This window comes from Rosa rugosa, chromosome 2 (genome assembly GCF_958449725.1).
Source record: "Rosa rugosa chromosome 2, drRosRugo1.1, whole genome shotgun sequence".
NCBI classification, from domain to species: Eukaryota; Viridiplantae; Streptophyta; class Magnoliopsida; order Rosales; family Rosaceae; genus Rosa; species Rosa rugosa.
This window is the reverse complement of record NC_084821.1, coordinates 39,777,416-39,847,182: the sequence shown is the minus strand read 5'-3', so window position 1 is coordinate 39,847,182 and position 69,767 is coordinate 39,777,416. Positions and strand designations below refer to the sequence as shown.

Below are 69,767 nucleotides of genomic sequence, written 5' to 3'. Positions count from 1 at the left end.
ACTACGTGCGCTTTACCTGATGGCCTGGTTCCGTAGAACCAACATCTGACCTTACCAGTCACAGAGCGCCAACTTAACACACTAGCTACACACACGGAACCGTGTCATCATTGCGATTGCGCACAGTCCGACCGATGTAGCTAACCCTCCGGAGGTTTAGGGGTGGCTAATCCCCAAGGAAGTCATCGACCACCTTTCCGCTCTCACACACCGCCATCAACAATCTTATACGCACGTTAACTTAAAAACATTTCAAATTTCAACTAACAATACACTTTCATCATGCATCATGTATAAAATCAAATATGGAAAATCACTAGCCAATAGAGAGTCCCGAGTCCCCTACCTGGATTTCGAAGCTTTACCATCTCACGTTGTTCGGAGATCACGAACCTTCTGTTCCTTGGGTATCTGGAGTCCTAAGTTCCGACATTTCGATAGTTAATATCGTATTGAATTAATAACTGAAATCTCGACGATTAACAAATCGTACAACCAACTTTTCCTAGTTTGACCAGGAGTTGACCAACTTTGACCAAATCGAGACTTGTTCGATAATTAACCCAAATTACCGAACCTTTACTTGAAATTATGATATCGACTTAAATCCAAATACTTTTAGGTGCATCCAAATTTACTAAGGCCACCCAAAACATATATAATTTTGTTTCTTTACTTAATAATTTCGTCACATAGTAATTCAATGGGATTTACTATGGACACCCAACATGATTCCAATTTTCACTCTTCACACTTTCCTTAATCATTTACCTTACAAACCATAACAAAACATCAAGCTTGCACAACCGGGTTTAGTTGAGATAAACTCACTTCCCCCATTTCCTACTACATAATTTATGATCAAAAATACTAGCACTAACAACCAATCCCAGTTCAAACTTCTATTCCAACTATCGATCCCAATTTCCGATTCAAGATCACAACATCAGATTATCACTTCAACCAAACCATCACAGTATTTAACTTCCAATTATCTCCAGAAGAGAAAAACATGGTTCAAGGGCGGTAACTACCTTCAAAAACCAACTCGATTTTCCGGAATTCCTTGCTGAACTGAGCTGATGATGGACTGAGGATTTTGACGCCAATAACCCAGCAAGCCTCTTGATTTCTGGTCCACCAACGCAGCCAAGATGAAAACCAAGCCCGGCATGACCGGAAAAACTACCGGCGTCGAGGAACACGGCAAACTCGAAACCAAACCCAGAAACGAAATCGTTAACACGTAATCAAATTCAAAATCTAATTATACTGGGGTGTAGAGCTTGACGAGGAGAGGAAGTTTCATACCACAGACGGCCCAAACGGTGGCCGGAGTCGCCGGAAAATGCAGAACTCGCCGGAGGTTCTTCAAGCTTTAGATCGTCGATTCTTCGTTCCCAGTCGCTGCATGTATGATCTGGAACCACAGGGACGTAGGCGACACCAAGATGAAGCTTTTTCCGATGGCCCGCCGCGTAGAGGTGGCCGGAGAAGCGGTTTTCGGTCGGACCCAATCGCGGGTCGCGCTCCGGGTCAGAGAACTCTGGTTCTCTCTCTCTGTTTCTCGAGTTTTCTGGTTTAACCTCAGTCCTTGATCTGATCAAGGAATATAAATACTTCACCTAAATTGCAATCAAGGGCTAGGATGAAGCGGTGCTTGATCAACGGTCCAGATCGCACCGAGGCAATTTCTTTTTCTCTAAATCATTTTCTAAAATCCCATAACTTCGGAAAATCGCTATAAATAGCTCGGGTATCCGGAAAATTCTCCGAAAATTTCCACGAACTCGTTGTGATGTGTACTTTATTATCCAACTCCTAAATTGAGGATTTCACTTTATGAAAAATTCTGAAAATTTCCTCGAGCATCTTGACCTTTATCGAGATCGTAAATAAATAACTTGTTGAACGATCTCAATGTAAGCTCGATAAATTTCCCGGGGCTCACACCAATGGTATTCCTTCCCCTGTTATAGGGGCAGGTTCTATCCCATTAACATCTTCATTATCCCTCTCATCTGTGTTACATGTTCCTGCTCTTTCCAATAATCTACTGTCAATTAGTCATATCACCAAAACCTTAAAATGGTCCGTAACATTCTTTCCCACTCATTGCATCTTCCAAGATCTCCTCAGCAAGGAAACGATTGGTCGTGGTGAGGAAAGAGAGGGTCTGTACTACTTGGTCTTATCGGAAGCAAGCGAGAAGTCAGTGAGCCAAGCACATCAAGCAGGTGCAGATGTTTTGAGCACAGATGAGCAAATTTGTCTATGGCATAGACATTTAGGTCATCCATCCTTTATTTATCTTAAGCACTTATTTCCATTGTTATTTTCCAAAATCAATGTGTCCAAGTTTCATTGTGAGACTTGCATATTGGCTAAGAGTCATCGTGTCCATTTTCCTCCTAGCTCTAGTCGAAGTGATGTGCCTTTTGCACTCATACACTCCGATGTCCGGGGTCCATCTAAAATACCTACCTCCACCGGCATGCGGTGGTTTGTTTCATTTATCGATGATTGCACTCGTGTGTCATGGGTATATCTTCTTAGGAATAAAAGTGATGTGTGTTCTATCTTCCCTATATTTCATACTATGATTCGAACACAATTCAATGCTCAAATTCAGGTGGTGCGTTCTGACAATGGGGGAGAATATCTTAATCATGACATGAACACATATTTTCAATCTCATGGTATTCTCCACCAAACTTCTTGTCCACACTCCCCTCAACAAAATGGCATAGCTGAACGTAAAAATCGACATCTCTTAGAAATGGCTCGATCTTTACTCCTTACAATGAAGATGCCTAAATTCTTTTGGGGCGATGCTCTTCTTTCGGCTGTCTATTTGATTAATAGGCTCCCTTCCAGTGTGCTTGATTTTCAAACTCCTCTCCAGGTTCTTTCTAGTCACTATTCTTTGCCATCAATGCTTAAAATTCCTCCTCGCACTTTTGGGTGTGTTGCTTATGTTCATATCTATAAACATCAGCGAGACAAACTTGATAATTGTGCCCTTAAATGTGTTTTCTTGGGCTATTCTCCTAGCCAAAAGGGATATAAATGTTATCATCCTCCCACCAGAAAATCTTACGTTACTATGAATGTTACCTTTAGAGAAGATGTCGGGTATTTCAATACTCCTTCTCTTCAGGGGGAGTCCATAAACATGGAAGAGAAGTCCTATGATTTTGATATTATGATGATAGAGCCAATAACACCAGCTCAGGAAGAGAATGTGTTAAAGGTGTACAAGAGAAGGAAAAACAAAGTTCAGAAGAATGATGGAGAAGACCAAGTAACTACACCCCTCTCTAAGTCACCACCACACCATTCGGCTTCCGACACTGAGGTCAATCCTGAGGTACACTCTCATCCTTCTTATTCTGACATACCTGTAGTTGAGTCTAATCATGATATAGTGTATAATCTGAATGACTTGTTTGATCCTATACATCCATCAAGTGAAAAGGAAAATCAGAGGTACCATCTTCCTCCTAGGAAAAACCGAGGGCAACCTCCTGATCGCTTGGGATTTTCCAAGGAAGATAATGTCAAATACCCAATTGCAAATTCTGTGTCGTCTCATAGATTATCTAAGTCATATAAGTCTTTTGCACTTCAATTATCCACTGTATCTATTCCAAGTAAGTTGCAGGAAGCGCTTGCTGATCCAAAGTGGACCAAAGCCATGATTCAAGAGATGGAAGCACTCAATAAAAACTCCACTTGGGAGTTAGTGGATCTACCTAAAGGGAAGAAGACTGTAGGATGCAGGTGGATATTTACGGTAAAGCATAACACTGATGGCTCAATTGAGAGATACAAAGCTAGATTAGTAGCTAAAGGATACACTCAAACTTATGGCCTAGACTACCAAGAGACTTTTGCACCAGTTGCTAAGTTCAATACCATTCGAGTTCTCTTATCTCTAGCTGCCAATATGGATATTGGCCATTGCAACAATTTGATGTGAAAAATGCCTTCCTGCATGGAGACTTAGAAGAAGAAGTGTATATGGATCTTCCTCCTGGCTTTACCACAGATTCTGACATTGGAAAGGTGTGTAGACTTAGGAAGTCCTTATATGGTCTCAAACAATCCCCAAGAGCATGGTTTGGAAGGTTTAGTCAGTCTATGAGGAAATTCGGGTACAAGCAAAGTAATTATGATCACACATTGTTTCTGAAGCATAAGAAAGGTAGGGTCACAGCCTTAATTATTTATGTGGACGACATGGTGATTACAGGTAATGATGGAGAAGAAATAAAACTTCTCCAGAATTACTTAGCCCAAGAGTTTGAAAAGAAAGACCTTGGGGTTCTAAGATACTTTCTGGGAATTGAGGTAGCTAGATCCAAGCATGGCATCTTCTTATCTCAAAGAAAGTATGTTTTAGATTTACTAACTGAAACTGGAATGCTTGCTTGCAAACCAGCAGATACTCCTATTGAACAAAATCACAAATTAGGAGAGTATCTTGATCAGATCCCTACTAATAAAGAAAGATATCAAAGGTTGGTAGGAAAATTGATCTACTTATCACACACACAACCTGACATTGCATATGCAGTGAGTGTGGTAAGTCAATTCATGCACTCACCAAGTGAGGATCATATGGATGCTGTTGTTCGAATTCTCAAATACTTGAAATCAGCTCCTGGTAAAGGGTTGATGTTCTCTAAGCATAGCCAACTGGACATTGAAGGCTATATTGATGCAGATTGGGCTGGTTCTATATCAGATAGAAGATCCACTTATGGATATTTCACTTTTGTTGGTGGAAATTTAGTCACTTGGCGTAGCAAGAAACAAAAAGTTGTTGCTAGATCAAGTGCCGAAGCTGAATTCAGAGGCATGTCCCATGGTGTTTGCGAAATGCTTTGGTTGAGAAATTTGTTGAGAGATTTGGGTTTCAAACTTAAGAAATCCATGAGTTTACATTGTGATAATTAACAAATCAGCCATCTGCATCTCTCACAATCCTGTTCAACATGATCGGACTAAACATGTTGAAGTGGATACACATTTTATCAAGGAGAAACTAGAGGGAGGAATTATTGACTTCCCATTTGTGAAAAGTGAGGATCAATTGGTAGAAATCTTGACAAAGGCTGTGTCAAGTAAAAGCTTCCATTCATGCCTTAACAAGTTGGGTGTTCGAGATATTTATGCACCAACTTGAGGGGGAGTGTCAACATTCATGAAGCTATCCCAACTGCATATCACCCCAACTACATTCACCTTTACTACTACTTTTACCTTTGTTGACTTCTCTGTTATTTGTTGTTGTAATAGTTAGAATAGTTATTGTAACTCCTATTCTCCCAACTATAATTGTAGACCTGAACATACTATAAATCCTCCTAACTGGAGATGAATATACATAACAGACATTACCATTTGACAAGACGTAGGATGATTTTCTTTGCTAGAAGAGTAGCCGGCTCATTATCCACAACACCAATCGAGTCTGATGACTTCAGCTCGATCTTGTTTCTTCAGCTCGATCTTGTAACCAGAAAATACGTCGACCTGAGCAAACATTTTTCTGAAGACAGAAGTCAAAAAGTAAAAAAGAAAATCTGATTGCACCACCAATTAAAGTCTTTGTCCGTGCATGTAGAAAATAATCTACATCCGCCCTTGTGAATTTTGTGTTGGTTACGTGTGTTATCCAACTACGTATACAATTAAATCTATGTTTAAGGAAAACTGAAATTGGGAGAGAATTGCTGTGTCGTGCTTTCATTGATAATAGGGGCCTCTTTATATAGAGGATTACAAGACATAGAATCAGAATTGTACAAGGAAAGATAATCGTACAATTAATCGGATATCTATGAATATCTCTAATTCAAAACCCTATTACAACTAGGTCAAGTAACCTAGAGTTTGGGCTAGACACATATCCTGGATTTACTTGAACACTACCCCTTATGTCGCCCAAACGTGGTGCTCCTCTAGTTGCCTCATTAAAAACCTTGCCGAATAACAAAAACCCTGTAGGCCAAAAATAACCTCGGTCGAAGGGGAAAAAGAGCACAATACACCCTTCACGTTTCGAGACCATACATGTAGACATCTCCCCCCTGATGTCTGCATCTCCCCCTAATGACTACAGTCATGGGAGTTCGGATAACTTCCGCAAATGATGCTACCAACATGTTTCTCGAAAGTGGAATTTAGGCAATGACTTAGTGAGCAAGTATGTCATACTGTCCTCAGATCGAGCCTAGTTCACTTTGATCTTGAGGAGAGTCTGTTGTTGCTGATTATCTTTGGTGTTGTCGCTTTTGATGTAGCCTTGCTTCATTTGTTCAAAACAAGCAGCATTATCCTAAATGCTTGTAGGCTCATCTGTGGTAGACTTCAAACCACAATTGTTCGAACATGCGTAATTATGGGTCCAATGCATATACATTCACGAACCATTTCGTGAAGAGCAATAATTTCTTAATTGTCCGAAGATATAGCGACAAGGGTCTGTTCTGTAGACCTCCAAGATATCACGGTCTTTACCCATGGTGAACACTTAACTAGTTTGGGAATGACCTTTGTGTGGGTCAGAGAGATACCCAACATCAGCAAAACCTTCCAAAACACATGTTGTTTTGGGATGGGGATATAGGACGCAGGCTAGTGTTGGCGACGTTTCTGGTGTGTGATGGGTCAAAGTCCATCATCTCTCTGTAGGGATAAAACAAGCCCATATCAGTCGTACATCTCTAGTATCAAAAGATATCTTTTACACCAATGCAATGGCGTCACGTTGGCGCATAACTATACCTTAGCTAACAAGTTCCCTGCAAATGAGATGTCTGATCTTGTGCATTGAGCTAAGTACAATAATGCGCCTATTGTACTCAAGTAAGGCACTCTTGCCTCTAGCACATCTTCATCATCATCCTTTGAACGAAGAAAATCATTTTCAGGATCAAGACTACGGACAATCATGGGGGTGCTTGAAGGCTTGACCTTGTCAAAATGCCTAAGCATCTATCAACACGATGCTCAAGTTCCAAACCGAGACATAATCGTGTTCTTCCAAAATCCTTCATCTCAAACTCGGATTTCAAGTGTTTAGCGGTTTTCCTTAACTCTTTAAGGACTTCCAATGAAGATCATGTCCAATATGAACAGCGATAGAATCCGAAACTTGTTATGGAAACGCGTGGGCATATCCCTTGCCAATCAAGTAGTCACTTTAGTGAGCATTTCAACCTCTTTGTAAAATGCGCTCCATGGTCTAGAGCCACTTGACTTGGGTAAATGAAGTTCACCATGAACCTTCATGTATATTCCGTATCTAGATCCCCATATAGATACGTAGTGACCACATTCGTAAGCTGCATGGTCAGTTATTCGGAAACTACCAAACTGACAGGGTAGTGGAGTGCAATGACATCCATTATGAGAAAATATGTCTTATCGTAGCCGATTCCAGGGCGTTTTGTGAGAAGCCTTGCGCCATAAGGCGAGATTGCCATTTCTTTTTCTCATCAAGCTTTCTAACGAAGACCTATTAGTCAATAGGTTTTATGTTAGGAGGTGTTGGCATCACTGGCTCAAAAAACCTTCCTCTTCGTTAGAGAATCCAACTTAACCTGGATCGCATCTTTCCATTTAGGCCAAATTTCTCTATGTTGGCATTCATTCATCAACAGAGCGTGGTTCGATATCATCAGACTCAACAAACTCATGCGCAACTACATAATCAATTATGATGGAGTTTCCATCCCACGTCTCATGTACACTAGTGTAATTTTCAAAGAGCTCTATATTCTCAGGAATAGGTTCTGACGTTGAGGCGTCCCCCAACGATAACCATAACCCGAAAGATTCTCATGAGATGGATTTTGAGTGTCGATGATCCAAGGATTAGGTTGTGTCAAAGCATCCTTCGAACCCACGGGCCTCCCACGCATTCTAGCTGGGGCCATGGCCTGTAACGCCAGAGTGCCACTCTCTTTGGCGTTGGCGCCATGCCTACCTCCGTGTAGGGTGGCGCTACGTCCTCTCGTAGGGATGTACTTCCTTGCAGGCATATTTGCAGCAGATGTGTGATCTCGTCACTTTAGTAGGGATCGAGATGAGACATAGTGGGGACAGACCACGACAATTCCTGTTGTTCCTGCTGAACATCTGTGTTCTTATCGACGGGAAGATTATCTCATCAAAGTGACATCCGCAAATCTAGCGGTAAGGAGATCGCCTTGCAAGGGCATTAAGTGGCGGACGATTGTTGGAGTCTCAAATCCAACTGAGTTGCCCACTCATTTGTGAGGACCCATCATAGAGCGCTGTGGCGGCGCAATTGGCACATAAATGGCACACTTAAATATGCGTAAGTACGATATTTGTACCCAGTCACTAGCTGTAACGCAGAGGTAGATTGAGTGGCAGTGGGTCGTAGACGAATTAGCATAGCTGCATGCGATATTGCATCACCCCAAGCGGATACAAGGAGATTGGTGCACATTACCAATGTCCGGACTACCATCGTAGTCGTTTCCGCGAGACCATTTGGGTGTGTACATGAGGATATGATGTCCAACATCATTCCCTAATGCAATAACCATCGAAAGTCTTCGATGTAAACTCTCTAGCATAGTCAAATCCAATTGACTGAATAGGATGATTCGGGGAGTGAGCCCGTTGTTGTATGATATGTGCTAGGTAGCATAAGCAGCATTACAAGTGGACAATGGCACAACACGTGACCAGCGTGTTTGCGTGTCAACCAACATCATGAGATATTTAAACGTCCGCAGGTTGGTTGAATCAGTCCACAGAATCCCCATGGATTCTATGTAGGAACAGAATGAGTATTTTCTTATCCTTTGTATCGGACGGTCTTAGTCCTAATTTCCCTAAGGAACAGGCTTTGTAAAATGAGTGAGAGGCTTTAGAAGCAACCAATGAAGATTTTGGTTGGGCCTAAGCGTCTGAAATGCTATTTGAAGCAAAGTTGGTGATTGCAACATCACCTGGGGTGTCATCACCATGATGGATGCCATCCATGGCGTCATAGATAGGGACTGCGCCAACCCTAGGCTGGTGGTGGACGGCGGCGGTCACACTTAGTCCAGGAATCAACTTTTGATTCATGCTTCGTTTCGCTCGAAGGAAAGGATATCCATGTGAAGTCTTTGGTAGACGGATCATCATATCATGACCAGGATGACCTATCCTGTCATGACAAAGCCAATATGTGTCTAAATCCAAGAGATCTTCTCTCATAACTTCGTTGGATTTAATAGCTCGAATAGTGACATAGAGTCCACTAGAGAACACATAAACTGCTCTAAGATGCGCCTTTGTTCGCAATCGTTAGAGGTATTGCAAAGGAACACATTTCCTTTTTCTACATGCGTTTTCGCATGAAATCTGTTGGCTATTCATAGGTGCGATTTGCCCTAGGAGCGTAGAGAGTTTCTGTGACAATAATCAAGGTGCCATTTGGCAAGGGGAACTTGGGCTATTCCATGTCCTCGAATTAATATTAATGGCCTAGCCATCGTAGTCACAAAGTCATAGGCTGAGAATCAAAATGGAGTCATAATGAAAAGAACTCAAAATTTTATTCATAAACCAACGGAGTTACATCATTGTCTCTTTGACCAAAGAAAATCTAATCCAAAATGCTAGCTAATGCAAAACAATGATAGTCGTCTAACTTCTTTCGGTAATTCCAAAATAAATGTGACCTGCAGGTGAGTATAGAGATGTCGGTGGAGCAAGGCTCGCTTAAGTACCACTAATCTCAGAACCTTCCTAACATCACACTTACTTTGGGTGAGCCTTCTTTGAAGAAAGATTAAACCATTGGCATTTACTACAAAAATATATGGCAATTGCCTATTACATCTCTTGGAAAAATAAAGACTTAAACAGAATTGGCGATCTATTGATCCCAGCCAGATTTGTAGTCTTTAACCCTTCACTCTAGATCATCATCTTGATCTTCTTGTTCCACATCGTGAGCTTCTCTTGCTTCACAATATGCTTTGTAGGCGGTGACAATTTTTTCACGAGCTCTACAAATGTGTGCCCAATGACCGGATACTCCACATTGAGAACATACATCTCTTTGCTCAAACTTCATTGATTGAGGTGCTTTGAAAGCGTCATTTAGATGGCTCTTTGTGTTGGTGGCACCACCAACATGGCCAGAGGCGTTGCCTCCCTCTCACTTTCCACGTTGACCTCTTCGATTCCGTGTTCGCCTATTTTGGCGGTTACCTTCCCAAGTAGAGCGATTATATGGACTAGAGCGTCCAGAAGTATCCCTAAGATTAGAGTTTCGCTCTTAGCGCCCTCTCTTAAAGGCGAGACTATAATTGGATTTCGGAATATGCTCTGTTTCCATGGATCTCGAATTATAGTTCTTCACAAGGATGTTGTCATGCTTTTCAGTGACATTCATAGCTCCAATGAGCTCATGAAACCTTGTGATCCGTCCTGCAGTGACATCGATTCGATAGTTCTTAGCAACCATCAATGCAGAGATGGGGAAGATAGAGAGAGTCTTCTCAATCCACATTGCATTTGTGATCTCTTTACCACAGAATTCCATTAAGAATTTAATGCGAAAAGCTTCCGAGTTGTAGTCAAGAACTGACTTGAAATCACAGAAGCAGAGGCTATGCCATCTCACTTCTAGGTCAGGAAGCAGAGAGTCATGGAAGTTGCCAAATCTTTCTTCGAGTGAGACCCACAACCTTCTGGGGTCTTCTTCATTCATACACTCGTACTGGAGCGCATCATCCATATGACGAGTCATTAGAATGATGGCTTTCGCCTTATTTGCCTCTAAGGCTGCTCTATTTGCTTCCAAAGCTTGAGCTTGCTCAACAGTTAGCACGTCCTGGCTTGGCTCGAGAGTCATATCAGGATTCCATCGGCCTTGAGATGCTAGCGGACATCACGAACCCACCTGTGATATCCAAAGCTAGTTGTTCCCAATGGAGCAAAGTCCAATTTGTTCAGGTTTACTCATCCTGAAAGAGAACAAGAATTTAGGGTTAGTTTCAGAGCGTAAAAGGCTACCACGAAAACATATAAAATTCCTTAGCGTAATCGCTTCCAAGAAATTAGGAATTTCTGAGCGTAATCGCTTCCAAGAAATTCAATTCCAAGAGGTATTGGATTAGATCGAAACAATGACGTAAGTGGTCGATCATAAATTCTCTACAAACTCTAAGTTTGGAGATCTCAACATGCTCCAAGCTTGGAGTGACCACGAACCCCCACAGTTCGGCTTAATTAGGTCTCCCTATGATGAAGAAAGGGGGGTAGAAGAAGGGATGTTGTAAGTCCCCGAGAAAAAGAAGAGAAATTGAATTAAAAAACTCTAAAAAAACGGAAACTTTTAGAAGAAACAAAATACCTTGAAATAGGTCGCCGGAAAATGGTCGGCAAAGTCGTCGGAGGTGGTTGACCGGCGGTGTTGACCGGAGTTGACCGAGCTACTGACGTGGCAGTGGGTCCCGTGCTGACGTGGAAGTGGGTCCCGGGTGTTGACATGGTAGTGGGTCCCGGTTGCTGACGTGGCGCGGGTCTGGGTGCTGACGTGGCTGTGGGCCTCTCCCTGGGGCTTATGGGCTTCTTTTCCTTTCCCTTTTTTTCTCTTTTTTTTTCTTTCTTCTGCCGGTTTTTCTGTTGGCCGGTTCAGCAACTTTTAGACCGGTTTTTAAAGTTCTCTTTCCAGTTCCTGGATCCTGGGATTGAGACGTTGCTGGTGGCAAAATTTTGGGGCAATCGGAGGTCCGGAAGGTGGTGAACCGGTGCAGGGATCCCTTTTTTTCTTCTTGGAGGGCTGGTTCTATACTTCCGGTGGCTGGTTTTGGTGGTTCCGCCGCCGGTTCTGGAATCCTGAGATGAGGGCTTTAATATATACGGTGGTGGTGGCTAGGGTTTGAAGGTTACGAATTTAGGGTTTCAGGGTTGGGGCTTCGTGCTGATAACATGTTTAAGGAAAACTGAAATTGGGAGAGAATTGCTGTGTCGTGCTTTCATTGATAATATGGGCCTCTTTATATAGATGATTACAAGACATAGAATCAGAGTTGTACAAGGAAAGATAATCGTACAATTAATCGGATATCTATGAATATCTCTAATTCAAAACCCTATTACAACTAAGTCAAGTAACCTAGAGTTTGAGCTAGACACATATCCTGAATTTACTTGAACAATCTGAAAATTTTGACCATCTGCGCATGCTATCTTGATTTTTTTCTTTCTCCTTTCTTGATTAGGTTTATACCATAGAGAAGATATTCTGATGTAATAAATTCATTCGGAGTCATACTATTACCTAATATGCATCTTAGGAGTTACTTTATACCATAGAGAATATAGTAATTAAGTTCATTATGAGTCAAACTATTACGTACCTAATATGCATCTTCGGAGTTATTAGGTTTTGGTGTATATTCTGTAATTTATGTAGTTAGTATAGGAGTTACGGTATTTATTTTGTGATATTGTGTAATTAGTATATGAGTTGTGGGGGTGTAAAATTTTAGAATAGGAAATAATGAGTTTATAAAGAAATGGGTCAGAGGAGAAGTAGCCCAACCTATTTGGGAAATTCCTCGAGGCAAATCCCCTCAAGACAAATCTAAGCTAGGTGAGGTAGGTGAAATCCCCTCGATCAATACAGGTTTAGGTGAGGTGAAATCTCCTAAAGCGGATCTAGGAGAGATGACATCATGTTCTAACCAAAAGACGGGCCGAAAGAGACAGCTCAGTCTATTTGGGGAACTACTAGAAAAAGCCTCATAGAAAACATAATTTTTTCTGTATCTTTTGCTTCAAATAATACGAAAAAGGGTAGCTAAAACTCATTAGGTACGGTGCAGCCACAGAATGAAAAAAGATATTCTCTATAGGAGGTTCCACTAACCAAAAGCCACACTTTTAGGACTTCAGTATCTCCCTTTTTTCTATTTTATTATTTTGCGTTATTTTTTTTTCTCACTCCTCATTTGTAATTTTTTTTTTGAATGTTTTTATTTTATATTTGTTATTTATCAAAGGGGAGCTTCTATTCATACCTCCAAAATTGGCATTTGGACCTCTCTCTTTTTCCAAGTGATAGTTGACTTTGTCAACTCATGTCAAATTACCAATAAAGACACAAAAGAGGGTAAAAAAACAAAAAGGCTATTCTTACCTCTACGAATAGTAATATAGTCTTCAACTTGGAAAAAACATTTTCCTCCAACGTAAACCCTAAAATCTACATTTATAAAGGGCTTTGACACTGAGTTCTTAGAAATCGATCCCCTACTCCAAGGGCTTTGACATTAGTGTTTAAAAAATAAAATAAAAAGTTCTCTTTTCATATATCTGAACGGGCATTTCAACGTTATTATTATCTGATATTTGCTCATGATTTACTGATGTTATGAGTTGGAGTTTCATGATCATACTACTATTAATCCAATAAGCTTAGAGACGTTTGTTTATTGTTTATCTAGACCAGAGCATATTGTTGTCTTACTTCCAGTTCATCATGTATACGTATATGCTAAATGGCACCATACTTGTCTTCTCAGATTCCTCGCTAACAGCCAACACACATTCATTTGAAATGTAACTGATGCTACCACAAAGCTATTAAGGAAATAGAAACAATTTCATACATAAGAGAGCAAGTTGTTAAGAGCAATGCACCAATGTACAAAGGTCAATTGCCAATTGCTAAATAAGTATTCGATCATCTAAAAGTGGCAAAATTGCTTTCAGTTTGTCAATGCAACCATGAAAGGCAATTCCCATACCAATAGGCTACTCAAAACTCCATGACCATTGATTTAGAATAATTGAATCTGGGCCAATTACATGGGTCAAACAATTTTTCATTGCTGCATTCGTTTTTTACCCTTTTTTTTTTTTGATTGGCATGGATTTGCTCTAGGTCTTAAAGAAGATATCTCAATTTCATTTTATTTGGGAGAAATTTACTGCAAGAATATTCTATCATTTTGCTCTAAATAGGATTCGAACTCTAATTGTACTGATATATGCATGCAAGCATAGTTCTTTGGAATCCGGTGTAAAATCAAATGACAAACTTATTGAATTTTTTAATACAGGAAACATTAAATGTCACGATGTCAACGAGGGCTTCTATCGCAGATTTAGTTTTCACCATGTCATGTTAGTGAACAGGATTGCTAAGGTCGGACGTCTTTAGAGAAGAAAATAAGTTTTGCTTGTAAGTGAGTGTTCAGTGAATCTTTCTACGTTTATAGTTTAGAATCACATTGACTTGCTGTTATTGCTAAGGACTCTTTCTGGCTTGAGTTAGCTCTGTAAGTATAAGAGCCACTATTTAGTTTTGATCCTTGTCATGTGTTCTGAGGCCTTGTGAAACTTCATTGGCTCAGCTCAAAAATTAAGCGTGATCTGATTCATAAGCCTTATTCTTAACGATATCTTCAAAAATTGAAGGAGGTCCAACTACCCATTTTGGAGGTATGAATATAACCTAAATAAAAGAAAAAGATTTTCTAGATTTTATTAGAGATGGGCATTATGGGAAAATTAAGGAGGTGTAGATAGCAAATTGGTTATTTGTAAAAATAAGTTGGAGGTCTATTAAGTGAGGAGGTCAAAATGCCAATTTTGGAGGTATGAATAGAAGCTCCCTTTATCAAAATATAAAATATTTTTTTTATTATCTATATATTCTCATTAATACAGTATTTATTTATTTTTTCTTTTTTCTTTTTTTTCGAAGTCAATTATTTCTTTTTTACTTAATTATAGTCATATTCAACTGCCCGATTCCGGCAACAAAATCCTTTCTTTCTCCGGCAATTCGTTCTTTCTCCATTTATCTTTGCATCCCTCTCTTTTTTTCCAGCCATTTTCTTGTTTAACTATCCACCCATCGTCATGGCCTATAGAAATAGATCAAATTGAGAAAGAAGTCAACCAACTCATAAGGTCATATGAAATAGAAAAGAAAGTAGGAAATCATAATCATAAAGAAGCCAACAAACCATGGATGACCATGCATGCCGATCTAATGACGCTGAAGCTCAGTCTAATCTATAGAAAATAATTCGATCAAGATCAATTATGAGTATTGTTTATATCTCAAAGAATCAAGCTTGGATTTAAATGGTTCTAATACCTGGTGATGAAGAAGATCGCAGCAAATTAGACTTTCCAATTCAACTTGAAGAGTGATCACAGATAGCTCCTTGAGTGCTTGACAGAAGAATTCTAATTGTAGAGAGAAAACTCGTACAAAAGAAGGAGATTAAATAACCCAGTATCCTTATCTGGAGTTAAGAAACATAAAACCCACTATCCTTATCTAGAGTAAGAAACCTAAAACAATTATACATCTTCTCTTTGTTTTTTTTTTTCATTTATAAAGAAAATATCTCTGATAAATATATCTGATATATATCTTTTGGGTTTAGATAAAATATATTTATCTATTTAAAGTAAATAACAGCATAATAAATATATTTCTATATAAAAAAAAAGTATATTAGATAAAAACATTGATACGGATTTCAGTGGGAGAAATTGAAAGTCACAGTTATAATAATAGTATGCAAACAAAATATACGGATAAGGGTGTGATCTATCAATTTTATATATTTTTATTATATTTACTATTATCTTTTCTTAGATAAATACTTATATTGATATCTAATAAGTCCAAATATTTAGATTTGTTACGGTTATGTGTATCTATTAGACAAATGAAATGAAAAATAACAAAGGGTGTCATTTGCTCTATCAAACGATACTGTTACAAAAATGTGTCTAATAAGGGGGTGTCTAGTGGCCAATTTTCTAGTAGTGCTGAGAAGGTCGGATCCCCTTGAGACAAAATCCTCTCGAGGTGGATCTGGATAAGGCAGAACCAGTCAGCAGAATTAGTCATCTCGACTGAATCTGTAGCACGTGGAAAGTACTTCCCCACGTTGTCTTGAAAGTGACATTGTGGATCCACTAACGCATGACTTGCGGACTTTACATATCATTACTTGCAGTAGTCAAGATATCCGCTCAACCTCGCCTATAAATACTTGGTGAGGTACAGTTGAGGTACGCAATCGATCCCATCTACAATTACTACAACTCAAACACTCACTAATTTAGACATTTAGACATTGGAGTATCTCTTCTTCCAACTTGACTTGCCAACACCAATCCAACTTCTGAGGGCGTGAAGACAACCTCTTGACCGTGAAGTTTTCACTCTCATCTTAGTTACAAAAGTAGGGGAAGAGTGTTAAACAGCGACAAGCGTGGCCAGTGGCCCACCATTGTACCGATACTGTCCCAACTTAACCACCCGTTAGGTGTTGGGTTTTAATCACAAAAGGCCTCGGTACAATTGGGTAAGAGCCACCCACTTATAAGTTATATTTTATTTGTCACTTTTCCAATGTGGGATCTTTCCTCTCCAACACGCCCCCTCACGTGCAACCTAGCTCTAGGTCTGCACGTGAAATTCATTCATCCAATTCCCATATTGGAAATTGGGACACAAGTCTCATATTGGAGACTTGGTCAATACAATCCAAGGCCCACATTGGACACTTGGTAATTTCATTTCAATGGCAATACAAGGAACCCCAATTTGGGCTCATGATACGTGCCTACGTGGAGACGCAATTGGAGAGGGACCCGCTCTGATACCATGTTAAACAGCGACAAGCGTGGCCAGTGGCCCACCATTGTACCGATACTGTCCCAACTTAACCACCCGTTAGGTGTTGGGTTTTAATCACAAAAGGCCTCGGTACAATTGGGTAAGAGCCACCCACTTATAAGTTATATTTTATTTGTCACTTTTCCAATGTGGGATCTTTCCTCTCCAACAAAGAGAAGTTCTATCGAATTTTTCTGCACCAACAAGTTTATTGATTAGGAGTTTACTTTTTTTTTTTTGAGGAGGGAAACAAAAATTACAAGACGAAGGTCCTAATACAATCAGATCTAAAGTAATCAAAATTAATAGTGAAAAGAACTTATAGAGGAAGCTTGTTAATCTATGTAGTCGGATTTCTTGAGGAATGAGCATAGTCAGCAACGGCATCAGCGACAAAATTGGCTTCACGTGGGATGTGGATGAAAGAAACTTCTTCAAATTAACTGGCTAAAAATCGGATGTCCTTGATGAGGGTTCTGAGACACCATGGAGTGGTTCATTTTTTGTTGATAGCATCAATGACCAGCTTCGAGTCACCTTCGATTAGGAGTTAACTTTGTATTGTATAAAAGCTTCTAAAGGCAGATGAACATAAAAAATTCTGAAGAATTTCTCGATCGCTTTGTGATTGTAGTTATTTTACTATTTTAACCTCAGACCTCGCATGTATTAGTGCAGCATTGATAGGAATATTGGTCTCTTTCCTCTCTTGCAAATTGTTCTCTTTCCCTCACGCCCACAACGCCATGACACGACTGGTCGGCAAAACCAGAGGTGAACCCGAACTCGAAGACAGACGCAGAGGTCGCAGGTTTAATTATAATCATAATTGTATGTTCAAAAGCAAATCCGATCGGAGCCAAAGCTGTCGAGGTCTGCTTCTTATAAAGAGGGCCGTACCAGAAGCTGGCATCCCTCTTCAAAGGCGCAACTCTAATGCACGGAGAAACCACCATTACCGTCTCAGCGTTCCCCGCCGGCGCCAAGACCGGGACGATGAGGATCCCTGGAAGAATATGAAACGCCCAGCAGGTAGGTATATGCATGCTTTTTGTTGTTGGTTTAAGGGTGTTAGCCAGATAGGATCCATAAAGTTAACCTAGTAAGTCTCGTTAACCGGAACCAGACAAAAGTAGCCAATGATTATCACTTATCAACAAGGCTAGTTCATGTTGTACAGCTTCCTTCCCTTGATCATGTGTGTGTGTGTGTGTGTTGATAAGTGGTCAAAAGTGCATTCATATCTTCATAATTGCTTAACTATTGAGTAATTTATTGGCCTAATTTAATCTAACTATATCATATTCTTGCTTTATTAGGTCTGAGACTTGGATGATGGAATTGGACAATTAAAGGCCTAAAGGAGTTGCTGTGCTTGGACTTGGATGTGGACAAGTTGACTTTATTGGTCAAGTGCTTTGTATAATTATCTTTTGGGAGGAGATAAGTGTTCCCACGTGCCTAGCTCTCCATTCTTTCTTCTACATATTGGAAGGCACCTTCCCTTGCCTTGCCGCAGCCCAATATCACCAAATACCCAGAATCAATAAACCTTAATTAAGGGGGAGTGAAGGAAATTGAATAAGTATGAAGAGCCCAATCTCCGTGAAATTAGAGAACCAAGATCGACATCATATCAAGATGGAAGGAGATCTCCCAATTAAACCAGATTCTGAGAAGAAGTGGAAAGCAATTAAACTTCATCAAATGGCTCCTAGTATTTTGGGGATTGGATTCTTCTTCAGATTTTCTTGGGGGCAAAAGTGAAAGGTTATAAAGAGAGGTTGGAGCAGATTTCTCTTCTCTCTTCTTTTCCTTCAACCACAGTTCATCCTCTGCGTTGTACTCTTCCAAACTCATGGATCATTTTGTTGCTTTCATTTTTCTTATGGAGAACTAATCTCCTAGCTAAGGCTAGGGGAGAAACCTTGGATTTCCTATGTAGTTTTTATTAGTTCGATTCGACAAGAACTTCAATGCAAATTCAGTTTTTGGATGTTCAATTTTAATTTCTGCATTTACTTTTTCATTGATTGATGGGTATTTGATAATCTATTTCATAGGTTCAGCCATGTTTTTCCTATTGTGTAGTAAAAATATCCATGCTTTTGAGACTAAGTAGAGTTGCAGATTGATAAATAATTTCGTTGGAATTATGTCTTGATAGGTTGTTGCCATAGGTACAGTTTATACTTGAACTATTCCTAGAGAAATTAATTGGGCTTTGTGTGTTTGAACTACCATAAATTGGATTTATCTTTAGTGTCAGTTTTCTTGAATAAGTTTCAAGGAAAAGAGTCGAATTAATATGATTGCATAGGTGATTTAAGGTGGAACCCCGAAACCTTAGCGAATATCCTTATTGAATTTTCTCCTCAACTAAACTCATTCAAATTGTTTTCTTTTCAGTTTATTCATCATTCTGTGTTTTTCTCACTGCTCTCGGCGGAAACGACACTCGTACTTCTGAGTCTATACTACTACGCGACTCCTGCACTTGGGATTAGCAAGCAATTTTTTTGGCGCCGGTCGCCGGGGAGCGTTTGACGAAGCACACGGAATATTTCGACATTTGGTACATTCGTTCCATTTTCTTTTTTTTCATTTTGTTAGTGTTAGTTAGTTTAGTTTGTTTTCATTCTTATGCGTTATAGAGATCAGTTAGGTAGATTTGCTAAAAAGCCTGAGTGTGAAACTTTGTTTGGCAATTTGTTTGAGTCTTCGAGTTCGTCTGCATCATCTGTAAACATGGAAGACGACGACAATAATAATGTAAACAATGACCAAAACAATGTTTTGAATAATGTGCTCAACAATAATCTGCTTCCCCCACCTCCTCCACCTAGGACTTTGCAGACTTACTTGCATCCTGCACGTAATGCTCAGCCTTCTTGCATCATGTTACCACCTAACATGCCCAACATTGATTTTAGACCTGGCATTGTTCAACTTCTTCCTGCATTTCATGGTTTGGAAAATGAAAATCCATATGTGCATGTTAGGGCATTCGAGGAAGCAGTTACTGCATTTTATGATCAAGTTGCAGCCGTTGATTTTGTCAAACTAAAATTCTTTCCATTTTCGTTGCGGGACAAGGCAAAAGCTTGGTTGTATTCTTTGGGGGCTAGATCTATAGGTTCTTGGGCTGAAATGACTGAAGCATTTTTCAATGAGTATTTTCCTAATCATAAGACAATGGCTTTAAAGAGAAAGATCGCTAATTTTGCTCAAAATGAAAATGAGTCATTGTATCAAACTTGGAAAAGATTTAAGGAACTCTTGAGCTTATGCCCACATCATGGTTTTGAAACTTGGCGGTTGGCCAGTTGCTTTTATGAGGGACTTCTCCCTCGTGATCGTCAATTTATTGAGTCTATGTGCAATGGAAATTTCCTGAAAAAAGATCCTGATGAAGCCATAGAGTTTTTAGATGAGATTGCTAAGAAGGCTCACCAATGGAGTGACTCTTCTACTTTTGAGAGCACAGATCGCTCTAAGCCCTCCACACCTTCTGTGAGTAAAGGAATTTTTCAATTAAAAGAAGAAGACCACTGGAAGATGAAATATGAGACCTTACTTGCTGGTTTGAATAAATCTCACGTGCCTCAAACGGTTAATTGTAATCAAGTTTGTGATTATTGTTATGAGATTGGTCACTTTGGTCAAAATTGTCCTTCTTTGCAGGTGATGAATGAGCCACAAGTGGCTGCATTGGGAAATTTTCAGCGACAATATTCACCTTATTCGGAGACTTACAACCCAACAACAAAGAATCATCCCAACTTTCGTTGGCGGAATGAGTCTCACCCTCAGGTAAGTGTCCCTAACCCTCAATTTTCAGCACCTAATACATTTAATTCTAAGCCATCTCTGGGAGACACTCTTCAGACATTCATGCAAGAGCAGCAAAAACAAAGTCAAAGGTATGATGCCATGTTCACTAAATATGATTCTATGTTTGGTCAGATAGTTGAAGAGAATAAGGAAATTAAGAATCAGATTTCTAAATTAACCAATTCTCTTGCTTTTAATGAAAAAGGGAGGTTTCCTTCTAATACTGAGCCAAATCCCAAACGTATCAATTCGGTTGAAATAGTTGAGCATGCTGATTCTATTACTCTTAGGAATGGAAGAACAATTGAAAATGCACCTCCTGTTAAAGAGGTAGAGAAACCTAAGAGTAAAAATGAATTTGATGAGTCTAAAGAGAATGAAATTGTTGAAAATCATTCTGTGCCTGCACCATTTCCCAAAGCTTTACTTCCTTCAAAGAAAGTGAATCAGAATTCTGAAATTTTTGATCTTTTTAGGCAAGTAAAAATAAACATTCCCTTGTTAGATGCAATTAAGCAGGTGCCATCTTATGCAAAATTTTTGAAAGACTTGTGCACTGTGAAAAGGAAGCATAATGTGAAGAAAACTGCATTTTTAGCTGCTCATGTTAGTTCAGTACTTCAAAGTAAAATTCCTCCAAAATACAAAGATCCCGGTAGTCCTACTCTTTCTTGTGTCATTGGAGAACATTTTATTGATCGTGCTTTACTTGATTTGGGTGCTAGTGTAAACTTACTTCCTTATTCAGTGTACCTGCAGCTAGGTCTCGGTGAGCTTAAGCCTACAAAGCTTAAATTGCAGCTGGCTGATCGTTCTGTAAAAATTCCAAGGGGAATGATTGAGGATGTGTTGGTCCAAGTGGACAAATTTTATTATCCTGTTGATTTCTTTGTTTTGGACACAGAACCTGTTTCACACACTGAAAATCAAATCCCTGTTATTTTAGGACGTCCATTCTTAGCTACATGTGATGCTAACATTAGTTGCAGGAGTGGAGTGATGAAATTGAGTTTTGGAAATATGACAATGGAAGTTAATATTTTTAATGTGTTTAGGCAGCCATATGGAGATGAGGAATGTGAATTTGTTGATTTTATTGGAACTCTAATGCATGAACAATTTGTGAAGAGCAGCGTTGTAGATGTGTTAGAAAATTTCCTCATGAATTCAAATGATTCTAATGTTGCTGAAATTGCTGAAATAAGTTCATATTTTGGTTCTTTTCAGGTCCAAGGAGTGAATGGATGGACGCCTAAGTTTGAGAAGCTTCCACCGCGAGTTGAGAGCAAACCATCAAGTGTAGAGGTGCCAAAACTGGAACTGAAACCTCTGCCAGCAGGCCTAAAACATGCATTCTTGGGTCCAAACGACACTTTTCCTGTGGTAATATCCTCTTTACTTACTGTTGAACAGGAAGGTATGTTGTTAAATGTCTTGAAGGCCCATAAATCTGCTATGGGTTGGTCTATTGCTGATATTAAGGGAATTAGCCCTCTTGTTTGCACACATAAGATTTTCTTAGAAGAGGATGCTAAACCATCTAGGGAGCCACAACGTAGACTAAACCCAAACATGAAAGAAGTTGTAAAAACTGAGGTCTTGAAATTGTGGGATGCGGGTATTATTTATCCAATTTCCGACAGTAAATGGGTTAGTCCTACACAGGTTGTACCTAAGAAATCTGGAATAACAGTGATCAAGAATGATAAAAATGAATTGGTTCCTACTAGGGTTGTTTCTAGTTGGCGCATGTGCATAGACTATAGGAAACTTAATTCCGCAACTAGGAAAGATCATTTTCCCTTACCTTTCATTGATCAAATTTTAGAAAGGGTTGCAGGCCATGAGTTTTATTGTTTTCTAGATGGTTACTCAGGTTATTATCAAATTGAAATTGCCATTGAAGATCAAGAAAAAACTACTTTTACATGTCCATTTGGTACGTTTGCTTTTCGTAGAATGCCATTTGGTTTGTGTAATGCTCCTGCCACATTTCAAAGATGCATGATTAGTATTTTCAGTGACATGGTAGAGCAATTTCTTGAAGTTTTCATGGATGACATATCTGTTTTTGGTGATTCATTTGATGAATGTTTGTCTAATCTAGAAAGAGTGTTGATAAGATGTGAAGAGAAAAATCTTGTTCTGAACTGGGAAAAGTGTAATTTCATGGTCCCTTCTGGAATTGTTCTTGGTCACATTGTTTCTTCTAAGGGAATTGAAGTAGACAAGTCTAAGATTGAACTGATTGCTAAATTACCTGTTCCAAAGAGCATAAAAGATGTTAGATCATTTTTAGGACATGCTGGTTTTTATAGGAGATTTATAAAGGATTTCAGTGCCATACACTACTACAGAAATTGAAACAGACGACGGGCAAAAACTGTCGTCTGATATGGATGCTGACCGTCGTATATCGAGGCGCCGTCTGATGAAGGTTGATTATAGGGAACCGTCGTGTGAAGGGATCGGCAGCATGTCGGCAGCATGTCGGCAGCATGCTGGCAGTCTGTCGACAGCATTAGCTGTTGTGTGACTATTCTTCAGACAACGGGCGACTTTAAAAACTGTTGTGTGATTGCGATTCAGATGTCGCTTTATTTTATGGCCGTTGTGTGAGTTTTATTCACACAACGCTCTTTACAAAGCATCCGTTATCTGTTTTGAGTTCAGGCCACAGTTGTTATTTTGTGTCCGTTGTGTGACTTGTATTCACACGACTCTTTTTTTATAAGCATATGTTGTCTGTTTTGAATTCAGACGATGGTTGTTTATTTTTGTGCGCGTTGTGGGACTTTCATTCACACGACTCTTTTTTTATAAGCATATGTTGTCTGTTTTGAATTCAGACGATGATTGTTTATTTTTGTGCGCGTTGTGGGACTTTCATTCACACGACTCTTTTTATAAGCATTGCATTGTCTGTTTTGAATTCAGACGACAGAAAATTAGCCAAATGTAGGCTTTCACACGACACGCCGAAATCAGAAATTACCAAATGAACAGTAATTAGATTAATATATAATTTTATCTAATATTGTTATAATCCACATAATTGTACCTAAATGGATTAGACAATGCAAAATAAGGAGCACATCTATATATGCTACTCCAATAGCAAAAGAAGGAGCACGTGCATCTGTATATGCTACTCCAATAGCAAAATAAGTGAAGAAATGTACTTTAAATTGTCACTTCAGACCACAAAAACACATTTCTAGCCTATTTCACTTCTGAGCTTCTAGGCCATGAGCAACTGCAGACTACAACTTGAGGATGTTCTTCACCACATAACTTGCGAGCTCATTACGCACTTCATCAATTTCCACTTGACAATAAACATGGTTGGCTCTCCTACCCCACTGTAACAGTTTAAAAATTACAAATTTAAACTCATGCCATGCCATTTGATAAACTGAAACAATACTACTTTGAAAACTAAAAGCAAACATGCAGACTCTGTCATTTTCAAAATGAAAAGTTTCATGAGTTACCTTATCTGCAAAACCCAAGTTTGTATCATATATGATGTCCCTCATATATCTCATCACAAAATAGCCGCACTGTTTGTCGTTTGGCTGTGATGGAATACCCTAAAAAAATACACAACGTGCACCATCAATCAACAACATACATATATATACTAATTATTGACTGAATTATTATTCAAAAGGAAATAAATATATTTAACACATACTGCCATGTTCTTCCATTGAATAGAACCCCGTCCTTTCTTGTTGCGGTCCCCTCTAAACATTGATATGGCACTATATATAAGCAGACCAACATTAGAAAAGACCAACAATATATAATTAAGCTGACCAACAATAGAAAGGACCAGCATATATAGTGGAACAAACTTCTAGTGAACAATTCAGTTTCGAGCAACTTACGTGTCAACAATATCTTTCCATTCTCCGTTACCCCCAAGGCGTCTTTTTAATGGATCCATGTAATAGACAGTCTCATTGTCCGGATCAATCACAGTTAATATCCAATGAGCACTACAATTCATTCAAATCATTATAGGAAAATATCCATGTGCATGTAAAAGCGGCAATCATATGAATAACAAAGGTTTGGTTTAAGCACACATACGATGCATTGTAAGGCAACAAGAAAATCTGATTTGGAGAAGCACTTATCAGGCGATCTTTTATACTTCGGGACCTCGTTGTTGCACTCCCACACCCTATCTCACCAATCAATGCTGGGTCAATGAAACCAACCATGTCTAGCATCATAGACTCTTTTAGTACATCATATAAGTACCTAAAGCACAGGGAACATGCATACATCACATACTAATAAATTAATAACCAAGAAAGGTTCTGAACTTGGGACAACCATACATAAATATCATGGAACTTCATGTTAAAAAAATAAATTTACCTCATGTACAACACTATAAGGGTTCCTGTTACTTCTGCCATGTTTGCAAGCCTCTTAACATCCAAGTCAAGTAGATAGCTCTTAGCATTAATACCAAATACCCGCTCTTCTTTATAAAAGCAAACAGCTTTCCTATCTTTGAATCCTTCTTTTCCCCACTGACATAACTTCTGCAATGCGGCTGGCAAGCTTAATTCGAGTGACTGCAAGTCAAACTCTTCTTCTACATCTTCCGTAAACTGATTCCTTTTCTGCTTCCTACTTGCTTTACCACTTGCTTTTTTCTAAATGAAGAAACAAGACAGTTAACAATGGAAAAAACCTCACATTATCTAAATAAAAACTCACTGTTCATATACAAATATATTTACCTTTTCATCAAATATGATCAGGTTTTTCGGCCACATTACCCAGCTCCCCATAGCTTGCTTTACTGTCGTAATCTCATCTTCTACAACAAATGGAATCACAGCCTTTTCCTCCAAAGCAGCATAAACAGAAACACGTAATCTGTCATCTCCCAATGGAGTCCCATGACAAACTTCTAATGGACCATCGCTTGTCATAACCGTTGCAAGAGCAACAATATGGTCAGCTGAACCCAATGCTAACTTGCATTTCTTCTCAGTAGGATTTACCTACACCAACAATAAGTAAATAATAATACACATAATCATATGAACACAATGATATGCAGAAACTTGTGCAACAATGAAAGAACAATCAGTTTTGAGCATGAGTTGTCAATCTACAAATTTTGATTGCTAAACAATTCAACATACATACTATAATCGAAACCTAGCCACTAAATTACTGATCAAGGATTGAATCACACGTACATACAACTAGAACAATATGTAAATAATAATGCAACTAAATATACCTTTGTTCTTTTATCTAGCAAGGTCAAATCCACCGATTCCATTTCCTCATTATCATTTATCACCCCATCAACATGCACCTGATTCTTTCCGGCATTATCTTCATGGGCAACTTCTTCAATTGCTGCTTCAAAATCAATGTTGGACTTCTTGACCTTTGAAGTCTTCTTCCTCTGATTTTGCAGCAACTGTCTCTCCATCACATCCAACAGATTTGTCATTGCACCATCTTCCACAACATTGTCTTGTTTGTTAGCAGCCTTGAGACATGAATCTACCGCATGTGAACAACTTGCTTGCCCAGATGTGTGGTCATTGACTACAACTTTTGCTTCTCCAACAGTGGTAACTACCTCATGGCTCCTTACATCAACTCTTGCTTCCAATTGTTCAATCCTAGAAAGCAAGAATGCCTTTTCAGATGCCATTATCTTTTCCCTCTCATGGGCTGCTATATTTTCTCTCTCTTCAACCGCTATCTTTTCCCTCTCATGGGCTGCTATCTTTTCCCTCTCTTCAGCCGCTATCTTTTCCCTCTCTTCGGCCACTATCTTTTCTCTCTCTTCAGCATATATCTTCTCCCTCAACTCATCCTCCAACTTCTGTTTCTCTTCTTCAATTATCTTCCTCACACTTTGTCTCATTGACTCATTAACGCTCTCCTTTCTGCGTTTTGGGAGGTGGAAGTATCCATTTGGGTTACAAACGTAACCCCCTATGCCTCTAACTCTGCCCCTGTGCTCTGGAGTCCCCAAAGCTAATGTCAGCACATCGGTACTTCCATTTACGGTCAGTTCGCCATCGCGTTCCTTACGTTTCAGTGTCTCCTACCATATGCAATATAGGTTTCAGGTTAAATTTAAGAAATTCAATAATGACACCAAACTAGAATAGCAAAATGAAACAAGTATAAGGTACATACAATTTTTTCAGCAGTATCTTTAATCACATCATGTTTAAAAGTTCCTTGTTTGGTTTGGCGTCCTTTGACCCAAAGCGTTGCTCTATCGATTTCCTCTTCTGGCACAGTTTTAGACTATATATATATCAAAAAAGCTCTATCAGTTTTACATTAAAATGATATATGATGTAGCCTTACAATTAAACATATCTGACACTTGTACTAACCAGCTCTTCTCTCAATCCCGCGTATCCCTTACGCGACATATGGTGATCATACACATTTTTGTGACGCCTTGCCTTTTGTTCCTCATGCATTTTCTGCATTTCATTTACATAAATAAGCACACATAAATACAATCAGTCTTTCTGAAATACAGTTAAAAATGCGATCAGTAAACTTACCAAAAATGAATCGCTTGTCCTTTCCTTTACAAAAACATTCCAATCATCAACAGTTATAAACCTATAGTCATCGGGGGGAAATTGTAAAGATTCAGGAGCATCCAAATATGGCAACACATACAATGTTGTGAGTCTTGACTTAAATTCTCTCCATTTCGTTCCAGCAGATTTTAAAACCATCTTCTTGCATTCAGGTCCCAATACGAATGACGTCTATATAAAAAGAACCATCAGTGCATAAATAATATTAGAACATGCTTCTAACATGAATGTGAATTAATAAAAACAAGCTTCAGTTGCATAAATAATATTAGAACATGCTTCTAACATGAATGTGAATTAATAAAAACAAGCTTCAGTTGCATAAATAATATTACAACATGCTTCTAACATGAATGTGAATTAATAAAAACAAGCTTCACTAATAATTAATCAACCCTTACCAGAACGGTCTCCCAAAGATTGCTTTTTTTTGTCTTCGATACTTTAGGCCAAGATACTATTGAAATTGGGATATTAGTCCTTGCCAAAACACCGATGTAGGATTGCAATGCATCTGCATTATTCCCTATTGGATCCCCATTCTTATCAAACTCGACTATAAGTCTCTTCTTTAGAATCCTGCTCGTTGTCATCCTTGACATTGTAACGCGGTGACGCTTGAGCAACTTAAGCCCTCCAGTACATCCATCATCCTCCTCCTGCGTCTTCTTCTTCCCGCGCTTCTTTGATTTACTCACACTTGCAGCAGAATTATTTGAAACAGATTCCCTATCCTTGGTCTTTGAAGACTTCGACTTCCTTACTTTATGTGTTTTTGAAGTCTTCTTTGTTGGATTTGAGACAGCCTTTGAATGCACCATTATCTATACCAAGCAAAAAACAATCAGTTGTAACTTAGCAACAATCCATTTTATATGCTGCCACAAAGTTTAAGCATTCAACAAAATATCTTATCAACCCCATTAAATTAAGCAAGTTCAGATAATCAATTGTAGAGTTGAATTGACTTACCTTGTTTTGCAATTAAAATTTTCCAGCAGCTTTTTGAGCTCCCTTTCTCTCTCACCCTTGCAATCAACCACAAGTTTCCTGCCAAAATGTAACAAAAGGGGTACTTTAGTACAAAAGTTAAGCAAAATGGACGCTTACCTACTAATCATTTTAATAAAAACAAATCAGTCATCATCCAAGTACATTCAAATTTCATACTAATCATACTAATCATCCAAGTACATTCAAGTAAAATCAAATCAGCCATAATCCAAGTATATTAACTTCAACATAAACATGAACAAACAACCATAAAAGGCACCGTAATATGAAATTCCTTACATTAACAAACATAATCATTCTTCAAATAACATTACAATGAGCAATTCTATTATTCATTAACCAAAATAGTCTCATTGTCTGCTCTAATGTATCCTATTTCTCCATCTCCACTCTCAATAGATGGCATTCTATCAGTAAAGGGCTGGTGATCAATTATAGTGTCCCCAAGCTCATCATCATGAGCCAAGTCATTGTAATCCCTTTGTGGGACTCTTAGAACAACTGACCACCTAGGATCTACCGGATCTTGGACATAAAAAATTTGATAGACAGATGTAGCCAAAGCAAATATGTCATTTAGATGGCCTCTCCTATTCAAATTCACTAAAGTGAAACCAATGTCGTCCACCTTGACACCCTTTGAACTCTCAACCCAATCACACTTAAAGAGGGGCAGCCTAAACTTAGCATAATCTAGCTCCCAAATTTCATCTATCACCCCATAGAAGACCATATCGTCATCTACAGGTTTTCTGTCCCTAGCACTAGCAACAACCATAGCTTCAGCCTCTAGGTAAACGCCACTATTCTGACACACTCGAACATTGTCAAGTGACTTTGTGTAAAATTGAACTCCATCAATTTTGTAACTGTTGAATTTTGCTACTTCATGGCTTGGTCCATCTGCAATCCACCTAACTGTTTCAGATATGTTGCTTGCAGGATCATCCAGTTGTTGCCCCACCTGTAAAGATAAATTATTACTAAGTCAGGTCTACATAAACAAGCATCATTTAACTAATTGAAAGCAACTAACAAGATGATATAGAACTTGATACATCCCATGACTTACCCTTATCTTCACCCAATCTGCAAATGAATTGTTTTGTTTGTCCTTAAGCCACTTCTTATTCTTTTTGAACCTCGGAAAAGCTCTCTTCAAATATTCCGTATGCTCGCTGCAAACAAAAAGCCAAAGAAAAGTTGCAGGGTTACTTAGTGCTTATGAAGAGATTAATATTAAATATATAAAAGAGAAAAGCTAAACAAAAAGTTGGACTTACATAAAGTAGGTTCTGAACTCTTCGGTGTTTTGTAGAACACAAAGATGCGCTTGGTTGAACTCACTGCCATAGATAGAGGAGACTTTAGCACCAGAAGTCGGTTTGCACTCCTTAGAACGCTGTTTTGGAATTCCAATAGTTTGGTCGGACAATAAGCGTTCGGCTAAAAACTCCACAGCTTCTTCTGCAATATAATTCTCTGCTATACAACCCTCAGGCCGATTTCTATTGCGAACATAACCCTTGCAAACCTTCATGTATCTTTCAAAAGGATACATCCACCGATAGAAAACTGGTCCACATAATTCAACTTCTCTAACTAGGTGAACCGTCAAATGTACCATTATATCGAAGAATGAAGGAGGAAAATACTTCTCAAGCAAGCACAATGTCTCAACAATATCACTTTGAATTTTGGGCAGCTTAGATACCTCAAATGATTTGCTGCAAATCTCAGTGAAGAAAAGACATAATCTGATAACAGCAACTCTAACCGGTTTGTCTAATACAGCCCTTAATGCAACGGGAAGGAGTTGTTGCATTAACACATGACAATCATGAGACTTCATCCCACTAAGCCTTAGGTCATCCATTGAAACCAGATTATGAATGTTAGAACAGTAGTTTTGAGGGACCTTCATACAACAAAAACAACCACAAACTGATTTCTTCTCATCTAAGGTCAGATTCCAACTCGCTAATGGCAAGCGATTTTTTTTCGAACCATCAAGATTAGGTGCAAGTTCAGTTCTAATACCCATCTCAACCATATCCAAACGGGCCTTGATGCCATCTTTTGTTTTTCCTGGAATGTTTAACAATGTGCCTAAAAGACTGTCACAAACATTTTTTTCAATATGCATCACATCTAGGCAGTGGCGAACCGGAAGAAATTTCCAGTATTCAAGTTCAAAAAAGATCGACTTCTTCTTCCAACAAGGTCTATTTTCATCCTCATCACCCTTGTACGGAGGAGGAGGATGTTTCTTCCCAAACGGCCAAATTAACACTTCTTCTTCCATCCTTTTTAGAACTTCTTCTCCACTCAATGGAACAGGAGCAGCTTCAAGTTCTTGCTGGTTATCAAAAGCAGCCCGTTGCTTTCGGTAAGGATGATTTCTTCCTTTCCACCTTCTATGCCGTATATAAGCCATCTTCCCTCCATGGACCAGCCTCTTTGGTAATGTCTTTTCAAGACATATTGGGCATGCATTATACCCTTTAACAATGCTCCCAGACAAGTTACCATAGGCTGGAAAATCATTGATTGTCCAAAATAGTGCAGCCTTGAGAGTAAAATACTCGTTGCTGCAAGCATCATAAACTCCCTTTACTCCCTCCCAAAGAACCTTCAAATCATCGATTAATGGTTCTAAATAGACATCGATGTCATTTCCAGGTTGTTTAGGCCCGGAAATCAACAACGTTAACATCATATATTTTCTTTTCATACAAAGCCAAGGAGGGAGATTGTAGTTGACAAGAATGACTGGCCAACAACTGTATTTGCTGCTTAGGGAACTATGAGGATTAAACCCGTCTGACGATAGCGCAAGCCTAAGGTTTCTTGACTCCAAACCAAACTCAGGCCACTTCTCATCAACTGATTTCCAGGTCAACGCATCTGCCGGGTGACGCATTAACCCATCTTTCGGTCTATCAGTGGCATGCCAAGTCAAACTACTAGCTGTTTTTGTAGATTGAAACATTCTCTTAAACCTAGGAATTGGTGGAAAATACCAGAGTACCTTAGCGGGTACACCCTCTCTCTCCTTCGAATTTTTTCCAACTTTCCACCTAGAGACACCACAAGTAGGACAATTGATATTATCTGTGTACTGTTTTCTATACAAAATGCAGTCATTAGGACATGCATGTATCTTCCTATAATCCATCCCTAGTGCCCCCAAAGTCTTCTTGGCCTCGTACACAGATGTAGGAATTTCATTACCTTCGGGAAGATGCTCACCGAAAGCAATCAGCCAATCGGAATAAGCTGCATCGCTCATTCCATGTTTAGCTTTTAAATTATACAACTTCACCAGCACACTCAACTTTGTGAATCGTACACAGCCAGGGTACAATGGCTTATTTGCATCCTCAACAAACTCTTTAAAATCATTGCACTCTGATGAAAACTCATTGTCATCATCAGACCTATCCATTGTACAATCTACCCCAACATTCTCATCCACTGATTCAGATTCAATCGAACCTGAGGCTGAATCTTCACTACTACCCGAAGACGTATCTTCTTTCTCCCCATGCCACTTCCACACCTTATAAGTTTCATCAACCCCATTATAATACAGATGAGTCTTAATAACAGAGATGGGAAAGAAATCCATATTCCCACATTTTGAACATGGACAAGCGACATTGTTAGGATTTTTCGCATTTTCTAAAGCAAACTTCAAGAAACTTCCCACCCCTAACTCATAAGCTAAAGATCTTTTATCCGCATGCATCCAAGACCTATCTTCCATCTAAGCAAAGAAGACAACAATAAACAGACTATATCATTATGCTGTCCCTCTAAACACATATGCAAATACACAGCCTTCAAAATCCAAATCCATCATTAACCAAGCAAAAAACAATAAGTTGTATCTATAGTACTTATACTTTGCACAAAATATATACAAAAAATTCTTATCAACAACCCATTTTATATGCTGCCACAAAGTTTAAGCATTCAATAAAATATCTTATCAACCCCATTAAATTAAGCAAGTTCAGAAAATCAATTGTAGGATTGAATTGACTAACCTTATTTTGCTATTAAAATTTTCAAGCAGCTTTTTGAGCTCCCTTTCTCTCTCACCCTTGCAATCACCACAAGTTTCCTGCCAAAATTTAACAAAAGCGGTACTTTAGTACAAAAGTTAAGCAAAACGGACGCTTACCTACTAAGCATTTAAATAAATCACACTTATTGGACTGGAAGACAGTAATGACACTCATAGATCAACAAAATATCTAAACTTCTTGAGCTTACTTATAATAAGATCATTACTTAGTAAGAGCAGTATGCAAAACTGATGCAAATCACTATAAAATTGAACCAATATCAATATTTGATAAGCAATTTCAACCAGTAAGTGCAATGAATACATAGGGTTGATGTATCCTCATCAACTTCTCATTGTTCAATCATTAACCAACCAAATGAAAATAGAAAATCATGACCAGTAAAGTTACCGTGTTTAATCCCAAGCCCAAGGTACCAATACTCCATCTAAGCCTCCAACTCTTGCTGCACTTGAGAAAACCTACAAATAGAACAACAATCAAGTATCTTAGTTAGAATTTCAAATAGGAGATCAAAACGACACCTAAAGATGAACTACATGTGATCTGAACAATGTTCCTAAATTCCCCGTATCATTCAATCCAAATTAATAAAGCAACAAATATCAACTCATCTAGACCATAACATGCTCATTAGGTTGCTAAATTAATAACAAACCTCCAATAATAGACCCTCTCTACACTACTACAATCAATGAGATCTTTGAGGCTTGTATTAATCATCCATTTAAAATTCCCCCAATGGCACATTACATCTTTACTGAACAGAACTTTATTTTTTCGTAAATCTTTCCCCAAACTAATTATATTTTAAATCAGATAATTTTTTTTTTTTTCAAGCCATTAGTAACTTATCTTTCAAAAACTGCACTGTAAAAATAAATTAAGGTGTATGATCGAGCAGAGGTTCAATGTGGTTCAATAAAGAAAGAGACAATTAAAGATGGAGTGATGGAGGCAGACACTTTAGCTCAGACTTTCATAATGAATCCCCACACAAAAACATATCCAACTCAACTCATCCACCTGTCCCAACAACCATCATGCAACTCTTTAGTTCCAACCCCATCAAAATTTAAGATATATATGCAGCTTTTTCATTCCTAGCTTAGCTAAAACCAGTTAATCAGACTCTTTGATTCAAATCAATCCAAACACGTGTAACCTTTAAATCCTTTACTTTACCTCTACATAACAGTAACAACTAGCTCTTACGAGTTGGAGAAGAATAAAATTCTGTGTTTGCATGTGTATGCCCGAACTGCTAGCCCAGTATTATAATAGCTCATACGGTGTTGTACCAGTTAAGAACAACAACTCAGATGATGAAATCAAATATTCAAATCTGCATCTCATTATCATCACCGCATGTATATACATATAAACAAAAATTTAAGCAACCCAGAAGATAATTAAACAGAATCAACATGGAGGAACAGAATCAAGCATATTCACAGATTATTAAAAAGCCGAAAGCTTAGCCCATGATAATTACACCAAAAAGATCAAAACTTGAGAGGACCCAACTGAAAACAAGGCGTAATAATCAAAACCCAGTTACAGAATCGAAGAGAATCAATCAAAAGAAACGATTTTGATACCTGAGGCTGCATGCGACGGGAACCAGTCCGAGAGGCTAAACTGGCCAATAGTGCTTCGCTCTAAGGGAATCGGCTCGATCCGGAGAGGCTAAACTGGCTCAATCTCAGTTCACCGGCTCAATCCCATTCGCAGAGAGATGAGATTGGTTAGAGAGAAGAATGAGGGTTTCGGAGAGTGAGGTTTTGGCTAGAGAGTGAGGATTTTCATTTTGGTTTGGGTCTGTCGAGATAGAGAGAAGAATGAGGGTTTGGGAGAGTGAGGTTTAGGGTAGAGGGTGAGGATTCTAGTTTTCGTCTGGGTCTGTCGACAGTGAGGTGACCAAGAGGAGGGCTTTGTTTTTGGGTGTGTCAATTGACAGTGAGACGGGTCAATTAAGATAGAGCGAGGCGCTAGCTGTCAAGAGAGGGTTTTGCTATTTTGTTATATTTTTTGCTCCAAGTACTTGTTAGGGTTTCAGCTAGATTTGTGAGGCCCTAATGCCCTATCAATTTGGAAAAGGACTCACACAACAGATTTGTGTAAGAAGGTGGTCTGAATGAAGCCATTTAAATTTGGGGGTTGTATCCTATTAATTGGACTTCCCTCCTTCGGGAGTTGGAGAAAAATTGTGGCGTGGGAAATCTCCCTCCTTCAGCCAAACATACTGATCACACCACAGTTTTGTTATTTTTCGTCGTCGGATTAATACATGTTGGGGGGAAATTGGGGGTTTCAGATGGGGTTTGGCACCACTTACATGGTGGGAAAGTTGCCGCTCAATTTTTTAAGCGTCACACAACGGTTTTTTCATTAAACGCCGTCTGAACTAATTCACAAGTCCATATCAGACGACAAATTTTGTAAAAACGACGTCTGAAAAAATAAAAATCAATCAGACGACGGAAAATTATGATACGTCGTGTGAGAGGCGTCGTCTGATTGAGTTTTTGTAGTAGTGATATCTAGACCCTTGTGTAATCTCTTGTCTAAAGACACTCCATTTGTTTGGACTGATGCTTGTCAGGTTGCTTTTGAAAGATTAATTGCATTACTCACTTCTGCTCCTATTATGCAATCACCTGATTGGAATTTGCCTTTTGAAATTATGTGTGATGCTAGTGACTTTGCAATAGGGGCTGTTTTGGGGCAAAGAAAAGATAAGAAACCATATGTCATTTACTATGCAAGTAGAACTTTGAATAGTGCTCAAATGAATTACTCAACAACTGAAAAAGAGCTCCTTGCGGTAGTATTTGCATTAGATAAATTTCGTGCTTACCTTGTTGGATCGCCTATTGTTGTTTTCACTGACCACGCAGCTTTAAAATACCTCCTCACTAAGAAGGATGCTAAGGCTCGACTTATTAGGTGGATCCTCCTACTCCAAGAGTTTGACATCACTATCAAAGACAAAAAGGGAGTCGAGAATGTGGTGGCAGACCATTTATCTAGATTGGTTTTTGATGAAAATCCTGACTTGCAGCCTATTAATGATTCTTTTCCTGATGAGCAGCTTTTTGTTATTTCGGAATTACCTTGGTATGCTAACATTGTTAATTATCTTGTCACAGGTAAAATCCCTCCGGATTGGAATGCACAAGATAGGAAAAAGTTCCTGGTGGAGGTACGCAGTTTCTTTTGGGATGATCCTTATTTATTTAAATATTGTGCAGACCAAATTTATAGGAGATGTGTACCTGAGAATGAAATGCATGATGTGATTTCTTTTTGCCATAATGAAGCATGTGGTGGCCATTTTTCTGTTAAAAAAACAGCTGCTAAAATTTTGCAATGTGGATTTTATTGGCCAACTCTGTTTAAGGACACCAATGCATATTGTCGAACATGTGAGCGTTGTCAAAAGTTAGGAGCGATAACTCGTAGAAATATGATGCCTCTGAATCCCATTTTAGTCATTGAAATATTTGATTGTTGGGGCATTGATTTTATGGGCCCGTTTCCTTCATCTTTTGGATATCTATATATCTTGGTAGGCATTGATTATGTATCTAAATGGATTGAGGCTGTTCCTTGTCGGAAAAATGACCAAAAAACTGTTTTGAAATTTTTGAAAGAAAATATTTTCTCTAGACATGGAACACCTAGGGCTATTATTAGTGATGGGGGTAAGCATTTTTGCAATAAGCCTTTCGAGGCCTTGATGAAGAAATATGGAGTTACTCATAAAGTGGCCACCCCTTATCACCCACAAACAAGTGGTCAGGTTGAACTTGCCAATAGGGAAATAAAACAAATTTTGGAAAAAACAGTGAACCCAAACCGTAAGGATTGGTCTTTACGACTAATTGATGCACTTTGGGCTTACCGTACAGCTTATAAAACCCCAATTGGTATGTCCCCCTATAGATTAATCTATGGAAAAGCTTGTCACTTACCTGTCGAATTGGAACACAGAGCTTATTGGGCGATCAAGACATTTAATTTTGGTCTGAATGATGCAAGTTCTCTTAGGAAACTTCAGTTGAATGAATTGGAAGAAATTCGGAATGAAGCATATGAAAATTCTAGGATTTACAAGGAACGAATGAAAGTTTTCCATGATAAGAAAATTTTGAGAAAAACTTTTGAACCTGGTCAAAAAGTTCTTTTGTATAATTCTAGATTGCATTTGTTTCCTGGTAAGCTTCGCTCTAGGTGGACAGGTCCGTTCGTGGTTAAAAGAGTTTTTCCATTTGGTGCTATTGAAATTGAGGACCCAAAGAATGGTAATGTGTTTAAAGTTAATGGGCAGCGTTTCATGTTGTACAGCTTCCTTCCCTTGATCATGTGTGTGTGTGTGTGTGTGTGTATTAAGTTTGTGCAGCAAAATGACGTCAAATGTGCCTTTCTTATGATACGAGTTTTTTGTTTACAGCTGCTACGAGTGGCCCTAGCTTTTCAGAGTTGTTCGCCGGGTGATTTTCCTGAAGGATACAGAGTGAGGCGTGTGGATCTACGCACAGCTCCTCCTAGCTGGCAAATTAACCAAGTGGACAATACAGAGTTTGATGACGGTGGGAGGTGGATGGGGGCATTAGGACTTTAGCAGCCGTCAGAATATATGAAGCAATCTTAAAGGCTGTACATTCAAGGTTGCTCATTTGATGCAAAAGTTTTCAAACACTATCAAATAGTTTGCCAGTGTACGTTGTTATCTCTCAAAACCATGAAATGGAGAATTTTAGGCTCAATCGCAGGGTTGAGTTTTAGTGGAGGTGCAGAGTTTGTTTTATGTTTTAGCTAAACCCATGTGTCCCTTCTTCTGGTATTCAGTAATATTGTTTGTTTCAGGTTAACTTCAGGAAACCAACCAAACCCACAATCAGAAATATATATAAAAAAAATAAAAATAAAATAAAAAATAACCGATTGTGCAAATATGTTCAGTTGATCCATGCTATTGTTTGAATGAGTAATATTTTTGATGAACTTCTTCATTCAGTAGTCTGCAGCTTTTGCTCTGTGTTTCTTCCAATTTTCTCATTATTATAATGAAAGTACATCCAGTAGTATGGTTCTCAAGAATCAGAACTCATACCAATCCGAAGTGTTTGATTGTTATTTTGTAACTAGGCTTTGGATATAGTTCTGATAACAACAGTTGACATAAACAAACAAACTTCAATAGCTTTTGAAAGACAAAAAAAAAAACGTACACCTACTTTGTTTCTGCTTTTGAATTTGCATCAGGCAGAGGAATGATATGGAGTGGCAATCAAATGAAGATCTTCTTTTCTGCGGACTGCAATGCCAAAGTCCTCAGTCATGTCCAAGTCCTCATTCTTCATTCCATTAGGGAGTTTCCAATCAAAATGATATAACAACAACGCTAGTGGGAGCTCAACATTTGCCAGACCGTATAATATGCCAGGGAAAATTCTCCTTCCAGCACCAAATGGGATATACTCAAAGTTTGTTCCTTGGTAGTCAAAAGAGCTATCAAGGAATCTCTCTGGATAAAAGGTCTCGGGCTCAGTCCAGTAATTGGGATCTCTTCCGATTGCCCAAGCATTCACAATTACCTTTGTTTTGACAGGTATTTCATATCCATCAATCTCGTGGAGAGCATTCTCGTGGAAGTAACAGGGGACCAACAGGGTGCAACCTCAGTGTCTCTTGAATAACCAAATTTAAATATTTCATCTCTTTAATGCCTGTTTCGTTTGCCTGCTGTTTTTGGTCATACACTTCTCTCACCTCACCCTGTGCCCTTTTCATGATTCTTGGATGTTTCATCAGTTCTGACATTGCCCAATCTACAGTTGTAGCTGATGTCTCACTCCCAGCACTAAAAATATCCTGAAAATGACTAATTTGTTAATTGATGAAAGACTAATGTCCTGATCGAATTGCATACAGTTCTAAATAAAGAAAAGGAAACCAATCAAAACAAACTCAGATTTAAAGAAAAGAAAAAACCATCTATATAGGACTGTGCTGCTAGGTTGCTGTTAGTGATTCATTATAATATCCAATTATCCATTACTAATGAATCACTAACAAAAGATAACCAGTCTTCTTGCAAGCACGTTAGTGTTGTTATCTTTGGTCCAGTTGTTGTGACGAATCCATCTACTAGTTGATCTTTACACGTGAGGTCATATAAGTTCATTTAATTAAGGAGAGTTGTAAACAAAATACTCATCATTGCCTAGCAAATCCTAAGCAAAGATACAGGCTTCAGGCAATTATTTGGCATTCTTTCATTCTTTGAACAGCTTCATGGCACTTGAGTACTATCAATAGAAGCTTTAGGCATCAAGGGAAAAGGGATCAGGAACCAAGTTTGTGTCTTTTTCCTTGGTTTAACCTAGTAATTCTGTCAGTGCTCCTATGTGCATACATAAATATGAAAAGGAAAGTTCTTGACAAATTGATCTTTCTCCTCTGCAGGGAACAGAAAAAACAAGCCTCTGCTTTTCCTTGATGCAGTTTTATTTTTTATTTTTTCCCTTGTACCAAGTAGCCTTATAAGTTGTTTTAAGCAAGCTCAGCTTATCTATTTCCAATCAATCTTTGACATCTTACAACATGCTTATCTTTTAGCTTTTCATGTTTTCTCCGCAATCCAACATATGACGTTCTGTTAAGATTTGTAATATATGAAACTTTGGATTAAACAACCTGGTTTTGCCTGTATTCAACCACTTTGGAAACCCCAAATCAGCCACCTCCAGTTCTTCCCAAAATCTGAAAAAAGTAAAACAAAAAATAAAAACACTTTTTCAACAAAAAAGCCCATCCACAAATTCAGATATCATAAAATAAAATAATGGAAAAGCAAGAATTTGTTGGGGTTAACCAACTTGACCAGTTCCTTTGTCCCATCCCTAAGTTTGGGCTTGGAATACACCTCTGCACATGATAGAAACATAGGAACGGAATAAGTAAGACAGTTAAATAGACTAGTAAATCAGAAAAACTAAGACTAGTTTCCAGAGGATTTCTACTACCCGTGTACGCTCCTGGGCTACATAGAAGCTGTGCTGCAGCTCATATGAACATTGTCAGCTCTGGCCTAGTATACACATTATGCTCCTCGTCCTCCAGCAAAGGGTAGGCTGCCACAAGAGCATCTTGAGCTCCAATATAGAGTGAGTTGTAAATCTTCCAGTACGCCTCCCTAACCTTCCTAGCAGGATGGAACAGCCCCTGGAGACAGTAATTGAGAACAACAGCAGGACCCAAAGCCACCCTCATCCCTTCAATGGCTTCCATAACAGCATTAATAACATGTGGGGATGTCTCAAATATGTTTGGCCAGACATAGTTCAGCAAGTGGACTAACGCCTCCTCACAACCCAATCCAGCTACTCCCAAAGCCATGTGCTTGACAACAGAAGCTGCAGTTTGCCTGTGAACCAGATCTCTGTCCATGAGGGCATCCTCAAGCAACGGGGTCACTGCATATATATATTCTTTCCCCGTTTCACCAATGTACTCAAAAATGAAAGAGAGGGATTTCAAAACACCATTCCGCACATTAAGCTCTGGAACACGGTACTCATTCATCAGAGCAGGCAGAACCGTAAAAGGAGCACATGTTTCAGCTACTATTGCAATTGCTACAGTCGTGCAAACACGATTCTGACGCTCCTGCACCTTGAGATTATTCAGGAGAGTTGCCAGGACATCTTGTGGGCCAATGGCTTTTGCAATGTACCCAAAAGTGTTCACAGTAGCTCGCCGGATACCCTTCTTATGAGCTTTCAGCATCTCAAGAAGCTCAAAACAGATCCTCATCCACTCCCCCGCTGGAACAAACTCAGCACCGCGGTCAGCAATGCGACCAACAAGGTCAATACAGTTCTCCTGAACTTTCTCATGCCTATTCTTCAGAATTGGAGCCAACCTGGGAATCAAATCCTTTATAGGAGGAGTCATCTTTGTCATACCAATAACATTGACAATTGCCTTCAATGCTCCCAGAATTGATCCTAGAACTTCAGGGTACTCTTCTCCCAAATACTCATACAAGACAACACCGAGATGAGCCATCAATTGTTCCTCTTGGCATATCTTCATGACCACAGCAATCCTTGAAATAAGATCTGCAGCTTGCTGTCTGACCTTTGCACTCTTGTTATTCAAGCGCCACTTGATGATACCACAAATCTGGGGAAGGTATGATTTCACCCTCGGGCCAAGAGAATTCACAACCGCACCAAACCCACTAAGCAGCACATTTGCATCGTCACTGGTCTGCTCTTGGAAGGCGTAAAGAATACCATCAATGAGAAGCTCCTCCAACCTATCATGAATATCAGAAGCACCTAAATTTACAACCACCTTCTCAATTGTCTCTACAACCATTTGTCTATATGGTTCACTGTCATCTTTGAGATCCTCAACAATTCTCCCTATTACATCAGAAGCACCCACTTTGTTTGCTAGCTCCACAGTTGTTTCAACTAGTTGCCTGTAGTTTCTTCTATCCAAAGCCATCCTTCTAATCCAAAAGTTTCTGAAGAACTCGGGAAGAATATGATCTCTTATATATTCAGGCTCTACACCGTCTGTATTTACACATTGTTTCACCACTTTAAGCACAATCTTCTTCATTTCTTCATCAGGAGACTTGAACTCTCGAATCAAAATGACCATCACTTCCTTTGTATAGTAACTCGCATACTTTTCATCCATAAGAGGAATAACAAAACCAATTGCCTTCAAGAACGCAGCCAAAACCTTACCACGGTGAGTCCTAGTACCCTGCCACAATGGCTTCAATACATTGTCAAAGCTTTCAATACCATATGAGGCAGCAGCCTGAGCTAGAGCAGCAAGAGATAGAGCAGTAATTGTCCGGACCCTCTGATTTTCATCACTGAGACCGTGTTCTATAGTCTCCACCAGCGACTTCAAGTGGGGAAGAACAGCCGGCCCAATCAAGATGCCAATCTGCTGAACAATCTTGATCCCAGTGTGTCGTGCCATCCATGATTTCTTGCTCTGGCACACAGCTTTCACAAACGGCAAGAGTGCAGGAATACCTACAGCATAAGCAACAACACTGAAAGCCCTAGCAGTAGTATTCCTGACATATTCCTCAACTTCATCAATACCCTCACGCATGGCCACAATCATATTAGCCAAACCGGCTGCTTTAGTAAGCTTGGAGATAATCTCTCTCCCTTCAACGCGCGCATAATAGTCTTGATCAATCAATAAAGGCAACACAACAGTAAGAATCTTCTTCACATAAGGACACACCAATACATTCAACTTATAAAGCACTCTATCAATTACCTTCACAAGAAGATGCCTCTCCTGGTCCATTTCTTCGAAATTCTGTTGCATCTTCTGTTGCATCAGCAAAGGCAGAATGCGGTCAAACAAGGGCCCGGCACCAAACTCAACAGCCTTCTCAGTGATCTGCCTCAATGCAGCCTTCCTCTGCTGCGGCGTGCCGTTCTTAACCTTGAGCAAAAGCTTCATAATCCTCCTATCTTTCACCTCCTCCGCAGACAACTCCTCATTCTCTTCCTCATTCATCAATGCCCCAAAGAACTGGTAATCCTCCGGCCGCAGGGCCACGCCATCCGGCAGCTCCTTGGGCAAATCAAACATCTGTCCACGATTCTCCACCGGAATCGTGTAAAAAGGAGTACTCGGCGTTTCGAGAAGCTTCCTCGCCGGGGTCCTAATCGGCTTATACCCCGCCGGTGGGTCCATTATCTTATACCCTGACGGAATCATGGCATCCAATTGTTCGTCACTCAAATTCTCCTCCTGCGCGATGGCCTTGAAAGCTCCCGGCGTCGGCGTAGCAATCCCAGCTCCGCCAAAGGGAGTCACACCAGGTGTGTAAGCCGCCGCAGCCTTGGGCGTCTGGTCCCACCTTGAAGTTTTCGGAGTCGGCGTGGCTGTCACTGAAAGAGTTGGAGTGGCGTCGGAATCAAAAATCGGTGCGTCTAGCATTGGTGTCTCGTCCCACCGATTCCTCCTCCTCATCGGTTTCGGCGTCGCGTCCCAATCCGACGTCGTTTTGGGCTTTTTCTTCGGCAGATCATCGCCGTCCGGCGAATCATCCCATCTATTCTTCCTCTTCTGGGGTAGCCTGGCCTCGTTCTTCTCGCCAAACGGGTCCATCGAAGCCAATTTAGGGTTTTTGAGCACAAGTAAGGGTTTAGTCGAGAAAAGCCTCCCAGTTGGGTTTTTATAGGTTGTGGTTTTGTGGGTGGGTCAGTTTAATTATGTTTTATTAATCTTTTCCTAATCCTAGTGTAAGTAGGGAGTTTGTAAACCTTATTTATCCAGGATTGGTACTTGGTAGAAGTTTTGGGAAAACAAAAACAAAGAATTTAGTCTAATAATAACAGTCTAAAGCAAATTTGTATAGATAATTAGGGTTGAATAATGCTTAGAAGGGCATCGCTGATAATGATAGAAGCATAACAGCCAAAATGGCTTTATATGAAAAGATCGAAAGAGCAGTTTCGTATATTTATCGTGGAACTCGATAACAAACCGTTAAGTTAATGTGTGGAGAATGCTAAAATCAAAACCGAACCATTAAATTTCGTGTTAACTGTTAAATCCCAATAAGACTCATTAAGACAATAACTAAATGTTTACTTACAACTTCTTATAAACTTAGAGTAATGTAAGAAGCACACATAAATCTTATACGGTCGAGCTACTTTTTTCTTTTTGAAAGTTTATGGTTGAGGTTGTTATCGTGAAAATTGAGAAAGGGTGATGAATTAGGGATTGTAATATAATTTAGATAGAGAAACTCAAAATTTACAAGAATACCCTTGTGTTAATAGTTCTTAACGTGTTAACGAATTAACACTAAACTGAACCATTAAAATTCATGTTCTTATATGAAACCAAATCAATAAACCTCAAACTAAATCCTTATAATTTCTTTCATATTCGTGTTCGTGTTATCGTGCCTAGTACACAGCACAAAAGTGAAAGATTTACATGTAGTTCTAGGAGGTAAAAAGGAGACACTAGGATAGTAGATCTACATGTATTCTGCAAACATTATATTTTCTCTGTCGCCCAAGCACATTTTAGAGAGTTGCAGCCTTGCAGGTAGAGAGGGGTCGGAGAGTAGCTGCATCCTTCTATATTATGTATCGAGGTTCTTAAATACACTGAGATACCATTGCAATGTTATTAAAAACAGTAAACTCAGGTCATACTTCTGTACTTTAAAAGCTGCTTCCTTCATACACAACCAATTTTTTTTACAACATGGGATTTTGCAAAACAAAAGATCACATCTATTTGATAGCGCAACAGTTTCTTCAATATATTCATGCAAAAATGAACAAAAAGAAAGTTGAAAAGGATACAAAAACTCTCGTCATATAATTCTTGCTCACTACAACTAAGATACTGAAAAACATTATCAGATATTTGCAGTACACTTCTTATTATGCTTTCCAACCACACCACATCGACTAGAATTTCTGACTTTTGAAACTTGACCAATAGATTCAGCCATTTTATTCTTTGGCCTACCTGGACGCCTCTTAGCAAGCGGAGGCATGATGACAACGTCGTCTGGGATCTCATGCATCACATTCCTAATGTCAGGTATGGGAGACATAAGAGTAGCACATGAACTTCTAAAGTAGCTTGACTTGAAGTAATCATCAACATAATCATAAATGCACCAGTTATTTTTCTGAATAGCAACTAGTGCATGAGCACAGGGAAAGCCTTTTATCTGCCACTCATGACATGAGCAGAAACGATTATCCAAATCAACCATCACAGAATATTCAGCATGAACTTCAAAAACAGATTGACTAGAACGATAAGCCTTCCAATTCCTACAGACCATCAAGTTGTTGTTCAAGGTTTTCTCCATCTCAGGACAAAAAACAGAACTCCATTCCTCTGCTTCACAACGTTTTTCAGCCATGAATGCCATGAGCTTAATCCTGATGCCATCAACCATTTGACAGATAGGCAAAGTGCACAGCTCCAAAATCCAAGAACTAAACGATCCAGAAACTTTGTTACACATTTCACCATATCGATTGCCCTTAAAATAGGCATATGACCAATACTCCTTAGGATGATCTTCTAGAAAAGTCATAAACAGAGCACCCCCGTTCATGTTTTAAATTTCTCAAATGAAACTCAAAAGCCGCTTCACTGTGAGCATAAGCACATTTCAAAAAAAGATCAACAATTCGATTCCCGAAAGATTTACCATAGATAGATGAATATATAGAAATAAGGTTCTGTTTCAAATACTGCAAACAGGATGCATGATGCGATGCTGGAAATATCTTTGAAACAGATTCTGCCAGACTTTTGTTACAATCAGATACCAATGTAATTGTCCTACCTTGTGCAGTCAAAACTATAGATCAATTTTCAAAGAACCAGCTCCAGTTGTCCTCATTTTCCGAGTCCACGATAGCAAAAGCAAAGGGGAAAGTTCCTGAAAACCAATAAGACAAGAAGACATGTATGATTAATCTGATATTTCAATGATATATGCATGTAACTTATCAGAAACACAATATCTATATACAGCACAATGACCAGTTAAGAGAATGACGATGTAATACAGCTTGTTCTTCTATTATTAAGATATACAATGATTTGTCACCCTAATCAATAATAAAAATAACTAATGTACCTTGATTTCCATCTTTCCCAGTAGCACCAATTAAGTACCCATTATACTTGCTTTTCAGGAATGTTACATCTATGAACAACAAAGGTCTGCACCATCGAAACCCCTCAATGCAAGCACCATAGCAAACAAATAATCTCTGAAAGGAGGAAGTCCTGGGGTCACACTCCAAGATACAGTGTGACCCTGGATTAGTTGTCATCAAAGCATCTCTATACCAAACTAATTGACGATAAGAGAGGGATTCATCACCATGAACTGTTCTCTTAGCCAGTTCTTTTGCTAACCAGGCCTTACGATAAGAGACATCAAGACCATATTTTTGCTTGAAATCCTTAACAATATCAATTGGTTTAATAGATGGATTCTCACGAATTTGATCCACCAAAACAGAAGATATTATCATTGAAGTGGTCAACTTACTTGTCTGTTCAGGGAGGATAACTCTCTCGCAAGTGTGAACATTATTTAAAGTCCTAATGTAGAAAAACCCATTCAATTGACACTTGGAGGCATGTATATGCCAATTACATCCATCTGATATATATCTTCTTTAGACATTCAGCAATAACGCAAGTCCTATCACTTTTTACATAACGAACACGGTATCCCATCTCAAAAGCATACTTAGACAACTTGTTACAAAATTCAGCTGCACCACCCTCAAACTTCTGTCCTACATGATTAATATATTCCTTCCAACCTTGAGACAAATATGCATTGCCTTCATGCACTCCAGAGTTCCCCAAATGTTCATTTTCGTCAATGAATTTACTTTCTACCATGCATCACGATAATGATACATGATTAGATGCTGCAAGATCAGGTATTGCAGGAGTAGGTGATGAATGATTAGATGTTCCATGGTTAGGCGGTGCAGTATCCGAGGCTGCATGATCAGAAGTTGCATGGTTAGATGCTGCATCACTAGACATTTCATGATTAGGCACTGCCAGATCAGATGCTGCAGTATTAAAAGCTGCACAATTAGACACTGAATGATTAGAGAATGCAGGATTACGTGCTGCTTGACGGGAGGCTGCATGATCAGACATTGCATGAGCAACATCCTCCTTATTTGAACTCCCAAGATCCTTTACCAATATATCAACAAAACGACTCTTCAACATGGATAAACACATTCGCATCAAGTGCACGTCCATATCAGATTTCAACATGCAATTAGGATGCTCAGGAAGAGAAAATGTCAGCTCAAAACCCCTTACTTCCAATTCCTTAAACCTTGAACTTATCTCATTACAAATATCTGCATATTTAGTATGTTCAAACAATGGAATGACGACAGTGACCGCACGATAACTACACCTTGCTATTGTAGCAGTCTCCATATAGTACGTATCTGACATATAGCAACATATCAAACTTCATAAAATGAGGCATTTCAATCAATAAAACATGTGAGAAGCAGTACGTACAATATAGTTTTGTAAGATTAATGGCAAAAATGATCCATATAATTAGATTATTAAAACTTCGAAATGCCAACAAAGCTTCGTTTAACTTCAATTTTCTAATATAAAAGAAACTAATCCATAGAACTATCCAACAATGATTCCAAAATTATTTACACCAACTCCTGCTAATCCATATACTGAAAAGAAATTACAAGAACCATAAAATACTGCACAACACAGTCAAATAACACTTAGGAACAGATTCAGAACAATGACAAAAATTGAAATGAAGTACCCCAATTTGAAGGTGCGCAAGAAATTGAGAAGTTTCTGATTATTATTGTCAAAGCATAGAGTGAGAGGTGTATCTGAACGGAGACTGGGAGCGATGGAGTGTCTCCGGCGCCGACTTCAAGAGCATCAAAGAAGAATTACCTTTTCTTACTGAACCACGTAAGGGTACATCCGTCAAATCAGTAAATTATTTTGATCCCACGGACAACGATTTCATAAAAAATAGAATTAAACCTCATTTACCCCGATTATGGTACACGCGTTAATCTGAAATTATATAATAATCTTGATCAAAAAGACTTCGCAGCTAGAGAGAGAAAGAGAGTGTAAATTTTTTGTTTTTTTTTTTAATCCTTATATTGTCGTCTTTCCTAGAAAAAATTTGTAGCGTTCATGTACAGTTTGGTCCAAATTTAACCACGTGGGGTGCTTGAGTTAACAAACTCAACTATCCTAGTCTTGGAACGAGCACCAGAGTTCGAAACTCAACTTGGTAAAATTTATGCGGCCAGCGGTAGTCCGTATTCCGGCTTACCTCCGGAGGGTTGGGGGGATCCTTCATAGTAAGGAAATCCCTAACCAAAATAGTTTGGTCCAAAATTGGGTATATGGTCAAAAAGCCTCTTTACTTCCATTTTATAACAAAACACAGCTCATTTGCCTGAAAAATGGCAATATAATCTTCACTACAAAATTAACACAATGGAAGCATTATTATTCCCATGTTCTTCAAGTTGCAAGCAACCAAGCACATTTAGTTTTGCAAACGGAAAAACAAAGATTTAAAATGAATTTGTAGACGACTAGACATATTGTATCCTTTGCTCATGGCTATCTGTAGTCGAGTAAGGCAGTAGTGTGTTTGAGCAACTGGGTTAACTCTTGCTAAAAACAACTTGAGCAGAGGTGTCAGTTTCTTCAATATGAGTAGCCCCTATTAACAAGATGTTCAATCACCTAATCATAACTCTTTCTACACTAAAACAAAACTGCTAAGAATCTAAATCAAATATTCGCAGTACACGTCTTCTTGTTATGTCGTCCAACTGCACCACATCGACCACATTTTATGGCCCTGGGTAGTTTCTCAACAGATTTAAGCTTTTTAGCCATCGGACCTGGACACTTCCTTGAAAGAGGAGGCAAGATAACTCTGTCATCTGAACCTTCATGCGTTGCATTCTCAATGTCGGGTATGGGAGAAATAAGAGTTGCATACGAACTTCTAAAGTAACTTGACTTGAAGAAATCGCCAACATAATCATAAATGCAGCCAGAATTCTTTTGAACAGCAACAAGTGCATGAGCACAGGGAAAGCCTTTTCTTTGCCAATCTTGACAAGAGCAAAAATGATTACTCAAATCAACAGTAACAGTACCCTCCACATGAACCTCAAAAACAGAAGCACTAGAACAAGTAACATTCCAATTCTTACCCATGATCAAGGTTTCGTTCAAGGTTCTCTCCATCTCAGGACACAAAACAGAACTCCATTGCCCTGCTTCACGATTCCTTTCAGCTATTATATCCATGAGCTTAATCCCGATACCATCAACCATTTGGCAGATAGGAAGCATCCATAGCTCAGAAACCCAAGAAGTAAATGATTCAGAAACATTGTTACATATCTCATCATATCCATTTCCCTTGAAATAAGCATAAGACCAATTCTCCTTGGGAAGATTTTCAAGAAAAGTCTTAATAGGAGCACCACCCTCATCTTTTAAATTTTTCAAATTAAACTCGAAGGCAGCTTCCGTTGGAGCGTAGGCGCATCGCATAAAAAGATCAACAATTCGTTCTTGGAAAAATTTAGCATACGTAGCAGGAAATATTGAAAAAAGATTCTTCTTCAAACCGTCCAAACAAAATGCATGATGAGATGTAGGAAATATGTTTGAAATACCTTCAATCAAACCTTTGTTACGATCAGATACAAATGTAATTGTCCTGCCTTCCGGAGTCAAAACTTTTGCTAAATTATCAAAGAACCAGCTCCAGTTTTCATCGCTTTCAGAGTCCATGATCGCAAACGCAAAAGGAAAATATCCTGAGAACCAATAACATATAAGGACAGGGAATGAGTAATTTGGTATTTCAATGATATACACTACATTCAAAATCACTGTACAAAACAAATGCATGTACCTTATTCAGATAACTACATATTAATGTTCGTTTTCCAACTATTTTGATATAAGATGATATGTAAAGTATCTCATCAACCATCTCAGTAAGTAGAAATAACTAAAACTATACCTTGATTTCCATCCTTCCCAGTTGCACCTATTAGCTGTCCCTTATACTTACTTTTCAGAAAAATAGCATCTATGAACAACAGGGGTCTGCACCACTGAAATCCCTCAATGCAAGCACCGTAGCAAACAAACAATCTCTGAAAACGAGAAGTCCCTGGATCAGACTCCAACACACAATGTGATCCAGGATTGGTAGACATTAAAGCGTCTCTATACCAAACCAACTGATGATAAGACAAGGATTCATCACCATGAACTTTGCTCTTAGCCAATTTTGTCCCAGCCCACGCAATACGATAAGAGATATCAAGACCATATTGTTGCTTAAAATCCTTGACAATATCTGCTGGTTTAATTGTTGGTTTTTCACGGATTTGATCCACAATAACAGAAGATATGATCTTTGAACTCATCATCTTACTTTTCGGCCCACGTGTACAGCTCGTGCATGTATGAACATTATTCAAACTCCTTATGTAAAAATAGCCATTTGCTTGACATGAGGCACCAAATATATGCCAGTTACATCCCTCTGACTTCTTAAAACATTCAGCAATAACGCGGAACTTATCGTTCCTTGTGTAAACAAAACGAAATCCCATCTCAATGGCATACATACGCAACTTGTTACGGAATTCAGTTACTCCCCCCTCAAACTTCTGACCAGCATGACTAATATATTCCCGCCAACCTTGAGACAAATATGCATTATCTTCATGTGATGTTGAATTCCCCAAGTGTTCATTCTCACCAGTGGCACTGTGACTTTCTACTGTGCGTGACATAGGTGTTGTATGAATAGGCACGTTATTAGAACCTGCAGACTCTACATGATTTTGACCAGCGCCTTCAATATTGGAATTCACACGATCCTTCACTAATATATCAACAATCCTAATATTCAACATTTCTAGACACATCAACATCATGCGCACATCCATATCCGATTGCAGCAAACAATTAGGGTGATCAGGGATAGCATATGTCAGCTCAAAGCTCCCTATGTCCAGTACCTTAAACCTTGAACAAATCTCATCACAAATGTCCGCATACTTGCTATTTTCATACAATGCAGTTAGGAATGCTACTGAGCGATAAGTGCACTTTGCTAGTGTAGCACTTTCCAGTCGTCTACATATATAAATTATAGAAACATACAAAAAGAAAAACGGGTCAGCAACTACCACAGAATAGCATACCAAAATACAGATGCGACATATTGTTACTAGATACAGTAATGCCATCTCAAATAACTACAATAACAAATAATATTACAAAAGTATAAAACCATAGACCACGAAACAAGTTCTTTATGACATGTTTACAGTTTTCCAAATAATGAGTACAATGCAACAGCTGTAATCACAAGTTAATTGTCTTTACACTAGAGTATTCCAAAGCACTCAGTAATCTAATTCTAAAGTTTATTCGGTAAATTCCTCAATTCCATTCCTATCAGCTGATATTCTTCACAAGTCTACGAGTTTACAAAAGCTCTTTACTCCTCCATTAAAGACTCAACCACTCCTAAAGGTAGTTTGAGTTGGGTGCTTCCAACTTCTTTTGCATCTACTACATTCATAAGTAAATTTTCAGTTTGTAATGAATTTAAAGATACAAAACCCAATATAGCTACTTCATAATTGTGATGTGAAAGCAAGTGTTCAAACCCAAAATCATATAGATCATTGTACACTGGAAATACTGAAAAAAGATGCAGAAATCGGTAGAGCAATGATTATGAAACTTCAAACCAAAAGCCTCTATTTAACAAAACTGGAATGTAAGAAGGAAGCCAGATAACACACTTTAAAGAGGAATTGAGAAATAGGACAGGAAAAGAAGGTAAATTACCCTGATTCGAGTTTGGGTTCCATATCGGAAGACCTGCAACTGCTAGAGAGTGAGCACAAGCTAAGCAATTGTCTCTTAAAAAGTTAAAAAAGGTGATCGATCGGACCGGGTCCGGAACGGGTTCGGATGCCCAAATTTAGGAAAACTTTTATACACAATTTCTTATTCTTTTTTTTATCCCAAGGCTAACCATAGCCAATAATAAGATGACACATGTCCAATAACTAGCTAAATGTGTTTGATAAGAAAAATGTGAAGAAGATTTCATCGCAATGATGTACAAGAGAAGCAAAAACTATGAGTATTCATTTTAACACGTGTGCTCTTGTTATTAGCTATGGTTAGCCTTGGCTAACCAGTTATAGTTAGCCAAGTATTATCCATTCTCAATCCACACAATCTCTAATGCGAGTGAAATTTGACCAGTGAGATGTATTTGTGTTTAGATCTAGCAAAATTGCACACGATACGATAACACGAATGAAATTATAAGGATTTGGTTTGAGATTTTTAGGTTTAGTTCCATATAAGGTCACCACAATAAGAACATGAATTTTAATAGTTTAGTTTAGTGTTAGTCCGTTAATATGATACGAACCATTAACATAAGAATATTTTTGTAAATTTGAGTTTCTCTGTCTAATATATATTAGAAACCCTAATGTATCTTTATAATTCATCAAAATCCCTTTCTCAATTTTCACAACAATAACCTCAACTCTCAACCTTTAAAAAGAAAAAGATACCTGATTGTACAAGATTTACGTATGCTTCTTATGTTACTCTAAATTTATACAAAAAAAATTCACCATCAGTGCCCAAACTCTAGTGCCAAGGCCAATTTGATACTCAAACTCTTAACTATACCAATGTGATACCTGAAGTCTTATTTTGATATCGACGTGATACCTCCATCCAATTTTTGTGACGGCTCCGTCAAATTGATGACATGGCTGAAAATTTGCATAAGTGACCTATACATTAGGACCTAAAAACTGAACGGTTGAGATGTGGATATGCAATCGAAAAGTGAGTCTATCAAGGAAATCCACATACTTTAATATACGCAGAGGTCCTTAGCAGAGAAGCATTGTGTGTGTGTGTGTAGAGGGTCCTTCCACTAAGGAATCCATTTTTTGGTCTTTTCTAGAGATAGGGCATTAGACCAACTTTTCGATCACATTTCAACATCTCAACCGTTCAGTTTTTAGGTCCTAATGTGTAGATCACTTCTGCACATTTTCAGCCAAATCGGTGATCGTTAAGGTATCAAACTAGATTAAATCAATGGATGAACCAAATCTGTCAAACTTGAACCGTTCATAATTATAATCTTAAATCGTCATTTTGAATGCTTTAATGATAATCAATTTGGCTGAAAATTTGTAGATGTGATCTACACATTAGGACCTAAAAACTGAACGGTTGAGATGCCGAAATATGGTCGAAAAGTTGGTCTAATGCCCTAACCCTAGAAAAAAAACTAAAAAAATGGATCCCTCACTAGAAGGGCCATGTGTGTGTGTGTGTGTATAATGATTTTTTTTTTGGGCTCTTAACTATTTACCCAATTTGGGCCCAACAAATGCTCACTTACTCTATTAAAAGATTTGTGTGCCCACTTACCCCATTTGAATGTAAAAAGACAAGTTTGCCCTCCAAATAATTAAAAAGTCATTGGAGACTTTACGAGACTCCAGTCACCAGTCGCCGGACTCCTGTCACCTGCCAGAGGTTGTCAGAGGTCGCCGCAGACTTACACCCCAATAAACCCAATAAATTTTTATTGGGGCAATAAAGTTTATTGGGGGGCAATGGAAAGTTTATTGGAGGGCAATAAAACCGGAGTCCGGTCACGGCTGGTCCGAAGGTTCCAAAAGAAGTCGCCGAAGACTTTTATTACCTCCCAATAAAACTCGACAAATGTTAATGCTTGGATCCGTGGGGATCTAATTAACGATAAGTAAAGAGAGAGAGAGAGAGATTGACAAGAGATGTATAGTGGTTCACCTCCCGCCTTAGCGGGAGACTACGTCCACTTGAATGTTGTACTAGTGTGTTGAGCCTTGCGGCCTAACAAGATTACAAGAGATGTAATGGGATGAATTGTGTTTAAGTGGGAGGAGAGTTCCTTTTATAAGTGAAGGAAGCCATCTCCTTTACATTGTTTTCGATGTGGGACAAGTAACAACTATTCTAGTGTAGAAAGCCTAGTTGTGAGGGCATGTTGGCAAGGCCGGAAAGGTGGCTTCCCGGCGGCGGATTTGCGACTTCCAGATACCGTAGCGTAGCTTGAACATAGGGCTACAAGATGCAAGTAGCGGTTGGGCCTCACCATGACTTGTGGGTGTCCCAAAGAGGGTGTTACTTATGCTTGGTGAGATAGCAAATACTCCATATTGTTGGAGGTATGTACAACAAATTTTTATTGGGGGGGGGGGGGGGGGGCAATAAAACCGAAATCCAGCGGCCGGTGACCCGATTCCGGCGAAGTCTCCAATGACTTAATTGTCCCAAAATAAACAAAAAACAATAAAAGATAACTTAATTGGGTAATAGGGCAAAAAATATATATAATTTATTGGGTAAGTGGGCAATCTTAGAAGATGTTTGGGTAAATTGGGTTAGTGTAGCTCAAATTTGAGTAAATAGATATTTTGCTCTTTTTTTTTAACCGACAGTTTCTAAAATCTTAAAAATCAATTCGCATACGCAACATGTGCTTAACTTAACTAACATACGCAACATGTGCTTAACTTAACTAACAATTAATTAACAGAATAGATGTACCATTTGAAGATTTAGAACTTCATATACATACATTAATTATTTTAGATTGGTAGGCATCATTCTAACCTGTGTGAAATAGTTCGGCCACTATTGCTAAGAAAAAGAACAAGAAAATAAAAAAAAATCACAAGAGGGAAACATAGGGAACGACTCCAAAGGTTTGGTACTCTACCCTGTACAAGGACAATGTGCAAGTTTAAGGTCCCATTTCGCGTGTCATTTCCCTCCCCACACCCTAGGTTGATAGTATAGGCAAGTATCTAGGCTCTTCTAATGTCTTGTTAGCAGAAGCTCTTGCTCTCCGTGATTGTCTCATTCAAGCTTCAAGCTCTGGTTGTAAGAATATTCATGTAGATCGTGACTCAAAGGTTCTCATCAATTGCATCAATGACATTTACTCTACCTCCTAGAATATCAAATAGACTATGGCATATATCAAGTCCCTTAGCTTATCTCTTGAAGACATTTGTTTCAAGCATATCTTTAGAGAATCCAACTCTGCGTCAGATAGTTTAACAAACTTCGGACACAGGATTTTCAATCTCAAGTTGTTTCTTGACACGAAATTTGCCTCATTTGATGTCTAATCTAATCTTATTTAATAAGTTAAATGTGAGTGCTATAATTAAGCTTATCCAACCTAAAGTTAAAAGATGGCTCTCAGAGTTTCTCTCTCAAAACCCTAAAAGTATTGTCTCCCTTTGGAGCCGTCAAGCATGGAGGCTGCGTATTCCGTTGCTCTCGGACTGGTGGACGGCCTCACAGCTATCTCACGTAGGGATGGCAATGGGGTGGATTGGAGATGGGGATCACAATATCATCCCCTCTCCACCCCCACCCCCATCCCCGCCCCAATCCCCAAGAAAAATATATTGGGGATTCCTCGTCCCCATCCCCACTGGGGACTAGGCCTCCAAACCTGCCCCAAATTCCCAATAAGAATTTAATAAATAAAATAATTTTTTTCTCATATTACCTTTTTTTAAATCAAAATCTACAACAAATAAAATTAAAACATGATTAAATTCATAAATCATAATTCAGTTAGTGCAAAAGTCAAAAAGCAGCCATTTATATATTGTAAAAGTATAGCTCATTAAAGTAAAGTAGTAAATGTATATATTTGTTATTTATATTATAAAAAATATATTAATATAATTTAAAATATATATAAATTAAATATATGTATATGTTATTGGGGCGGGTTTGGGGATGGGGATCACAATACCATCTCCGTCTCATCCCCAATCTTAGATAGCGGGGATTGGGGATCCCATCCCCATTCCCCATTTTTCCCCGAATCCTCCCCCCATTAGGGGAAGATATCCAATGGAGCTCTGTCCCGTTGGGGATTTTTTCCATCCCTAATCTCACGACATTACTACTATGCTCCTTCTTCAGTTGTTGGTCTTCAAGGTGGCTCTGTTTTTCATACGGTGGATTTAGTGTCGAGCGATGATGGCTCCAGATTCGATTGGCTAGTGGGTAGGCCACCAGATTGAAGTCTCTCCCAGGGCAGGGGATTTATATGCTTGATCCGACCCTTGCCTTGATGTCGACGACATCTCTTGTGGCGGTGGTATGAGTGTTCTTGTTGTTCCATCGGGAATGGAGGCGCTGGACTTCTGCTTATTGGCTGACACTCGCTGTGGCTGCAATCTGGCTTGTAGTACGGCTACCGGCGGCGATGGTGCAACAACCAACGCAACAGGTCTAGATCTCTCTCCTTCGGGTCTGGGCTTCAGGTACAAGCATTGGCTCTCTCTGTTTGGGCTACTGCAGCCTTTGAGTTTGGGCTTTGGGCCCAAATTGCTATTAGGGTTGTTGCAAATGGTTTTGGTTTTAGTGTATTTTCATGGGCTTTGGGCTGTTAGTCCTATCCCCAGGTCTTATAATAGCCTATGAACATAACCCAATTTCCAAATTGCATTAACCATCAGAACCAACAAAGAACTTATCAAATCAAAAATAAAAGAATCACACCTGACTTTTTACTCCTCCACTTCTAAGATACCAAAACTCTCTTTCTCTCTCTCTCTCCCTTGTTTGTCTATGTATCTAGCAACTCAAGAAACTGTATGGAAAGCATAGATGGTTCACCCTATTTATAGTGTCTGGAAATGAGGTGAAAACATAGAAAGCAAGATAGATATTCTAATTGAAATCTTACCCATATAGGTACTAGACTTGCCACCTCCAGATTTCTAGAGTTTCAGCTCCTGATTCTAGGGTTCCAGCTCTAGCTTCATAGCTTTGGGGAATCACCAAGTTTGAAACTTGATTTCCAAGGCTGTTGACACCTCCTACTTGCCCATGGCGGCGGCTATGACCTTTATACTTTCCTAAGACGGTGGCTGGTGTATCAAATGGAGGAGAATCTGGGGGTGAGGAAGGCGATGAAGAGAAGGGACAAGGCTTTGAGTTTAGACGTTGTTTGATCTAGTTTTGTCGTGGAATTCTTTCTATAAGCTGTTAAGCCACTTGGGTTTGAGTTTTGGGCCAAATACTTTGGGCTACACTCTATTTACTTAAACCCAAACAAATAAAAATCATCTCTACACTATTAATTAGGTTGAGGACAGTGATGTAGTTTATTAATTAGGTTTAGGGTAGAATAGTCATTTTACTTTAGATTGAGTTAGTGAGAATAAAAATATGTTGGTGGGGTGAGTGAGATAATTTTTGTTCATTTTGGTGCTTTGGGTCAAGGACCCAAATAAATATATGAATAATTTATTAAATATTTCAATTATAGAGAGAGTTACTAATGAGGATCACTAAAATGAGGACTTCATGAGGACTTTTTAATCAACGGTTTGCGAGACTTTTTTTTTTTTTTATTAGATTACCGCAAATTAACTGTTAGATGTTTATATATGCATAAGTATATCACTTTTGAAAAAAATATTCCAAATTGTTGATCGTTAAGGTACCGAACTAGACCCAATCAATAGACGAACCAAATCTGTCAAACCTGAACTGTTCATGTTCATAAATAATAAATCAAGATTATGAATGTCTTAACGATTTTTAATTTGGTTGAAAAATTGCAAAAATAATTTACACATAAATATCTAAACATCTAACAATTCATTTGATTTGCAAAAATATGATCGAAAAGTGGATCTTACCACACAAAGTCATCATGGTCGTTATTAGAAGGTCTCCCTTCAATTACGAGAGATTGAGAGTGCATTAAGTCACAATACGAGCCTACGAGGCCAAGCGAGGGTTAACGGTGGCATCGTCCTTCAGCCACTCTCTCCCTGTGTACTGTATCTACCTACCCAGAAAAACTCGAGTGTTTATTCCTGAAATGTCGTTTCCCACCAAAAGTCCTATTATACTCCAAACCATAATCACTAACCTTCATGAAAACTGCAAATCAATGTCAGAGCTCAAGCAAATCCATGCTCTGCTCCTCACTTCTGGCCTCTCCCAACAGCAATCCTTTACTTCCGAAATCATCAGTTTCTCAGCGCTATCGGATTCCGGTAACATAGACTACTCGTACCGGGTCCTAGCCCAACTACCCACCCCAACAGTTTTTGATTGGAACGCAGTCATCAGAGGCTACTCCAAGAGCAAAAACCCCAACCGTTCGATTTCCGTCTTCCTCAAAATGCTGCGTCATGGGGCCTCACCGGATTACTTAACGTACCCATTTCTGGCCAAAGCCTCGTCGCGTTTGTTGAAGCGTGAGCTTGGTGTGGCGGTGCATGGCCACATTGTCAAAGCTGGGTTTGAGTCGGATAGGTTTATAAGTAATTCCCTGATTCATATGTACGCTACTTGTAGGGATATAGCGTATGCACGTAAGGTGTTCGATGAAATTCCTGTGAGGAACTCGGTTTCTTGGAATTCCATGCTGGATGGATATGCAAAGTGTGGGGATGTGGTTTCGGCTAGGGAAGTGTTTGAGATGATGCCGGAGCGTGATGTTGTGTCTTGGAGCTCTTTGATTGATGGGTACGTTAAGGATGGGGAGTATGGGGAGGCTTTGAAAGTGTTTGAGCGAATGCGGGTTATGGGGCCGAAAGCGAATGAGGTGACTATGGTGAGTGTTTTGTGTGCATGTGCGCATCTAGGTGCGCTTGAGCAAGGGAGGACAATGCATTGTTACATGATGGAGAATAAGTTGCCGTTAACTTTGGTGTTGCAAACGGCACTTGTGGACATGTATGCAAAGTGTGGGGCGGTAGAGGAGGCTTTACATGTTTTTCGTGGGGTTTCGTTGAAGCAGTCGGATGTGTTGATTTGGAATGCAATGATCGGAGGACTTGCAACTCATGGATTAGTCCAACAGTCGCTTGAATATTTTAGGGAGATGCAAATGATTGGGATTGTCCCGGATGAGATCACGTACCTGTGCTTGTTGAGTGCTTGCGCTCATGGGGGCTTAGTCAAAGAAGCTTGGTCTTTCTTTGAATGTATTGGTAACAATGGTATGACGCCCAAGTCTGAGCACTATGCTTGCATGGTGGATGTATTAGCACGTAGAGGCGAAGTAGAAGAGGCATACCGGTTTATATGTCGAATGCCTAGTGATCCAACTCCTTCCATGCTAGGTGCTCTGCTTAATGGGTGCACAAACCACGGAAAATTAGGTCTTGCAGAGGTTGTTGGGAGGAGGCTTATCGAGATACAGCCAAATCACGATGGTAGATATGTCGGCTTGTCAAATGTTTATGCTGTTTCCAAGCGCTGGGATGATGCAAGAAGTCTAAGAAAAGCCATGGAAAGGAGAGGGGTGAAGAAGTCCCCTGGGTTTAGTGTTGTGGAGATATTTGGAACCCTTCACAAATTTATAGCCCACGATAAATCATGCCCTGATTCGGAAGAAATTTATGGGATGCTGAATGTTATTGTAAATGAAATTAGATCTGATACTGATAACAGAGATCAAGAATTCTTTTTTTATGCAGTGGAAAATTTGTGACATTCATCACCTATATGCTTCTCAAGAAACTTGGTGACATTTGAAGCTCAACAGAACACAGGGCTTCAAACTGTTACCATTTGGGAACTTGATGAGCGAGTCAGATTCAAATAATATCGATCTGTATCCTTTGGATCTTGTGAAAGAGCACTCCACAAGGGCCGCAAAGCTTCAATTTGTAAAACAGAAGAGGCACTACAAGATCATGGATCACAATTCATAACACTAATGACACCCGACCGAGAAAGGTAGCATACCGCGCGACATCAGTACTCGCTTTTAGATCTTCTGTCAACACATTAGTTCATTGCACATTTGACACAAGTATTTCAATGAAGAAACGTGAGCTAAACCATCTTCAAGCTTTTACCAGGACACAAGCGTATTATCTGTTGGTAAGACTTTACTAGGACATTAGTTGCATGGCATGCTTTTTTCTATCTTTTTTTGGATATTAGGTGCATAACATGTTCGAATACCTACAAATATCAAACGTATTGTATTAAGAATAGATATTAGTTTATCCGGTTATACAACCGGTATGAAAACAGACAATACTACTGATTTGGAATATGAATTTAGACTTCCAACTCAAAGCACGCCCAAGTAAGACACCCATGTACCGTCAGTACTGATGAGCTGAAAGAAGTTTGTACAATTACAAGGTTACAACAGAAACAAATTGTCATAATAAATCAAACCTAGCTAAGTGAGTCTGCAAGGAGTTGGACTGATTGTTACACAAAGCAGTATACCTTCTTGCAACTATTTACCAAGGGAAGATAAATTATATAAAAAAAAAAATTAAAAAAAAAATTAGAAAAAAAAAAAAAAAACAGAACTAAAATGTCAAGGCTGAGATGTAAGAATCTTGCACAACATCTCAAATTGATGAAATCATTACAGCAAAGTAACATCAGCAATAACAGTCCTGCAGACCGATCCTATTTTGCTTGGCTTTGGCCAGCCAACCGACAAAAACAGTAACATCAGCACAATCCCCTTCTACTCATGCCTGCAAACATAAAATTAAACGTATTACTAAAATGACGTTGACATAATGCATCAAAGAAGAAGAAGAAATGCTCAAACCTGCTGCTTTTTCTTTTTTGGCCTCCTCTTTCTACGGGGTTTATGAGCATCAGAGTTGGAGCTCAGATTACTACTTTGAGTTGCCCCTGAACTTGAGGAACCCCTAGCTTTAAAATAAGTTCCACTTCTGCTACTTGATGTATTGCTGGATGTAGACATTTCAGCACGTTTTGATGAACTTTTGCTTGATGAAGGACCGAATCTTGATTGAGCACGTACTGAACTTGAGCGAGAATTACTTGATGGCCTAGGGGGAGGCATCAAAGCTCTAGCTGAAATCTGTCTCTATTTAACCAAATTCAGGTGAGGAAAAGTTAAAAATAATCACTAACCATATATGCTTCATTACAAGGGTGCCATAATCAGTAGAAAGAAAACCTGATTTCTCTCATCACTGGACATGCCAGATGCTGCTTTCCCAGAAGCACTGGACGCCTGTTCCCTGCAAAACAGATGACAAAAATTTAAGATCGTATAATGCAACATAAGTCATAGTTCGATACTAGATTTGTACTTTGCCCTTTTAATCTGAGCCTACTTTTTGTACTCTAGCTCGGAAACATTAGAAAAGAAAACCTTGAACTAGTAATAAATTCTCATATAATTTTATCTATCTATTAAGTCTGTTATGATAAGAGTAGTTAGCCATCTGGAACGGTCCCTGTGTGGCGCATACCCGGTTCTCTCATCCCAGTAAGTTTTTCCATCCAAATTACTGATGTGGCAACACCTGATGCCTATGTATCATCTCCCTCCACTATTCAAAGGTATTTTTGTCTTCATATTCTTTTTAACTAAACCTACAAGCTAAGATTAACAAAGAATAAATTGAAAACCAATCCCAGTAGTTCCTTAACAGCTTCCCAATCAACCACCACCACCAGCGTCCCATTCCTCAATGCCACCTTCCCAAGGCATCAATGCCATCCCTGCCCTCACGATCACCTCCTCCATCAAGATTGCCTAATAACATGAAGAACCTATACCCAGCTACACCAGACTGATTCATGGGCTTTATAGAAAAAAATAAATAAATAAATCATTTTGCTCACCAAAATAAATGCCAATTGGTCCTGTAGTTGTGTTGTTCTCCCGAATTTAATTTTAAGGTTTGTATCGGGAATCTTAGGTTTTAAGTGGAGGCTTTGGGTCATCTTTTGAACACATGGTCAGCAAAACTGTTAAGATATAACTGTAAGACCTTGAAAGTTTTGCCTCTGTAACAACCACAGGGATTATTAACAACTGGACAGGGAAGCTGTTCTTCAACCCACTAACCAAGAAGTTATCTACTCATGACTACCCATGTCAGCAATCTCCTCCCCAAAGGATGATTCTAGTACGAAGGGATGTGTGGCTGTTTAGGAGCCACGACAGTGCTGGGATGTAATATCCGTCTTCTTTCTTTATAATTTTGAATTTTTAGTTAAAAAGGATGAAAGAATAAAAGGACCTCAAAATAAGGGAACATGGACATGTGGTACCGCATAGGCACCAGGTGTTGCCACATCAGCAGATTGGACAGAAACAATAACTAAGCAGATGGAATCAGGTTATGTATGAATAAAACTAGTGGGACAGTAATATGCGGCACATGTCACGATTCCGTAAGAGATTTTCTACTTAGCCCCATAAGAAATGTGCTAATTACAATGCGTCTAATTCATAATCATCTTTCTATCCAAATTACACTAGAGGTGCGACTAACTCTTACAAATCAAAGAGGAGTGATAAATGCAATCCTATTAATAAATAATCACCCTTTCGACAGAAAAGTAAAGAAATGAAAAGGTTCTCAAGTATAAGGATCTCCTATACAGTTATGGAAATACCTTGTACTCTTATCTGTCCATTCATCATCTGCATTTGCTTCATCACTTGAGCTTCCGCTTAGAAAGAAATCATCTTCACTGAGATCCAAAAGCCCATCATCCTCACTCCCTGTTTCTGTAGGGCAGATAAACAGTCAGGGTTTAGGTGTAATATTTTGATTATATGCAACAACACAACCAATGATATGCTGATAATTTCCAAATGCTTTAACATAGTAGGTGAAACAAGTGAGAAAAACAGAAGCATTATCTAATCTTTTAACAGTTATTAATACGGCATGGATGAGGGAAAAAAAAATTGGTTGATGTTTTGTTTGAATAGGTTTAGCACTCAAGTTACCGCTACTTTTTATTTAATTTAAAGATGTTCTGCTAAGCATTTCTCTTATTTTATTGACTCATACAACATAGTCTCGGAAAGATTCATTGAAGCATGACAGCAGATAGTTATACTTATATTGTCTGATCTGATCTAATAATAAATAATAAAAAAATCATTGACTCAGACAAGCTTATGCTACCAGTCAGACACCTAGAAGGCATAAGTGCAAGCACATAACCATATTGCCTCTGCATCCAGACTATTGGAAGGAACTACACTGATTATTCTTCACCTTCATACTGAGGTGTTAGTCATGATTGTAATACACCAATACAGTAAAATAACTTTAATCTGAAAATGTTAAGATAAATATTTGCTGGTGGAGTAACACATAATTAGAAAAAGTACCTTCCAAATCCTTCCCACTAGCAGCTGCAGCAATTAAATTGGCCTTAATCTGCTTACGCAGCCTATTTCTCCTATCAACAAGCTCTGAATCATCACCTCCAGTAAACAGAGCGACATATTTCTCGGTCTTGGGAAAAAACTGATGGTCAAAATATATCATGAGCTTTTAGTTTGACATTATTATTAACATGTATTCATTTCAAGAAATGATTCAACGCCTGGACGATACAAAGTAAAAATGCATTCATCTTTTGCCAGTAAGGCCCACATTCAACTGAAAGTTTACATTTCAAAGTTTGTAAAAGCTATCAGATTCTGACTCGTAGTAGAAAGTGGTGCCAAATTATATGCATAAAAGTGCCATATTTAATAATAGACACGTAAACCAAGATAGTCAAGCATCACTGTGTAGCTTACCCTAACATATTCAAGATCTTCTTTCAATTTGGAAAGTTGCACAGAATTCTCTGTATCTTGCACCTGAGCAGCTGTAGTACGTTGAAGTTTCTCCAAGCGTCTTATTCTTCTCTCTATCTTTCTTCTCTCTGGAAAAGATGCATGTTGCTTAAACTTTTTTAGGTAAAAGATACCCCACTAATGCAATTAAGCCGCAAACCCATGCATAAATCACGGTGGTAAATAAACCAACTCAGAAAATTCATACCAAAAAATTTTATCTTCCGGTCTCGCAAAAATATTTTGCGTTCTACTGCAAGCCGAGTATGAATATCTTGCTGTTTCTTGAGTCCTTCTAACTTCTTTTCCTGAACCTCCCTAACTTCAGGCGGTAGATTCTGAAACAAAAATGTTCATGTTAGGCCACATTTAACAACTCCCAAATAGCATTTGGGGGTGTTGGAGAGCTAAATGATTACAGTAATATTATTTAGACAGGATATTACATAAGTCAGAGTGTGAAAGCACAACTAAATCCATATCTGTAGGAGGCCAAAAAGATATGTTGTAAAATGAAAGGCTGCAAGATTTTATCCCCTCAATAATTGATCTCATTCTACACAATGAGATCAGACAACCAGAATGTCAGATGGAACACCAGTTGAAGCAGTATTAGGTCAGACGACCTTTAGCAGGAGAGGAACAAAACAGCCATAATGGAGTTTTTGTCCGAAAAATTTCACTTTCTGGGAATTTCTGTGCGCATCAAAATACTCTAAATTTCACTATTCCATGAGACTCCTCTCATTTTCTTGCCCTTTTTGCAAGTCTTTTATGTTTCTAGAAACCGGTTGTTATCGAGATCTTTTGAAAATCTATTCACTGTCATTATGTATCTTTACTTTCATCATATGAAAAATGATCAGACAGAACATTTTAAGTGTAAATAGTTCTTCCTCACCGGCTTTCCGGCTTATGATGGTGATGAACAAAATTTTGGAAATCCTTATGCTTTCCAACACTTTCCGAACAAACAAACAGAGCCTTAACTAACATACTCCTCATACTGTTCAGATGTTCAGGATACAACTTCCTCTTTATAAGTTCGCTAACCAAAACCAATGATATTATATGCGAACTCAAACACAAACAGCTGTCACAGAACTCAAATTCACAGAAACACCAACCCTAAAAACAACACCAACTGAAGCAAAACCTGATGGAAGTTTCACATAATTGAAATAGCTGGATATTGAAGAAATAGAAGGAGCACCTTACGGAGCATGCGCTCGACGGAGCGAATCTGATTCTTGAGGGAGGCGGACTTGGGCTTCTTCTCGACGCCCAAGCCCGTCCGGGAGCGACGGCCGGCAGCAGGCTTCACCCTCCGCTTTCCGTAGCCGCCGTGAGCCATGGCGTTGCTTGTTTCGCCTAAAGACAGCGATTTTCGAGAGGCAATTGGTTTTGATAGTAACTACGAGAGGAAGAGGCGCTGGGTTATGGGATACAGTACGAGAGGTTTCATAGTAACTTTGGTAGGGTAAGGCCATTGGTTCGCTTTTAAAAAAATCAGCTTTTGTTCAAAATTTTAGATTTTATTATGTTTGGTAAATAAATAAAAAACAGCTTTAATTGAAAGTTATAAGTCACTGGCAGCAGATTTTAGAAGCAGCCTAGAGGTTGCTTTTAGAAGCTGCTGTGGATAAAAACATACTCTGCAGTTGTTTTATGTATTAACAGCACTTTTAAAAATATTATTTACCAAACACGAAACTGTTTTAATTCACAGCTGATTATTCTCACAACACAACAGCAGCAGTTTTTTTTTAAAAGTCACAGCAATCCCAAACTAGCCCTAAGTGAAATCAACCAATTGTAGAAAACTACCGATAGCTAGGTCTGAAATTGGGATTGTTTTCGAAAATTCGTAAAAGCGCTTTTAGACGATCAAAACTCAAAAGCAGGTTTAGCGGCATTAATACTTGGGAAAGGTCTTGAGTAATGGACTAGTTGTTGTACATTTTAAATTATAATATTATCCGATCCTAACATCAGTTATAAAGAGTCGGACAACGCCTCAGATAAAGATGTCTATGATGCGGCAAGAACAACTTTTAGTCTTGGTATTGGATCAGCTCTTGAAATGTTCCGAAGATTTTTGATTTGTTTATTGAATATTTCATTAAAAATAAATAAATAAATAAATAACCTAATCCTGTAGCATTTGGCAAAAGAAAATGTGTTTTTTAGTTTATGAAATTATATACCGGTGGGCTTTTCCAAGCATTAATTGGTATGTGCTATGTGACGGGAAAAAAAAGTGTTTAAATTAAAAAGAAAAAAAATATAAAAAACAATATGTATTTTTCTTTTTTAAAAGTAATGGCCGATGCGACTGTTCTCAAACCTTAATTAATGAAATTGTAGAATACAATTAATGGGTGGACATGATGCATAAACCCCATAATATTATAAGCATTGAGAGTACATCTCGAATGATAGCAGCAATCTCAACTAAACCTATGTATTCTAACAGGCACCAACTAGCAGAGAGTGCTTCATTGACTACTCCATTTGCTTTACAGTAAAAGTGACATAACAGTAAGATAAAACTCACGCAAAGCCATAGTACAATTAATATAGATTTCCCATTACGCTGACGGTCGGAGAAATATCCACCGACACTTTGTTTCATCCTACCACTATGAGGTTACGACCATTTGACGAAGCAATCTCGCCGCCTTAGTAGGGCAAACAACGCGCACTGAGTGCGACAACCACGACAACGCCCACTTTCTCCTACTAAAACTTGATAGGGACTTATTGGAAAAATAAAACAGAAGTAAATAAAAACATAAAACAATCCACAAGCCCAGAGGTTAGGCTTAGCCTTTGGGCCCAGACCCAATCTCACCCAAGGCAACAAGAAACCCCAACGATCTAATCGGACGACCCATGACAAACGGTGTACTTGGGCTACCATTGCTGCCGCACAACCACCACAGTTAAGAGGAGACTACACAACCTCCACCGCTGAATCATTGTCGTCCTCCGCCAGTGCTCATCTAGACACCACCCCATACAGACCGATTCTGGCACCACTAACAAGTATAGGCATCAAACGACAGACTTCCAGCCATCAATCCACTGGGATCCAAGCGAAACCCATTCTGATCCAGCTCAGTCCTACCACCACGTTAGCCCAGTCCCACCTAACACCGACGATTTGACACAACAGCAAACCAAGCCACATACTCAAGCTAGCTGTGATCGTTCCTGCCACCCATCTTATATGAGAGCGCTACAAATCGGAAAAAATAACTGGAGATGCTAAATCTCCTACCACCACACCCACTCAACAAAAACTAGAGCCCGATAGAATAGACATCAGGCCACTAAACATCTCGTCCAACGACAGTGTCGTTTGGACATGCTGTTGGATAGAAAGAAGCGTATATGAAAGAAAAACCTTAGCGCATGTTTTCTCTCACAATGCTAGAGAGACCCTAAAGGCATGTTTGTTTCACAGGATTTTCATGCCCCACCTTAATTTCTACAAGAGTCCCAGACTCTTCTAACCTAACCGATGTTATAGTAAGCCATGAATCATGTTTGGTGTTGTGTAGGACTAAGGAGCAACAAGAAAGAACAACAATAGAAGCAAGTTCGAGCCACAAAACTCAGATGCCTTGAGTATAAGGATTCAAAAGACAATCAAGAAATTTCATATAGAGCTGCAACAAATCTATGCTTATATATGCACAACCTCTCACAATTCACAACACATACATACACAATTCTGAATCTCATAAGTGAAGCAAAAGCAAGCAAATCAATAAACACAAACTGCAAAACCCTCTCCCAAACATGGAACTGAATTGGGTACGTCTCAAACTCTTCAATTCTTGTAGCCAACAACCAAATACCAATTGGGTCTTTTCCAGACCTCCCAAAATTCAACAATTCATCTCAAATGAATTTCTGCAAAACCCTGCTTCACTCATCACTCAACAACTCAGTTGGGCTTAATGGGTCCTCGTCATCTCTCATACCTTTTGTTTTGGCTGGCAAAAAACTTAGAGGGGATCGAAGGGGAAAGTGAAAAATTGAACATGTAGAAGAGATGGAAGGAGACTGAAGCAAACGAGTAGCAGAGTAAGAGAAAATCATGAAGCTGAAGCGAAGAGTAGAAGAGAGAGATTTTGGCTTCTACAGTCCAAGAGTTTTTGGCATCACTGTGGAAGAAGGTGATGACATGTTTTTGGGCACTCTATAGTCTCATTTAGTTGAGTCCTTGTTGTTGTCAAACACAACATAGCGCATGTTGGACTAAATAAGGATGTTCAATCCCATCCAATCCCTTGTAACAAACACACCCTAAAAATTAAAACAAAACTATATGTACTTCTAACAAGACTTGGTCACTAGCCATTCCTATATGGTGGGGATCGAGATTGAATATGTGCAGAGCTTTCAATCATCGCTTCATGGATGCTTTTCAATTTATGTGGAGATTGAATGGGGTTCACTATGATGGGCTTCTTCTCAACGCCCAAGCCCGTATGGGAGTGACGGCTGGCAGCAGGCTTCACCCTCCGCTTTTCATAGCCGCCATGAGCTATGACATTTGCTTGCTTTGCCTGACAACCATGATTTTCAGTAGGCAATTGGTTTCAGTAGTAATTACAATAGGAAGAAGCGGTTGGTTATGGGATATAGTATGAGAGGTTTCATAGTAAATTTGTTAGGGTAAGTTGTAGACCCCGTAATGTCACTTTTGGATGGGATAATTTTTCGCGACCTCTGTTTGGCTAAAGACACTGGAAAGATTGTTTGGGCTTGGGCCTTAGGCCTAAAAATAGCTTAAGGTTAGGGTCCATAATTTACTTTGGACACCCAACAAACGGGTATGCTAATGAACCTAGCCCAATAAGTTAGTTGACCTTTGACCCGAACATCTCCCTTGATCCAATAAGGTTCTTGTAGCTCATGATAGCATCATTCCATAATTTTGAAATCTACTTGTGCGTGCATTTACAATTTTCTTATTTTACCTTATTTCTTAACAATTGGTGAAAATTTCTACTCGCCTTACCCGACGGTTACTCCTCAACCATCCCTCCGTCTTTCAAAAACACTATTTATTTACTCAATATATTTTTCAAACCAAAGCAAAATTCTGACAGAATTTACCTTGCTATTTTTCTATTTAAATACAAGTTTAGTAAAGCCAAATTCTTATTTAGTCTTGTTAACATTTTAATTTTGAGTTTTTTTTTTGTATTTATCTATTCTACTTTTATTTCCCTATCATTTTGATTTTTACAACCTATTTTCTTACCCCATGATTCATCTGATTCAATTCTTTTACTTTCCCCAAGTTGAACCTCCTACCTCACACGCAAAGCCCATCCTTCTTCTTTTCTTGTTCACATCAAAATTGGGCAGAGAGAAAGGAGAACCTCGTTCAGCTCCTCCATTCCACGTTGCCACCATGCAAAGGGCAAACTCTCTTAGAAAATCATCCCAGGCCTTCAAAAGAAGCATCCAAGCCAGAAGTTGTCATTCATCCTTCTCCTCGTACCTTTCCTCTCATTCCTGTGCATATCAGTCTGCTTGCATGCCCCTAAACACCTAGTTCAGGACCTCCGATCAAAATGCTTTCTTCATCAATGTTGTTCACCTCTGTGTCTTCTATATGACCTCCAAATTTCAGCTCTATTGGAGTCATCTTGAGACCTATACACAAATCGAAGTGACAGCTGTTTAGAAGAGAACCTGCTCCGAATTTCTGCTTGAATTCCTTCTCTTGCTCTACCCAAATCCCCCACATCTTGTTTGAGACTGATACCAATAGTTGGTAAGATCATTGAACTATCAAGCTCCTATCTCTTTCCTAAATTTTTAGGCTCAATACATTCAAACAACTTTTCTACATATTGAAGAATTTCTGTTTCACTCTGCATGTCCGAAATCGAGTAAACTTCTTGGCATGCAACTGGGCTTGATCAAATTAAAATCCCTCAGCTTTCTTTCCAGCTGAATCTCTCAGTAAAACTCACCTCTTTGGTTGGTCTTTGGTGGGTATCATGCTTTCCTTAACACCATGTTTAATTTGGTTGTTGTTACGAATCCTTCCAGATTACAACTTGTCATTATTGTTGTTGGTATCTTGCTGCTTCAACTTTGATTTCTCATTCATTCTAATGTCTAGGAATTCTGCTAGACCATGGCTATACTCTGAGTATTAAAATCGTATTTGGTTCAAACTTTTGTTTGTTGTTTATAGCTGTTCAAAACTTCAAACATCATATTATTGAGCTACAATACCTTCCCTTATAGTATTAGAGGATGACTGAAATTTTAGGACTTTAGAAGCTTTAGATATATTATGTAGGTGTCTTAGAGTCTACTTAACTAGCCAAGTTGGGTACCAAAAGAGCATTGAACAAAAGAACAACTTTCTGCATTTTTTCAGTTTTCAGTACAATCTGACCCAGCTACATTTATTTGGAAACTGGTGCTAAACCGCTGAGAATTTGGGATCAATTCATTCTAGGGAAAGATAGTAGACACAAAAATGAATGTTTCAAAATTGAATCACTCCAAAAGCATTTTTCTAGAATTAGTTATGGAATTTTGAAATATGTATACAGAAGCTGATATTTCTGGAAAGGATATGCACATTGTTTCACTTTAGCATTTAAAACTTTTACTCTTTAAATGGCTTCACTTAAAATTCAATAACCATTTCCATCTTACTGAGTTGGTTGTTAAACCATCCACCTTTCAAAATTTTCTCAAGAATTTACCTCTTGTATTTTGAACAATTTTCCTTGACCCTTGACAATTCATTTTTAAATTATGTTTCCAGCTTTTAACCACTTCTCTTTTAAAGGTGTTCTTACCACTTTTTCCTGAAAACCAACTCCTTCTTAGAGTCCAAATGGTCTGGTTATTAGCGAGTAAATTAGATTAGAGGAGGGGTTTTTTTCGGAGAGTATTAAGAGTGAATTGCTAGCCTTGTTTATCGTTGTTTATATCGCTTATTTGATCTAGGCTCGATATCTTGGTAGGATCTTGTGAAGTTGGTGGTTGCTACAAGGTTGAATTGAGGCCAAGTACTGCAAGAGAAAGCTTGGATTCCAGGTAGGGGATGCCTTTAACTCTATCTATGCTTTTCTGGCATATACTACGTTTTATATGACGCC

The 69,767-nt window shown here is 38.8% G+C and overlaps 9 protein-coding genes, 1 non-coding gene and 1 pseudogene across 13 annotated transcripts; 2 read left to right on the top strand and 9 right to left on the bottom strand.

Moving 5' to 3' along the window:
• Positions 1-17,133: 17,133 nt before the first annotated feature.
• On the top strand, positions 17,134-22,915 carry LOC133733575 (uncharacterized). The gene is made up of 3 exons (XM_062161210.1): positions 17,134-17,734; positions 18,022-18,485; positions 19,112-22,915. Exon 3 carries the CDS (start codon positions 19,346-19,348, stop codon positions 22,898-22,900), a length of 3,555 nt encoding a protein of 1,184 aa, XP_062017194.1. The 5' UTR covers positions 17,134-17,734; positions 18,022-18,485; positions 19,112-19,345; the 3' UTR covers positions 22,901-22,915.
• LOC133734906 (small nucleolar RNA R71) lies at positions 19,900-20,007 on the bottom strand. Its single transcript, XR_009858651.1, has one exon. It is a non-coding gene; the product is annotated as a small nucleolar RNA R71 (small nucleolar RNA).
• A 773-nt stretch (positions 22,916-23,688) lies between the features above and the next one.
• LOC133730153 (uncharacterized) lies at positions 23,689-24,793 on the bottom strand. The gene is made up of 5 exons (XM_062157800.1): positions 24,635-24,793; positions 24,430-24,540; positions 24,234-24,303; positions 24,031-24,129; positions 23,689-23,898 (listed from the first exon to the last, which is right to left on the bottom strand). The coding sequence occupies exons 1-5, from the start codon at positions 24,778-24,780 to the stop codon at positions 23,800-23,802; spliced, it is 525 nt and encodes a 174-aa protein (XP_062013784.1). The 5' UTR covers positions 24,781-24,793; the 3' UTR covers positions 23,689-23,799.
• Positions 24,794-26,613: 1,820 nt separating this feature from the next.
• LOC133731628 (uncharacterized) lies at positions 26,614-27,313 on the bottom strand. Its single transcript, XM_062159003.1, has 3 exons — positions 27,115-27,313; positions 26,938-27,030; positions 26,614-26,845 (listed from the first exon to the last, which is right to left on the bottom strand). The coding sequence occupies exons 1-3, from the start codon at positions 27,292-27,294 to the stop codon at positions 26,678-26,680; spliced, it is 441 nt and encodes a 146-aa protein (XP_062014987.1). The 5' UTR covers positions 27,295-27,313; the 3' UTR covers positions 26,614-26,677.
• A 229-nt stretch (positions 27,314-27,542) lies between these two features.
• On the bottom strand, positions 27,543-32,727 carry LOC133730734 (uncharacterized). The gene is made up of 6 exons (XM_062158270.1): positions 32,655-32,727; positions 32,223-32,299; positions 29,454-31,939; positions 29,243-29,348; positions 28,511-29,134; positions 27,543-27,980 (listed from the first exon to the last, which is right to left on the bottom strand). Exons 3-6 carry the CDS (start codon positions 31,937-31,939, stop codon positions 27,543-27,545), a joined length of 3,654 nt encoding a protein of 1,217 aa, XP_062014254.1. The 5' UTR covers positions 32,223-32,299; positions 32,655-32,727.
• Positions 32,728-37,299: 4,572 nt separating this feature from the next.
• Positions 37,300-39,342, bottom strand: LOC133733570 (desmethyl-deoxy-podophyllotoxin synthase-like; annotated as a pseudogene).
• LOC133733568 (uncharacterized) lies at positions 38,972-42,495 on the bottom strand. The gene is made up of 2 exons (XM_062161196.1): positions 39,299-42,495; positions 38,972-39,200 (listed from the first exon to the last, which is right to left on the bottom strand). The coding sequence occupies exon 1, from the start codon at positions 42,435-42,437 to the stop codon at positions 39,339-39,341; it is 3,099 nt and encodes a 1,032-aa protein (XP_062017180.1). The 5' UTR covers positions 42,438-42,495; the 3' UTR covers positions 38,972-39,200; positions 39,299-39,338.
• Positions 42,496-43,684: 1,189 nt separating this feature from the next.
• Positions 43,685-45,375, bottom strand: LOC133728003 (uncharacterized). Of its 2 annotated transcripts, none has more exons than XM_062155422.1 (2): positions 44,959-45,375; positions 43,685-44,757 (listed from the first exon to the last, which is right to left on the bottom strand). In XM_062155422.1, the coding sequence occupies exon 2, from the start codon at positions 44,425-44,427 to the stop codon at positions 43,711-43,713; it is 717 nt and encodes a 238-aa protein (XP_062011406.1). In that variant the 5' UTR covers positions 44,428-44,757; positions 44,959-45,375; the 3' UTR covers positions 43,685-43,710. Both variants share the same exon structure in this region, with proteins under 2 accessions (XP_062011406.1, XP_062011407.1).
• Positions 45,376-47,330: 1,955 nt separating this feature from the next.
• LOC133734288 (uncharacterized) lies at positions 47,331-50,905 on the bottom strand. Of its 2 annotated transcripts, XM_062161913.1 has the most exons (4): positions 50,778-50,905; positions 48,925-50,054; positions 48,101-48,715; positions 47,331-47,998 (listed from the first exon to the last, which is right to left on the bottom strand). In XM_062161913.1, the coding sequence occupies exons 1-4, from the start codon at positions 50,798-50,800 to the stop codon at positions 47,670-47,672; spliced, it is 2,097 nt and encodes a 698-aa protein (XP_062017897.1). In that variant the 5' UTR covers positions 50,801-50,905; the 3' UTR covers positions 47,331-47,669. The 2 variants fall into 2 exon arrangements, with proteins under 2 accessions (XP_062017897.1, XP_062017896.1); XM_062161912.1 differs by having other exon boundaries at positions 47,334-48,715.
• A 5,796-nt stretch (positions 50,906-56,701) lies between these two features.
• Positions 56,702-59,353, top strand: LOC133733563 (pentatricopeptide repeat-containing protein At5g08305). The gene has a single exon (XM_062161191.1). The coding sequence runs from the start codon at positions 56,884-56,886 to the stop codon at positions 58,504-58,506; it is 1,623 nt and encodes a 540-aa protein (XP_062017175.1). The 5' UTR covers positions 56,702-56,883; the 3' UTR covers positions 58,507-59,353.
• LOC133733564 (rRNA-processing protein EFG1-like) lies at positions 59,117-64,072 on the bottom strand. Of its 2 annotated transcripts, none has more exons than XM_062161193.1 (8): positions 63,830-64,072; positions 62,825-62,954; positions 62,578-62,705; positions 62,161-62,299; positions 61,431-61,545; positions 59,977-60,040; positions 59,599-59,877; positions 59,117-59,521 (listed from the first exon to the last, which is right to left on the bottom strand). In XM_062161193.1, the coding sequence occupies exons 1-8, from the start codon at positions 63,968-63,970 to the stop codon at positions 59,516-59,518; spliced, it is 1,002 nt and encodes a 333-aa protein (XP_062017177.1). In that variant the 5' UTR covers positions 63,971-64,072; the 3' UTR covers positions 59,117-59,515. The 2 variants fall into 2 exon arrangements, with proteins under 2 accessions (XP_062017177.1, XP_062017176.1); XM_062161192.1 differs by having other exon boundaries at positions 59,599-59,883; positions 63,830-64,071.
• Between the last annotated feature and the right edge of the window lie 5,695 nt (positions 64,073-69,767).

Excerpts from the sequence above, each read along its gene's own strand:
- LOC133730734 (XM_062158270.1), bottom strand. The coding sequence starts at position 31,939 with ATGGAAGATAGGTCTTGGATGCATGCGGATAAAAGATCTTTAGCTTAT. Across the intron at positions 29,135-29,242 it reads CAGATTGGGTGAAGATAAGG|GTGGGGCAACAACTGGATGA; the intron begins GTAAGTCATGGG and ends TTATCTTTACAG. Across the intron at positions 27,981-28,510 it reads CAGACAATGAGACTATTTTG|ATAATGGTGCATTCAAAGGC; the intron begins GTTAATGAATAA and ends TGCTTGGTATAG.
- LOC133734288 (XM_062161912.1), bottom strand. The coding sequence starts at position 50,800 with ATGGAACCCAAACTCGAATCAGG. Across the intron at positions 50,055-50,777 it reads GAACCCAAACTCGAATCAGG|ACGACTGGAAAGTGCTACAC; the intron begins GTAATTTACCTT and ends TTATATATGTAG. Across the intron at positions 48,716-48,924 it reads TGGGAAGGATGGAAATCAAG|GATATTTTCCTTTTGCGTTT; the intron begins GTATAGTTTTAG and ends ATTGGTTCTCAG.
- LOC133731628 (XM_062159003.1), bottom strand. The coding sequence starts at position 27,294 with ATGGTTTTAAAATCTGCTGGAACGAAATGGAGAGAATTTAAGTCAAGA. Across the intron at positions 27,031-27,114 it reads GGACAAGCGATTCATTTTTG|AAAATGCATGAGGAACAAAA; the intron begins GTAAGTTTACTG and ends AATGAAATGCAG. Across the intron at positions 26,846-26,937 it reads CGGGATTGAGAGAAGAGCTG|TCTAAAACTGTGCCAGAAGA; the intron begins GTTAGTACAAGT and ends ATATATATATAG.
- LOC133730153 (XM_062157800.1), bottom strand. The coding sequence starts at position 24,780 with ATGATGCTAGACATGGTTGGTTTCATTGACCCAGCATTGATTGGTGAG. Across the intron at positions 24,304-24,429 it reads TGGAAAGATATTGTTGACAC|TGCCATATCAATGTTTAGAG; the intron begins GTAAGTTGCTCG and ends GCTTATATATAG. Across the intron at positions 23,899-24,030 it reads ACTTGGGTTTTGCAGATAAG|TGGGGTAGGAGAGCCAACCA; the intron begins GTAACTCATGAA and ends AAACTGTTACAG.
- LOC133733568 (XM_062161196.1), bottom strand. The coding sequence starts at position 42,437 with ATGGACCCGTTTGGCGAGAAGAACGAGGCCAGGCTACCCCAGAAGAGG.
- LOC133728003 (XM_062155422.1), bottom strand. The coding sequence starts at position 44,427 with ATGAACGGGGGTGCTCTGTTTATGACTTTTCTAGAAGATCATCCTAAG.
- LOC133733564 (XM_062161192.1), bottom strand. The coding sequence starts at position 63,970 with ATGGCTCACGGCGGCTACGGAAAGCGGAGGGTGAAGCCTGCTGCCGGC. Across the intron at positions 62,300-62,577 it reads AAGATCTTGAATATGTTAGG|TTTTTTCCCAAGACCGAGAA; the intron begins GTAAGCTACACA and ends TTTGACCATCAG. Across the intron at positions 60,041-61,430 it reads TGGACAGATAAGAGTACAAG|GGAACAGGCGTCCAGTGCTT; the intron begins GTATTTCCATAA and ends TCTGTTTTGCAG.
- LOC133733563 (XM_062161191.1), top strand. The coding sequence starts at position 56,884 with ATGTCGTTTCCCACCAAAAGTCCTATTATACTCCAAACCATAATCACT.
- LOC133733575 (XM_062161210.1), top strand. The coding sequence starts at position 19,346 with ATGCGTTATAGAGATCAGTTAGGTAGATTTGCTAAAAAGCCTGAGTGT.